Source organism: Grampus griseus, assembly GCF_964374135.1.
Source record: "Grampus griseus genome assembly, chromosome: 11".
NCBI classification, from domain to species: domain Eukaryota; kingdom Metazoa; phylum Chordata; class Mammalia; order Artiodactyla; family Delphinidae; genus Grampus; species Grampus griseus.
Window position 1 is genome coordinate 38,308,958 of NC_139005.1, and position 54,740 is coordinate 38,363,697.

General features: G+C 37.5%; 1 protein-coding gene across 1 annotated transcript; it reads right to left on the minus strand.

Moving 5' to 3' along the window:
* Window positions 1-2,185: 2,185 nt before the first annotated feature.
* Window positions 2,186-43,924, minus strand: RPAP3 (RNA polymerase II associated protein 3). The gene is made up of 17 exons (XM_082664974.1): window positions 43,856-43,924; window positions 40,939-41,122; window positions 40,018-40,158; window positions 34,845-34,967; window positions 33,887-34,014; window positions 30,610-30,731; window positions 29,808-29,878; window positions 28,664-28,789; window positions 26,835-26,962; window positions 16,581-16,702; window positions 15,191-15,261; window positions 14,973-15,074; window positions 10,112-10,350; window positions 6,475-6,661; window positions 5,623-5,720; window positions 5,056-5,156; window positions 2,186-2,487 (listed from the first exon to the last, which is right to left on the minus strand). The coding sequence occupies exons 2-17, from the start codon at window positions 41,089-41,091 to the stop codon at window positions 2,402-2,404; spliced, it is 1,998 nt and encodes a 665-aa protein (XP_082521100.1). The 5' UTR covers window positions 41,092-41,122; window positions 43,856-43,924; the 3' UTR covers window positions 2,186-2,401.
* Window positions 43,925-54,740: the final 10,816 nt, after the last annotated feature.

Sequence of the window (54,740 nt, forward strand, 5' to 3'; positions counted from 1 at the left end):
GAGCTACTGGAGGGCAGAAACTGGGCCTGTGTTTTCCCCGGTGCTTAGTCACCTACCAGCACATTACAGACACTCAAGAAATGTTTGAATAGACGTGAATGAATACGACCACGCCCTGTGGATTCTCCCTCCTTAAGATATCTTAAACTCAACCTGTCTTCCATCCCTTTGCACCAGTCAGCATAGTATAGAATGGTGGTTGGGCAAGTAGCCTTTGGATACAGACTACCTGTTACCAGGTGACCATAGGCAAGTTACATAACCGATATATGCCTCAATTTCCTTATCTGTAAAGTGGAGATAACAGAACCTACCTCCTAGGTTTGTTGAGGATTTAAATGAAAAAAGACATAAAGCCCCTAATGTCAGGCAAATAGGCAGTACTTCATGTTACCCATTATTATTAGTTCAAATGTTATTTCTCTCCTGCATGCTTGTATTCTTCAATTGGTCTCCCTGTTTCTAGCCACACCATCACCAATCCACTGCTCATCACCGCTACCAGAATGATTTTAAAACTCAAACCACATGTCACTCTCTTTCTTAAAACCTTGAGTGGTTCTCCATCACTTTCAGAAAACCAGCTTCTCTGTCACTGCGTGGAAGGCCCTTCACGCCCTGGCTCCCACCCTCTCAGCCACCTCCCCACGGCCAAGCCCCCGCAAGCATCCTCCTGCCTATCACCTTCTTATTAATGACTGCAAAATCCCTGCAAAATCACCTTCTTATTAATGACTTAAGAAAAACTCAAGTCATTCAAAATGCATTATTATTATGTATAAGCTATACTTTATGACTACATTTCATTGCCTGTTTATATATCATAAGACTATACATTTAGCAGCATATAACATTAATAAACTCCAAGCATGTTGTAAAACACTGAGCTATACAAATTATGATCTTAATAAGTTATACCATGAACTGTGGAAATTATCTTTTTAAACAGATTGATTATTCTTCAAGTAATTGTAGGCATAATAATATGTATGCTGCAACAAAAATAAAGTCTTAAATTTGACTGTCTTATTGATGCTAACAGCTATAGGATGGTGACCTAGTATTTTTTTAACATGACAGCCTCTAAAATTAAATTGATTTTAGCAATATTTACAGGATGCCCAAAATTTGCTAAGTTGCTACTTTGAACATTTACTAAAATTGATTCCTACCATCCATTCAATTAAATTTTATATTCAATTACATTTACCAAGTGGGCACCTAACTATGTGCAAAGGACTGGGCCAGCGACCATGCAGAACAAGGATAAGTAGAACACTAGCCTGGATTGCAAAAGCTCAGACACCACACTCACATGAACCACGCACACACAAGTTATACACTAATTACTACCTGAAACATTCCTAGTTTTTAAACTTTTACACCTTGCTTTAGATTACCTGCATTCAGTTGACATATAACATGGACATGGATATCATGAGGAAAAACAGCTGTAGCACTGAAATTTAAGTATGCTGTGACTCTCTAAGTAACCTATTTAAAAAGTCTAACTGAAAGTCTCCTTTCAACATAAATACTAAAAATACACATCCTGCAACTAAGCAATTTTGTGATAGTGAACTGGCACAATGGTACGAAAACATTTTATAATGAAACAATCTGATATCTACTTAACCCCCTCTATGTAACTTTATTCATATGCTAAGGAAGCAACCTTGTCATGTGGTTACAAAAACTCGTGAAAATATTTTTAAAAATGTAACACTTACAGGGCACTGAAGAATGTATCTAAACTTAACATTTAAAATGACTTATAGGACTTCCCTGGTGGCACAGGGGTTAAGAATCCGCCTGCCAATGCAGGGTACACGGGTTCGAGCCCTGGCCCGGGAAGATCCCACATGCCACACGGAGCAAATAAGCCCGTGCGCCACAACTACTGAGCCCACGCTCTAGAGCCCGTGAGCCACAACTACTGAGCCTGCATGCCACAACTACTGAAGCCTGCGCACCTAGAGCCCATGCTCCGCAACAAGAGAAGCCACCGTAACGAGAAGCCCATGCACCGCAACGAACAGTAGCCCCCGCTCACCACAGCTAGAAAAAGCCCAAACACAGCGACAAAGACCCAACGCAGCCAAAGATAAAAATAAAAAAAATTTTGTTAATAAAAATAATAAAATAAAATGACATAAAACACCGATCTTTACAAGTATACCTCATTATTTATATTTTTATTTTCAGAAAAAAACTTATAAATAGTTCACTTAAGTATATTTCTCACTAGTTATATCACAATTCACTTTATATTTAATTAGCTTACATCCAAAAACGGTACTTTTCCTGTATATCATTTTCTTAAAAAGCAAAACATTTTATTTTCAGTAGGAAAAAATTTACATATGAAATCCAAAGGCAATAATTTCAGTAAAAATGGAAATCAACCACCATATCTTTTCTTGAGTTCTTCAACAGAATTACCATTCAATCCTGATTTGTCTATGTGATTGAATAATACACGTGCAACTGAAAAAGAAAAAAAATTCATTTTAATCTCCATTTTTAAAAAGTAAAGCAAAAATTACAGGGAGTAATCAAATCTGTTAAATATTTTTTACATTATAAAGCAATCATTAGGATTATTTATAAATTCTAATTCAGATATTTAAAAAGCCAACCTGAGAACAGAAAACTATACAGCAGTCCAATGATGTTTCTTAGCAGAATATTTTGCTTTGGCAGTAAAAAATTTCCCCTACATCCTCAATGACATTAACTTTGCAGATGAAACATAATTCATTCTGTACTACCCTAAAGATTTTTGACCTGTGTAACAAGTATACTTTTACTTATTTAATATTCCAATTAACTTTTTCAAAATTTAAATCATTTTATTTTAAAAGAAAAATTTATATCACTACTATAAATTAAAAATTAGCAATAACATTCACAAAAATCATGTTTGATGGGCAAGCTGTACATTTTTATAATAACAATTAAAAGTTAAAAAAAGATTTGCTTATGAGTCATTTAATATCTTTCATACCACTGAAATGGCTGGTCTACACTCAACACTATGGAAAACGCTATTATAGTTCATACATTCCTCAACATTAAAACTAGCTAACAGTTTTTAATAATAATGACAATAATAAAAGACAACAGCAGCTACTATTTATTGAATATTAAGTTACACGCCAGGAACCACTGTAAGTGCTTCCCATGTTTAACTTAGTGGACAGTGGTGACCCCACCAAGACAGTACTGTTGGTAGAGGCCAGTCTGAAGGGCCAGCTCACATTCTTTGAGCACACTTCAAGTTATCACATCATAGTGGCAAGAAATCCATTCACTCATGCACTTATACTAAGAGGTTATTATGTACTAAGCACCGTTCTACACGCTGAGGCCTAGAGAACAAGGTAGACAAAGTTCCTGCTGTCATGGAGCTTCCATTCTATTAGGGAGAGAGAAATAATAAACAAATACTTAAAATACTGTCAGCTCGTTCTGTATTATGAAGAAAAATAAAGCGAGGTAAGATGACAGAGGGTGATGAGGAAAGGGAGGCAGGCAGTTACTGTGAGTAGGCCTGTGAGGAAAGGTGTCTCTGAGGAGGTGACTATTAGGTGGAAACTGCATGAAGTGAGGAAGAGGCAGGGGAGGATAGTCTAGGCTGAGGGGTAAGTCAAACACAAAGACGCTGAGGCTATAAGAAGTTTGGTAATTTGGTATATTAAAAAGACACAAAGTCAGTGAGGTGGGGCAGAATGACTAAAAAAAGTGATAAAAAATGAGGTCTGCATTCAACTGAATGCAGATAATACTTTCAGGGACTGTTTCTGATTAAAGATTAAGCAGAAACTTCTTTTGGTTTACCCCTATTAGGAATCTCTCTAAATTACATGTCCACTTCCCTAAGTTCAACATACAGAGTATTTTTCTTAGTGATTCAGATTCAATGTCACTGCTACATACATAAAGAAGAAACAGAAAAGGAGCCCAAAGTATGTTTAGTCCAGAAAGTATCTGAAAATCATAGTGTTTGCTATTTTTAAAACTAAAAAACTGGTACTCCTGCATTCTAATGATTTTTCTCTTTTTCCTAAAACTACAGTATAGCCTTAAAACTCCAAGTACAACTGACCCTTGAAAAACACAGGTTTCAACTGCACAGATCCACTTACAGGCGGATATTTTTCAACAGTAAACACTACAGCACTACATGATCCACGGTTGGCTGAATCTGTGAATGAGGAACCTCACATCCTGTGGACCGACTATAAAATGTACGTGGATTTTCAACTGTGTGGAGGGTTGGCGCCCCTAACTCCCATGTGGTTCAAGGGTCAATTGTAATTGAAGTTTCTCCATAGTTTGATTTTACTTAAATTAGCGTTCCCCAAAACTGACATTTTATGCCAAAGACTGAGATGTAGAAATAAACAAGGGATCTAACTCTTCAGGCTCATCACCTGCCTCTTTCTACCCTCTAACTTTACAATCCAGCCACACTGCACTCCTTTTAATTTTCTGAGCTCAATTTGCTCTCTCCTGCCTCAAAACCTCTGCACATTCCCACCTCCTTCATCTGACTCCTGCACTTTTTTGAGAATTCAGCTTAAATCAAAGAAACTCAAGGAAATTAGCTCAAAAAAATGGGTGAGACCTCCGATGCACCCACGCCCGGTTGCAAGCTCCTGTGGCAGGAACTCTGCACGAGCTCCATCATGCCAGGAGCTCAACCATTACATTATCACTGTGTTTTCTAGTAGAAGAGCCCAGAACACCTCAGTTTAACTCCTGGGTCTGGCTTCCTAGCTATGGAACCTCGGTCAAGTTCCTTACCTGTGTATGCTTCAGTTTCCTCCTTTGTAAAACCAAAATGATAATCATACCTACACCTCACAAAGTTGTTGTCAGGATGAAAAAATTTAACTTTACTTAATCTAATAGTAATTCAATTTAATTAGCTTAATTGTAATTAATTTAATTGTACATAATTGACATTCAATAAATATTTGCTATCATTTGTTGAATAAAGGAACACACAAGAATAAAGAGATATGAAAAAGCTTTCTTCACAGAACTCACTTTTCTTCTCAGGTTCTGACATAAACATCACTGCCATATCAAACCTTCTTAGTTCAGAAAGTCTTTGTAAGATTTCAAAGATGAGTGATGGCTTTTCTTTCCTGAAATAATCCAAATAAAAAAACAAATGATCAATTAAAAGCAGCTCATTGTCTGCTTACTAAAATAATATTTCCAATTATATATAAATAAGGTCTTCATGTATCATTTTCCCCTGCATACTGTCTATATTTTAAGTGCCCAAATGAAGAATGTTATCAAGTCAACTGAAAAAATCGTAATATTCTTAAATGTGTGGCACAGCACAGACGTTATTAATCTGCTATAATATTTGCCACTTCCATACTCTACCTTTCTCTAAAAAAATTTTAAGTCATTTTTCCTCCTAATCATTTCCTTTTTCATTGTTTGTACTTGTCATCTCTTTACAACTTCTGCAACAGCTAAATTTATAAGAGAGCTAATTTTGCTATACAAAAGGTAATATGACATGAAAAAGAAGGAAGTTCCCAAATCACTAGAAACAGCTGAGCATTACAACATGAAAGCATAACTAAACTTACTTACTCAATGTAAAAGTCATGCAGAATTTTAATGATATGGTTGAATACATCTGGATCTAGATTTTTCTGAAACAGCTTGGGATACAAGGATGGTTCAATTTGCTTGGGAAAAATATAAGGTGTTAGAAAATTCAATTATGGCAACATTCCCAATCACAAACTATTTATGTAATAACTGCTTAGTTCAACATAGTAAAAAATAACTATTATGCATTAGTATTCAATGAATAATAATGGAGTCATACTGAAATGCAACTATGATAGAAGAATGAAAGTTAGAGGAACTATAAAATAATCACTCTGTTCCAGACAGAGAAAAATCTCATGGAGAGATGTGTACTACCCAACAGAAACAGGAAATGAAAGAGAGCTCTCAAGGACCAATAAAAAGAATTAGAAAGTTTAAAAAATAGAACTACTTGAAAAAGACAATGCTAAAAATCCATTATTTGGTAAATTTCATATGAGTTAATTCTTTTTCTTGAGCAAATAAAAGCTCATTTTCAGGAAACTGACGGCCTAAATATTGCAAGCATTGCTTGGCACACAGAAGGCACTCAATGTATTTTAGCTTCTTTCCTCATCTTGAAGGATGAAGAATTAAGTTTAAGTCATGATGTATGAAATTAGATTAAGTTATTTTAGAAAACAAAATTTAACACAGAACCTTTTTCAGAGGTTCACTGGTTGCAAATATTTAAAATGGTCTGACCAGGCTGATATACGTATCAGGCAAGGGATGAGAGCATTTTCTACAATCATATTATAAGCAAATATAGTACTATTATTATATAGTGACCAAAGAAGTTCTTTGACCTCTAACTTACAGGAGAACTACCACCTTCCTCCCTCTTACCTTCAAATATTGATACAACATATCTGGAGAATTTTTCAGTTGTCTGAAATCAGATTCAAGCTGAAATGAGTTTGCAGGAACTGGAGGAAGAGCAGTCCTGATAAACTGAGCAGGTGTTTTGTCTACCTCTATAGAAATCTTCTCACTGAAAGTCCGACATACATCCTTTTTCAAATTGACTTCAGGTCTGAAATATTTCAGAAGCATCAAACAATTAGAAAAGAACCACAGGGCTTCCCTGGTGGCGCAGCAGTTAAGAATCTGCCTGCCAATGCAGGGGACACAGGTTTGATCCCTGGCCCGGGAAGATCCTACATGCCGTGGAGCAACTAAGCACCTGCGCCACAACTACTGAGCCTGTGCTCTAGAGCCCGTGAGCCACAAATACTGAGCCCACATGCCACAACTACTGGAGCCCACGCGCCTAGAGCCCGTGCTCTGTAACAAGAGAAGCCACCTCAATGAGAAGCCCGTGCACTGCAACAAAGAGTAGAGAAAGCCCGCAAGCAGCAATGAAGACCAAAGGCAGCCAAAAATCAATAAATAATAATAATAAAAAAGAAAAACAAAGAGAAGAACCACAAATAGTCAAAGCTTATATAAGGAAACATCAACAGAGATTTTTAAATTTCTGACTTTATTAATACTATATTATCTATTTATATTCTGCCAGTAGTAAATTCTTTCAGCTGATAATATATGTATACTTTTGGCAAGAGAGATTATACTTGTGCAAATTTTCAGATGCTGGTTACGTAATGACTATTCTCATTAGCTGAGCTAATAGCCTGGCCACCTTTTGAGAAAACATTTCTATACACTGCATTATTATATCACATATACTCACAAGTCAACCTTTCACTCTGAATTATGTGAATTACCACAGTTTCAAGAAAGATTCCAAGAAGGAAGAAATGCTTCCTCCTTTAAAAAAAAAAAAAACAAAAAAAAAACTGCCTACTTAAAGTTTTCCCACAATCTATAATGTCACTGTAAACAACTACTAAAGTTCAAAGTTTAAAACAAAAAAACCTTTTAATAGGACTGTTGAGTAGCAATGCAAAAATATATGAATAAAATTTCAACACCCCAAAGTAAACTACTAAACTATGTCTTTTATATTCTCATCATTAAGAAAATGCATGACTTTTTGAAAAATTCCAAACAAAATTTAAAGAGCCCATGAATATCTTAAATATTAATGGCTAGAATAATAATGCCTAAATTCTACATTGTTTATGAAGCTTCCCTATAAAAAATTAAAAATCCTGAATTACAAAGTGAAACATATTTACTGAAGTTCTAGAAAAGAAAATGCACAAAATCAATTTGTTCAAGATACTTTCATCACTGTTTGCAGACGACATGATGCGATACATAGAAAATCCTAAAAATGCTGTCAGAAATCTACTAGAGCTCATCAATTAATTCAGTAAAGTTGCAGGATAGAAAATTAATACACAGAAATCTCCTGCATTCCTATATACTAACAACGAAAGATCTGACAGTGAAATTAAGGAAACACTCCCATTTACCACTGCATCAAAAAGAATAAAATACCTAGGAATAAACCTACCTAAGGAGACAAAAGACCTCTACTGTGAAAACTATAAGATGCTGATGAAAGAAATCAGAGATGACACAGATGGAAGGATATACCATGTTCTTGGATTGGAAAAATCAATACTGTCAAAATGACTATATTACCCAAGGCAATCTACAGATTCAATGCAATCCCTATCAAATTACCAATGGCATTTTTCACAGAACTAGAGCAAAAAAATTTTTAATTTATATGGAAACACAAAAGACCCTGAATAGCCAAAGCAATCTTGAGAAAGAGAAACAGAGCTGGAGGAATCAGACTCCCTGACTTCAGACTATACTACAAAGCTAGAGTAATCAAAACAGTACAGTACTGGCACAAAAACAGAAATACAGATCAATAAAATAGGCTAGAAAGCCCAGAAATAAATTCACACACCTATGGTCAACTATCTACGACAAAGGAGGCAAGGCTATACAATGGAGAAAAGACAGTCTCTTCAATAAATGGTACTGGGAAAACTGGACAGCTACATGTAGGAGAATAAAATTAGAACATTCTCTAATACCATACACAAAAATAAACTCAAAATGGATCAAAGAACTAAATGTAAGCCTGTATACTATAAAACTCTTAGAGGAAAACACAGGCAGAACACTCTTTGACATAAACTGCAGTAATACCTTTTCTGATCCACCTCCTAGTATAATGAAAATAAAAACAAAAATAAACAAATGGGACCTAATTAAACTTAAAAGTTTCTGCACAGCAAAGGAAACCATCAACAAAACGAAAAGAAACCACAGAATGGGAGAAAATATTTGCAACCGAAGCAAACGACAAGGGATTAATCTCTAAAATATACAAACAGCTCATGCAGCTCTATGTCTAAAAATCAAACAACCCAATCAAAAAATGGGCAGAAGATCTAAACAGACATTTCTCCAAAGATGACATACAGATGGCCAAAATGCACGTGAAAAGATGGTCAACATCACTAATTATCAGAGAAATGCGAATCAAAACTACAGTGAGGTATCACCTCACACCAGTCAGAATGGCCATCATCAAAAAATCTACAAACAATAAATACTGGAGAGGGTGTGGAGAAAAGGGAACCCTCCTACACTGGTGATGGGAATGTAAATTGGTACAACTGCTATGGAGAACAGTATGGAGGTTCCTTAAAAAACTTAAAACAGAACTAACATATGATCCAGCAATCCCATTCCTGGGCATATATCTGGAGAAAACGATAATCTGAAAGGATACATGCACCCCAATGTTCACTGCAGCACTATTTACAACAGCCAAGACATGGAAGCAACCTAAATGTCCATCGAAAGAGGAATGGATAAATAAGATGTGGTACATACACATAATGGAATATTACTCAGCCATAAAAAAGAATGAAATAATGCCATTTACAGCAACATGGATGGACCTAGAGATTATCATACTAAGTGAATTAAGTCAAAGACAAATATCATATGATACCACTCATACGTGGAATCTAATTTTTTTTAAAAAGATATAAATGAACTTATTTATAAAACAGAAACAGACTTACAGATATTGAAAACAAACTTATCGTTACCACAGGGGAAACATGGAGGGGAGGGATAAATCAGGAGCTTGAGATGAACATACAAAAACTACTATATGTAAGATAAATAAGCAACAAGGACCTACTGTATAGCACAGGAAACTCTGCTCAATATTCTGTGATAATCTATATTGAGAAAGAATCTAAAAAAGAATGAATATATGTATATGTGTAACTGAATCACTTTGCTATATACCTGAAACTAACACAACATTGTAAATCAACTATACTCCAATAAAATTAAAATATATTTTTTTAAAAAGATACTCTCTCTTATTTCTAAAGTCCTCAGTGTGGTAAAGGAATAGTGATCATTCCTTCAGCAAAACCTCTCTTACAGTTAAAAGAAAAACTACAATGTAAAGTTGGATAGTTCAAAAAACTATGTGGATGAGTACAAACCAGAAGTCTCATCAGCAATATCTATTTTCTAGTGGGATTACTGCCATTCTAGATGACTATCAGATAAAAGTATTTCTACTCACTGCAGAGCTGAAGTATCACTGACTTCTTCTATTTTCAATACTTTTGCTTTTGGGATATCACTTGTGGGCAGAAGGTCATCCTGGCTTGAGTTCTTCTTACTTGTGCCAGCGGTTGCTGTTACCTTTGCTGGATTAATAGGATTACGCTCTGGAGCAGCAGCAGTAGTAGTGCTATCTGGCACATCAACAGTCTGTATCAAATTACCAGTTTCTTCGATAATAAGCTTCTTGAGTGGTTTCTAAAACAATTAAAATCAATTCTTTGCATCAACATACAAAGGTTTCCTATTTTAGGGGCACAAATTAAAAGGTTACAGTGTTTTTACAGCCAACATCCCAGTTGTAAGTAAATTCAATTTGGAGTCATACTGCCAGACTACCATATGTAGGTCTAAATGGGGGAAAGAAGATGCATATATATAAATAATTACAAGGCAATGGAATATGCATTATAAAAGGTACAGGTACAAAGTGCTAAAAGAACAGAGGAAGGAAGATAAAAATTGACATCGGGGGGCTTCACAGAAAAAGTACCCAGGAATGGCAGTGTTGAAGGGTATGGTCAGTGGAAAGGTGAGAAGTCCAGTAGGGCTGGTGCAAGGGGAGGAGAGGTGGAGACAAAGCCTGAAAGGCTGCTTAAAGGCAGCTTATAAAGGGACTTGTGTGCTGTATCAAGGAGCTTGAAGTTTATCCTAGAGGCAACAAAGCCAAGAAAAAAATATGACCAAGTGACATCAGTATTGTGGGCTGAAGGCAAGTAGAACAAGGCCAGGCAATAACCTGCATTCTGTATGAAAGAAAAGATCCTGCATGCCGCAACGAAGATCCTGCAACTAAGATCTGATGCAGCCAAATAAGGAAATAAATAAATATTTTTAAAAAACAAAAACAAAAACCTAACTGCATCCTCTAACTGCTGGATAAAACCAGCCTAGAATTAAAGATTTGCCAAATAATTTCCACAAAGTTGGTAAGTACCTGACCACAATAATGGTTTTTAATTTATTAATATAAATAGCATTCACTATTTATTTCAATCATAACAGGTGGCAAATATTTTCAATTTCTTCCCAAGCTTACATGCAATACTCTTTGCTTTTTAATAAAAGACGTTCTTTAGTATACTCTAAGTTTTCATTCCAACTGTACAGTTGAATTTTAAATCAGAAAGCTGCAAATATAAAAACTTTTGACATATATACTAAACTCAGTGTTAAAACCAGGCATTCCATTAGCATAACTAAGAAAAGACCTAATGGTAACAACTGAGTGTTACTAGATGAATGCACATAAATAAAAAAGCTATTAAAAGTCTGTTAACAGAATCCCGTTAGCGGTTCTATCTTTAAGGATAATCATGTTAATCTAAGGCCTTTGCTTTGCTGATAACTATCAACACCAATAGTTTTCTATCAAGATATTGACCAAGAATGGATATGTGTTAGTGTTAAAAAAATAGTGTTAAAGAACAGACTATAAAAAATAGACTATAACTACTGAATTGTATCAATGCAGTTCCATTTAAAACCAAATCCTTTCATTGACAACAGAGGTGTAAACATGATCCTAGTTAATGAATTTCCTAACAGATGATCTCTTTCAGGGTAGACCAGTGGCTACTGAGAGCTGCTCAATGCTACTGATGGCTGGGAGGGATGAGGGGATGACAGTATGCTGGTTACAGGAGTGAAACACAAAAGATACCACTACAGTTGAAAGATGTAAGAAAACATGAAAGGATCAATTCATCTTTTTAAATTAAGATTTAGAAGCATACATTTTATTTAACTATATTATATCATTTCAAGAAAAAGAAAAGAGAAATAAGAATAAACAGAGGGCTTCCCTGGTGGCGCAGTGGTTAAGAATCCGCCTGCCAATGCGGGGGACATGGGTTTGAGCCCTGGTCCGGGAAGATTCCACATGCCGCGGAGCAACTAAGCCCATGCGCCACAACTACTGAGCCTGCACTCTAGAGCCCGCAAGCCACAACTACTGAGCCCACGAGCGGCAACTACCAAAACCCACGCACCTAGAGCCGGTGCTCCACAACAAGAGAAGCCACGGCAATGAGGCGCCCGCGCACCGCAACGAAGAGTAGCCCCCGCTCACCGCAACTAGAGAAAGCCTGCGTGCAGCAACAAAGACCCAACACAGCCAAAAATAAATAAATAAATAAATAAAATTATTTAAAAAAAAAAAGAATAAACAGAAAAGGAGAAAGAGACAAAGGAGACCAAGCAGAAAGGTGAATTTTTGATATGGGGAATCAGGAAAATGAAAAAAATAAAATATTTTAGTGGAGACCAAGAGATCAGGACAAACTCTCATTTACTACCATCCTACCTAGGAACCCCAGGCCCAGCTGACCTACATTACTGCTCTCCTACAGTCTCTCTATAGAAGATATATTAACAGTACTCCCCGCTGCAAACCCTCAAGCACAGGAGACCCCAACCGAGCCTCTCGCTTGAATAAAGTAACCCCAGGACTCTTTTTTCTCCACCTCCTGGGCCTTCCTTTCTTTCCTGACCACTTTCCTCAGTGTCCAGGTGGCCTCACACATATATGACTGAAAAGGAAATTAACATTTGTTTTACGTGAAACTGCCTTAGCATTATTGGACATTATTTCCTTTGATCTCAACTAACCTGTGAGTTATTCTCAACTTAAGTAGAAAAAGTAAGAATCACATAGGGTTCACACTCGCCTAAAATTTTAAAGCTTATGAAATGGGGCTCAAATCAACTCAAAAGCATCATACCAAACTGCACCTACTATTTTTTAAACAATGCCCACTTTTTTAAATGGAGACCTATTATAAAAACAAATAGCAATTTTTTCCCCTTCCCACTAGGATAATGATTTTGTTTCTGTTGGATCAGTTACAAAATGGTTTACCCCAGATCTCTCAATTCATGAAGGTGTTCTGTTTTGAGATCCAGCCACAAAAGATTCAAATTTATGTTGCATTTTCACAACTATTAACATAAACTGATTTTTAAACTGAGGGAGAAGAGTACCCAACAGATTTATAAAAGCTGTTTAGGGTATACTGGCCATGGGACCTTCTTCCATACACAGATTTCTGATTTACCACATGGTAATGTCTTTATAATTATGCACAGCAGAAGTCTGACAAAGGCTTTGTTTTTACCTTTTGAATTAACTTCTGTGACAAAGTTTTACAAAGAGATAAAAGTTTAAATCACATTGGATTAAACATTTAATCACCTTTATTGTTAAGAATAGAATAATAGCAAGTGAATATGATATATGAAAATGAACATGATATATGAAAATGTATGAAAGCAACTAAGATTTATGCCTGGCACATGAAACAATTATTATCTCAGAAAATTCAAGAATAAAGTCAAAATAAGAACCCAAGAAAAATATTAAACAAAGAATTCCTCTATCTCTTACTAACTTGAACTATGAGCTTGGCAAAACACAAAACTTTCTTTGCCTCACCTTCTTCCTTTGGAAAAGGAGGATAAAAATATCTGCTCCGACTTCCTTGTAAAATTGTTATTTCTCTCAAAGCATCATCCATGCATAACAGTTACTTCTAGGGTGTAGGGAGATCATGATCAGTGAGGGGCACACAGGGAGATTTTTGGAAGCTGATACCTTTCAATTTTTTGACCTGGTTGGTGGTTTCACAGATGTTCACTTTATTCTTTAAATCTTAATTTGTTCTGTGTACTTTTCTATATGCATTTTATCTTTCATAATTTCTATATATAATACCATGTAAATGTTAGAAATTACCATAGAGTCACACACTATATAGGTGTGTATATATATATATATATATATATATATATATAAACAAAACAAACCACTGAATTTTACCAGCTACTCTTTCTGTTCCAACATTGCAGGAAAAAACTGGCTTTGTTGGATTTAATGAAAAACAGTATGGCATACCAAAAACAATGTGCAGTGTATATTCTTAAGAATAACTCTGCCTATACAGGCAATACCTTGGAGATATTGCAGGTTCAGTTACAGACCACCACAATAAAGTGAATATTGCAATAAAGCAAGTCACATAAATCTTTTGGTTTCTCAATGCATATAAAAGTTATGTTTACACTATACTGTACTGTTTTAAGTGTGTAATAGCATTATGTCTTAAAAAAACATACATACCTTAATTAAAAAATACTTTATTGCAAAAAAATGCTAACCATCATCTGAGCCTTCAGCAAGTCTTTTTGCAATAGTAACAAAGATCACTGATCACAGATCACCATAACAAATATGATAGTAATGAAAAAGTTTGAAATATTGCAAAAATTACCAAAATGTGACACAAGGACACGAAGTAAGAAAATGCTATTGGAAAAATGGCGCTGATAGACTTGCTCAGCACAGGGTTGCCACAAACCTTCAATCTGTAAAAAACGCAGTATCTGCAAAGTGCAATAAAACAAGGTATGCCTGTACTAGATTTCTGCCAAAGTGCTAACTTTAGATCAAACCCACAGAAGATGCAAGACTACTGTAATAAAATCCCAATCTCAAGTAATAGTAATAGAAATAAAAATATTTAATTACAAAATGTAAAACAGCTCCAAATTCCTTTAAAGCCAGAAAATATGTAGAAATATTTAGTGTTAAATTAAAAGTCGCTTTAAAAAGTTACCCCAGAACTTTAAACAGCTCAATTTTCCCCAATTTGATTATGCCAATATTCCTAAGAAGTATTTTTTAAAGATTCTAAAAATGGCTCTTGGAAGAGATTTCAACATTTCTTTTCAGAGTCTACTAACTCAACATTTGTTTTCAGCTCTTATTAATAGAACACTGATATTTAAATAGCAAGGGAAAAAATTAAAGGGCCTTTACTTACAGTTGATCCAAGATGAGGTGGATTATCAATGGGTTTTATCACGTTTTGCCTTTGAGTAGAATCAAGAAAGACATCATCCCAGTGTCCTTTCTCAATTAATTCCTTGAAAATAAATTTGTAACCATGACTATCAAAATATGCTCAAGTTAATCACGCAACAAATAAATGTGTTTATGCTTCAGAAAATAAGACCATATTTTGGTGGAAAGAATGCATACCTTTTTAATTTTGGAAAGTTCAATCACTGCCTGCTTATTTCCAGGTTCCAGAAGTAAAACAGTTTCAAAATCTAAAATGAATTTTTAAGAAATATAATAAATTAGTGAAAATACTTTATGGAGTTCAAAAAATTATATATTTAGTTAGTAATCCCATATTTATCTCAAGAAGTTTTACTCAGGATGCTAGGAAGCTGGTGAGCAATAATAAGAACATTTACCAACTGCTATTCTAGTTGCTTTATATGAATTCTCATGTAACATGACTACAACTCTACTTTACAGTGAAACAACTGAGGCCTTGATCTAGAGGTCATCTAACTCACCAAAACTCACACTGTTAACAAACGACAGGGTAATCACCAAACATAAGACAGAATCTAAGAGAATCCCAGATAATGGAATATTATTAAGCCTTAAAAAGGAATCAAAGTCTGATATATGCTACAACATGCATGAGCCTTAGAGACGTGCTAAGTGAAACAAGCCAGAGACGAAAGGACAACTACTGTATGATTCTACTCACATGAGGTACTAGAATAGTCAAATTCAGAGACAGAAAGTAGAATGTTGATTACCAGGGGCTGGAGGAAGGGGGAATGGAGAGTTATTGTCAAAAGGGTAGAATGTTCAGAATGGAACGATGAAAAAGTTCTGGAGATGTGTAATGGTGATGGCTGACAACAATGTGAATGTACTCAATGCCACTGAGCTGTACACTTAAAAATGGTTAAAATAGTAAATTTTATGTTATGTCTATTGTACCATGATAAAAAAATGCATGGGCTACAGCTGAAGCCAGACTTAAACTGCCAGATTTAAATGAACATTCAAAACACAAAGGCTGAAAACCAATTATATAAGCATTGATGTGTCAAGAAGTTAGAAAACCAGCAAATTCAGCCAAAAGACAGATGAAGGAAGGAAATAAAAAGCAGAAATATGTAAAACAGAAAACACACAAGAGAAGTAAGTTGGTTCTTCAAAATAACTAACAGAATACGTAAAAGATCATGAAAAAATAAGAATAACTAGTATCAAGAAAAAAAGCGGCGGCATCACTACAGTCTCATATTATCCTCTACCTCCTGGTTGCTGACTCCCTTTTCATTCTTGCCTTTTTCTTGCTTTTTTCCTTCTCACCTATAATTTGAATTTTTCATTAATTTTGGTCAGATTGTACTGTATGCTATTAAAAGATAACCAGGTCCACTATGGAAGCTGAATTCCTTCAAATCTACAAACGTATTCATGATCTAAACTGTGAAAGAAAATGTACTTTTCTAGGTTCTGTATCCTTGAAACATGGGAAGGCTATGCAAATCTCTGCTTCTATAACAGGAGTGTCAACAGGAAGAGTGAGGGCCGGGTGTTATAAAAATAGTCTTACCTTGTTTGGCCTCATTAAGCTTTCCCAAAAATGTTCTTGCAGTTCCCCTTCTGGCAAAGGCTTTAGAATATGAGCCATCTAATAAAATAGCTTGTGTGCAGTCTTTTTCAGCCTCTTCATACCTATTAAACATGATAAAACGACCAAGTGGAAAAATGTAGCTTACAGCAAACTTCATATAAACTGAGTTTCTAATATAAAAATATACATATAATTTCAATTACCAGCTCCCAAATCTGTGTTTGAGGGAAAAGACTAATTTTTAAATTTTTTATTCTCACCAAATTTTGGAATCATCTGGTGAGGGAAGAGAAGGTATCAGATTAAGGGGAAGTCAGGAATGAGTCTGCTGGAAGGATGAAATTAATGATGATAAAATATGAGTAGAGCAGACAAAAGAACACCACTGCTGGCAGTGTACCTCCCCTCCCAACTCTCAGTATGTACAGGTACTATAATAAAAATTATAACTGGCATTAAATCTCCAAACTTCATTAATATTTACCCACAGTACACATCACCTAAGGAAAACAGCACACACAGAACTCAGAATCCATTATATACGTGAAAGCATACCACCTACTACTTTTCATAAATTCTACTCAGTCATGCAACCAGCAATTAATTCAGTCTGAGTACTGCTTTATGACAACAAAAAGCTAAGAAAAGCTAAAAAAAAAAAAAACAAACAATAGAAAAAACTTGAGACCCTCATATATATTAAAATGACATTAATGAATTATTGTGAATTTATTTGGCATAATAATGGTATTGTGATTATGTATGAAACATCCTTTAGGGATGAAATATCATAATGTCTCTGATTTGCTTTACAATAATTCGGGGGGAAAACAGCTGAAACAAATATGACAAAAAAGGTATGGCTAGTGAACACTAGATGATTTGGTACATAGAGTTTATTATGAAAAGTTTCATAATAACAAATATTTTTTTAAAAAAGAATCTTCTGTGATCACATTCTTCCCAAGGCCTAAGTGAATGCCATTCTACATTCAAAACAAGACCTAGGGTGAAAAAGATTAAACACCTCTGAATTCTTTAATTCACTTTTCAGCAAGAGAAAGAACATGTTTGTGTGTGTTCGTGTTCATGCCCCAACCAGTATATTTTCTACTTGACTGATTATATCATTCTCCCATTCAAGATACTGCATGGTCCCCACATTTTTTACAATAAAGTCTGCAGAGCACAAAGTCGGGGGCTTGCATGATGCTCCAGCCTTATCTCTGTCACTGCCCCTGCATGCCAGCCACCATACGGACCACTTGTCCTTTCCAGAGGTACCATGGAATTTCCCACTCCTGTGCCTGTGAACCTGCACGAGGACACTCGACCTGTTTTTTCACCTCACTAATCATACTATCCCTTTAGATCTCGGTTCAGGTCAAACTCCTGTTTGAAAGAGTTGCTCTTCTCCTTGTTCCTCATCTAGTCTGTAATATCTGACAGCAGTCACTATGTAGAAGAGAAAACTTCTGATATTAACTGAATCTAAAACATACACTAGAAAAAGATACAAATAAGAGTCACATAGGGAGACCTTCAAGATGGCAGAAGAGTAAGACGTGGAGATCACCTTCCTCCCCACAAATACATCAGAAATACATCTACATGTGGAACAACCCCTACAGAACACCTACTGAACACTGGCAGAAGACCTCAGACCACCCAAAAGGCAAGAAACTCCCCACATACCTGGGTAGGGCGAAAGAAAAAACAGAGACAAAAGAATAGGGACAGGACCTGCACCTCTGGGAGGGAGCTGTGAAGGAGGAAAAGTTTCCACACACTAGGAAGCCCTTTCACTGGTGGAGACAGGGGGTGGGCAGGGGGGAAGCTTCGGAGCCACAGAGGAGAGCGCAGCCACAGGGGTGCAGAGGGCAAAGCAGAGAGATTCCCGCACAGAGGATCAGTGCCGACCAGCACTCACCAGCCCGAGAGGCTTGTCTGCTCACCGGCTGGGGCGGGCGAGCTGAGGCTGGGAGCTGAGGCTCGGGCTTTGGTCGGAGTGCAGGGAGAGGACTGGGGTTGGCGGCATGAACACAGCCTGAGGGGGCCAGTGCGCCACAGCTAGACGGGAGGGAGTCCGGGAAAAAGTCTGGACCTGCCTAAGAGGCAAGAGATCATTGTTTCGGGGTGCGCAAGGAGAGGGGATTCAGAGCACCGCCAAAACGAGCTCTAGAGACGGGCATGAGCCACGGCTATCAGCGCGGACCCCAGAGACGGGCATGGGATGCTGAGGCTGCTGCTGCAGCCACCAGGAATCCTGTGTGCAAGCACAGGTCACTATCCACACCGCCCCTCCCAGGAGCCTGTGCAGCTGCCACTGCCAGGGTCCCATGATCCAGGGACAACTTTCCCAGGAGAACGCACACGGTGCACCTCAGGCTGTTGCAACGTCACGCCGGCCTCTGCCGCCGCAGACTCACCCCACATCCGTAACCCTCCCTCCCCCTGGCCTGAGTGAGCCAGAGCCCCCTAATCAGCTGCTCCTTTAACCCCATCCTGTCTAAGCTAAGAACAGACGCCCTCAGGTGACCTACACGAAGAGGCGGGGCCAAATCCAAAGCTGAACGCCCGGTAGCTGTGTGAACAAAGAGAAAGGGAAATCCCTCCCAGAAGCCTCAGGAGCAGCGGATTAAATCTCCACAACCAACGTGATGTACCCTGCACCTGTGGAATACCTGAATAGACAACGAATCATCCCAAATTCAGGAGGTGGACTTTGGGAGCAACAATATATTTTTTTCCTTTTCCTCTATTTGTGAGTGTGTATGTGTATGCTTCTGTGTGTGATTTTGTCTCCACAACTTTGCTTTTACCATTTGTCCTAGGGTTCTGTCTGTCCATTAATTTTTGGGGGGTTTTTTGTATGTTTTTTAGCATTTGTTATCATTGGTGGATTTGTTTTTTGGTTTGGTTGTTCTCTTTTTTCTTTTCTTTTCTTTTTTTATTACTTTTTAATTTTTTTATTTTAATAACTTTATTTTATTTCTTTTTTTTCTCTCTCTTTCTTTTTTTCTCCCTTTTCTTCTGAGCCATGTGCCTGACAGGGTCTTGCTGCTCCAGCCAGGTGTCAGGCCTGTGCCTCTGAAGTGGGAGAGCCAAGTTCAGGACATTGGTCCACCAGAGACCTCTCAGATCCACATAATATCAAATGGTGAAAGCTCTCCCAGGGATCTCCATCTCAATGCTAAGACCCAGCTCCACTTAACAACCAGCAAGCTACAGTGCTGGACACCCTATGCCAAACAACTAGCAAGATAGGAACACAACCCCACCCATTAGCAGAGAGACTGCCTAAAATCATAATAAGGTCACAAACACCCCCAAACACACCACTGGACACGGACCTGCCCACGAGAAAGACAAGATCCAGCTTCATCCACCAGATGCAGGCACCAGTCCCCTGCACCAGGAACCCTACACAACCCACTGAACCAACCTTAGCCACTTCGGGAAGACACCAAAAACAACAGGAACTACAAACCTGCAGTCTGCGAAAAGGAGACCCCAAACACAGTAAGTTAAGCAAAATGAGAAGACAGAGAAACACCCAGCAGATGAAGGAGCAAGGTAAAAACCCACCAGACCAAACAAATGAAGAGGAAATAGGCAGTCTACCTGAAAAAGAATTCAGAGTAATGAGAGTAAAGATAATCCAAAATCTTGGAAATAGAATGGAGAAAATACAAGAAACGTTTAACAAGGACCTAGAAGAATTAAAGAGTGAACAAACAATGATGAACAACACAATAAATGAAATAAAAAATTCTCTAAAAGGAATCAATAGCAGAAAAACTGAGGCAGAAGAACGGATAAGTGACCTGGAAGATAAAATAGTGGAAATAACTACTGCAGAGCAGAATAAAGAAAAAAGAATGAAAAGAATGGATGACAGTCTCAGAGACCTCTGGAACAACATTAAATGCACCAACATTCAAATTACAGGGGTCCCAGAAGAAGAAGAGAAAAAGAAAGGGACTGAGAAAATATTTGAAGAGATTATAGGTGAAAATTTCCCTAATATGGGAAAGAAAATAGTCAATCAAAGTCACGAAGCGCAGTGAGTCCCATACAGGATAAATCCAAGGAGAAACACGCCAAGACACATATTAATCAAACTATCAAAAATTAAATATAAAGAAAAAATACTAAAAGCAGCAAGGGAAAAACAAAAAATAACATATAAGAGAATCCCCATAAGGTTAACAGCTGATCTTTCAGCAGAAACTGCAAGCCAGAATGGAGTGGCAGGACATATTTAAAGTGATGAAAGGGAAAAACCTACAACCAAGATTACTCTACCCAGCAAGGATCTCATTCAGATTCGATGGAGAAATCAAAAGCTTTACAGACAAGCAAAAGCTAAGAGAATTCAGCACCACCAAACCAGCTTTACAACAAAGGCTAAAGGAACTTCTCTAGGCAAGAAACAGAAGAGAAGGAAAAGATCTACAATAACAAACCCAAAACAATTAAGAAAATGGTAATAGGGACATACATATTGCTAATTACCTTAAATGTAAATGGATGAAATGCCCCAACCAAAAGACACAGACTGGCTGAATGGATAAAAAACAAAACCCATATATATGCTGTCTACAAGAGACCCACTTCAGACCTAGGGACACATACAGAGTGAAAGTGAGGGGATGGAAAAAAGATATTCCATGCAAATGGAAATCAAAAGAAAGCTGGAGTAGCAATTCTCATATCAGACAAAATAGACTTTAAAACAAAGACTATTACAAGAGACAAAGAAGGACACTACATAATGATCAAGGGCTCAATCCAAGAAGAAGATATAACAATTGTAAGTATTTATGCACCCAACATAGGAGCACCTCAATACATAAGGCAAATGCTAAAAGCCATAAAAGGGGAAATCGACAGTAACACAAACATAGTAGGGGACTTTAATACCCCACTTTCACCAACGGACAGATCATCCAAAATGAAAATAAACAAGGAAACACAAGCTTTAAATGATACATTAAATAAGATGGACTTAATTGATATTTATAGGACATTTCATCCGAAAACAACAGAATACACTTTCTTCTCAAGTGCTCATGGAACATTCACCAGGATAGATCATATCTTGGGTCACAAATCAACGCTTGATAAATTTAAGAAAATTGAAATTGCATCAAGTATGTTTTCCAACCACAACGCTATGAGACTAGATATTAATTACAGGAAAAAATCTGTAAAAATTACAAGCTCATGGAGGCTAAACAATACGCTACTTAATAAGCAAGAGATCACTGAAGAAATCAAAGAGGAAATCAAAAAATACCTAGAAACAAATGACAATGAAAACATGATGACCCAAAACCAATGGGATGCAGCAAAAGCAGTTCTAAGAGGGAAGTTTATAGCAATACAATCCTACCTCAAGAAACAAGAAACATCTCAAATAAACAACCTAATCTTACACCTAAAGCAATTAAAGAAAAAAGAACAAAAAAAACCCAAAGTTAAGAAGAGGAAAGAAATCATAAAGATCAGATCAGAAATAAATGAAACAGAAATGAAGGAAACAATAGCAAAGATCAATAAAACTAAAAGCTGGTTCTTTGAGAAGATAAACAAAATAGATAAACCATTAGCCAGACTCATCAAGAAAAAAAGGGAGAAGACTCAAATCGACAGAATTAGAAATGAAAAAGGAGAAGTAACAACTGACACTGCAGAAATACAAACGATCATGAGAGATTACTACAAGCAACTATATGCGAATAAAATGGACAACCTGGAAAAATGAACAAATTCTTAGAAAGGCACAACCTTCCAAGACTGAACCAGGAAGAAACAGAAAATATAAACAGACCAAAAACAAGCACTGAAATTGAGACTGTGATTAAAAATCTTCCAACAAACAAAAGCCCAGGACCAGATGACTTCACAGGCAAATTCCATCAAACATTTAGAGAAGAGCTAACACCTAGCCTTCTCAAACACTTCCAGACAAAGACGTCTCAGAGAAAGAAAATTACAGGCCAACAGCACTGATGAACATAGATGCAAAAATCCTCAACAGAATACTAGCAAACGGAATCCAACAGCACATTAAAAGGATCATACACCATGATCAAGTGGGGTTTATCCTAGGAATGCAAGGATTCTTCAATGTATGCAAATCAATCAATGTGATACAGCATATTAACAAACTGAAGAATAAAAACCATATGATCATCTCATTAGATGCAGAAAAAGCTTTCAACACAATTCAACACACACTTATGATAAAAACCCTCCAGAAAGTAGGCATAGAGGGAACTTATCTCAACATAATAAAGGCCATATATGACAAACCGACAGCCAACATTGTTCTCAATGGTGAAAAACTGAGACCATTTCCACTAAGATCAGTAACAAGGCATGGTTGCCCATTCTCACCACTATTATTCAACATAGCTGTGGAAGTTTTAGCCACCGCAGTCAGAGAAGAAAAAGAAATAAAAGGAATCCAAATTGGAAAAGAAGAAGTAAAGCTGTCACTGTTTGCCGATGACATGATACTATACATAGAGAATCCTAAAGATGCTACCAGAAAACTACGAGAGCTAATCAATGAATTTGGTAAAGTAACAGGATACAAAATTAATGCACAGAAGTCTCTTACATTCCTATAAACTAATGATGAAAAATCAGAAAGAGAAATTAAAGAAACACTCCCACTGACCACTGCAACAAAAGAATAAAATACCTAGGAATACACCTACCTAAGGAGACAAAAGACCTGTATGCAGAAAACTGTAAGACACTGATGAAAGAAAATAAAGATACAAACAGATGGAGAGATATACCATGTTTTTGGATTGGAATAATCAACACTGTGAAAATGACTATACTACCCAAAGCAATCCACAGATTCAATGCAATCCCTATCAAACTACCAATGGCATTTTTCACAGAACTGGAACAAAAAATTTCACGATTTGTATGCAAACACAAAAGACCCCGAATAACCAAAACAATCTTGAGAAAGAAAAACGGAGCTGGAGGAATCAGCCTCCCTGACTTCAGGCTATACTACAAAGCTACAGTATCAAGACAGTATGGCACTGTCCACAAAAACAGAAATATAGATCAATGGAAAAGGATAGAAAGCCCAGAGATGAAGCCACGCACATATGGTCACCTTATTTTCGATAAAAGGAGGCAAGAATATACAATGAAGAAAAGACAGCCTCTTCAGTAAGTGGTGCTGGGAAACTGGACAGCTACATGTAAAAGAATGAAATCAGAACACTCCCTAACACCATACACAAAAATAAGCTCAAAATGGATTAAAGACCTAAATGTAAGGCCAGACACTGTAAAACTCTTAGAGGAAAACATAGGCAGAACACCCTATGACATAAATCACAGCAAGATCCTTTTTGACCCACCTCCTAGAGAAATGGAAATAAAAACAAAAATAAACAAATGGGACCTAATGAAACTTCAAAGCTTTTGCACAGCAAAGGAAACCATAAACAAGACCAAAAGACAACACTCAGAATGGGAGAAAAGATTTGCAAATGAAGCAACTGACAAAGGATTAATCTCCAAAATATACAAGCAGCTCATGCAGCTCAATATCAAAAAAACAAACAACCCAATCCGCAGACGGGCAGAAGACCTAAACAGACATTTCTCCAAAGAAGATATACAGATTGCCAACAAACAAATGAATGCTCAACATCATTAATCATTAGAGAAATGCAAATCAAAACTACAATGAGGTATCACCTCACACCAGTCAGAATGGCCATCATCAAAAAAATCTATACACAATACATGCTGGAGAGCATGTGGAGAAAAGGGAACCCTCTTGCACTGTTGGTGGGAATGTAAATTGATACAGCCACTATGGAGAACATTATGGAGGTTCCTTAAAAAACTAAAAATAGAACTACCATATGACCCAGCAATCCCACTACTGGGCATATACCCTGAGAAAACCATAATTCAAAAAGTCATGTACCAAAATGTTCATTGCAGCTCTATTTACAATAGCCAGGACATGGAAGCAACCTAGTGTCCATCGACAGATGAATGGATAAAAAAGGTGTGGCACATATATAAAATGGAATACTACTCAGCCATAAAAAGGAACGAAATTGAGTTATTTGTAGTGAGGTGGATGGACCTAGGGTCTGTCACACAGAGTGAAGTAAGTCAGAAAGAGAAAAACACATACCTTATGCTAATACATATACACGGAATCTAAAAAAAAAAATGGTTATGAAGAACGTAGGACGCAGATGTAGACAATGGACTTGAGGACACCAGGAGGGGGAAGGGTAAGCTGGGACGAAGTGAGAGTGGCATGGACATATGTATACTACCAAATGTAAAACAGATAGCTAGTGGGAAGCAGCTGCATAGCACAGGGAGATCAGCTCAGTGCTTTGTGACCGCCTAGAGGGGTGGGATAGGGAGGATGGGAGGGAGACGCAAGAGGGAGGAGATATGGGGACATATGTATATGTATAGCTGATTCACTTTGTTATAAGGCAGAAACTAACGCACCATTGTAAAGCAATTATACTCCACTAAAGGTGTTTTAAAAAGTCACAAAATAGTTCTTTCAAATTAAAAAATACTGTTAACTTGTCATAATATACTTATGTGGTTATCAACTAAAGCAATAAAACACAATAAATTAGAGCTCTCATAAATGTAAATATAATCACCTATTAGAAGGTATTATTCTTGGCACTAGTCAAACCTAAAAATGTACGCCTTACAATTTTTAAATCATGTGCAATTCTGGAATAGCAAAATTCAAAATTTTCCTAAGTTAGTAAGATATGCAATGATCTTTTACTCTGACTAATCAAAATAATACACTTCTAATGTGTCTATTAATTTCAATGAGGTTAAATATACAATCAAAATTTTCTTATATGATAGAGGTTCCTATCCTGAGATCCTGTGAGAGATCTGAAAACTTGGTTGGGAAAAATACTGTACCCTTATTTTCATTAACTTTCAAATGAAATGCAGCTTTCCTTTCAATTACAAGCGTAGATAACAAACCACAGTAGTAAAAACAGTACCTATGACTTTGTCACCAATAAAAATCAGTTATTTTCATATCACATTACATTTGTTATAGACATCTTTAAGATAACACAACAACTTCAGGAATACAGTGGCAGTTTAACCTGCTGTTTGTTTGCATGTGATCATAGTACCCCTGTTTATAAATGCTCTTACGACACAGCTGGCCAGCTACCAGGCAACGCTGTCCCTAGCAGTCACTCGGATGCCAAAGAATGCAGCCATATGTTATCACACTGGTATAATGTAATCATCTGTGCTGCTTTCTGGGCATTACCTAGACATACTGGTTGATCAATATGTGGAAGATGTATCAAAGAACACCCCCAAATTCTAGTGGCTTTATTCAAACTTTCACAATAATATGTCTTTAAAAAATTTTGTAACTTTAACTTGCCTGTATTTTTATTTTTAACTTGCCTGTATTTTAAACATAGTTTCTCATTTTGTACTATGTTAATTTTTAAAAGTATGTATACCAATGTATCACAAATTTTAATATTTTTAAAACTATTTCAACATAGTTGATTTCCTTTGTAATCCTAAATGTATCACTATGCAGTTAAAAATATTATCTTGAGAAAGGTGCACCATGCAGCCCAAGTGGTCTACGGCACCAGAATAGTTTAGAATCCTTACTTATAATATTTATAGGAATTTTTAATTCTGTAACTAGTGTGTAAAGTATTATTACAACAGATTGAAAGACATAGTTTCTGTCATCAGATATTATCCTGCTGACTGTCCAACATGGAGCCCTTGAGTGCATCCAGAAATATGTGGTTAGTATCACAGGACCAAGTTTTAGTTGTATATGTAATCAATCAGCAGTTTCAATGACAGCAATTCCCTTTTGTTATATATGTATACACTTCCAGGTAAGATTCTGCCCAAAGGGTTCTGAGGTTAAAAATAACTTTCAAATCACTAATTCAGAATAACATAAAGAAATAAAAGAAGCGTTAAATTGTGTAATGCCAGAGCATTAAAACTGGAAAAATATTTTAGAGCTAACTTTTACTGAATATGTACTATGACACACATACACAACTCTCTCTCTCTAACTTTAATGCTTAGAAGTAAATGAATTAAATTTATTATTTAGCTAATATGCCAATTTATGGTAAATTTCATTTTTCATCTTGAAAAGAATTAAAAGTAACCAATACTTACTTCTGAATCTTCAGATAGGCCATTGCTCTATTAGCTGGAAGAAGGGCATTAGCGCCATCTGCTGCTATCCCTCGAGTATAGCATTCGATTGCTCTTTCATATTTCCCCTCTTTGAAAAATGCATTCCCCTGTCATTTTGGAAAGAAGTATGGAGAAGAATAAAAAAGAAAATGCAAAAAAAAAAAGTTAGTTGAATTCAAATCTTTAGCAACACTGCAAGTATACCCATCCTTATTATATCAGTAATTAAACTATATTTTAATTGCTAAAAATCCATGATACTTGTTTTAGGATCTGTTAGTTTGGATTGCTTTTCCAATGGTGTTAATCTCTTTTCAGTACTAAAAAAAAAAGTATGCTACTATATTACCTTGCGGCATTAACCATTAGTTTATTAATTAAGATTGGACAAAGCTTAAATTAAAAACACATTTTAATAAATATAGGCCCAGGGGTTTCCCTGGTGGCGCAGTGGTTGAGAGTCCGCCTGCCGATGCAGGGGACACGGGTTCGTGCCCCGGTCCGGGAAGATCCCACATGCCGTGGAGCGGCTGGGCCCGTGAGCCATGGCCGCTGAGCCTGCGCGTCCGGAGCCTGTGCTCCGCAACGGGAGAGGCCACAAGAGTGAGAGGCCCGCGTACTGCAAAAAAAATAAATAAATAAATAAAAAATAAATATAGGCCCAGGGGCTTCCCTGGTGGCACAGAGGTTAAGAATCCACCTGCCAATGCAGAGGACACGGGTTCGAGCCCTGGTCTGGGAAGATCCCACATGCCGTGGAGCAACTAAGCCAAGGTACCACAACTACTGAGCCTGCACTCTAGAGCCCGTGAGCCACAACCACTGAAGCCCGTGCGCCAGAACTACTGAAGCCCGTGTGCCTAGAGCCCGTGCTCTGCAACAAGAGAAGCCACCACAATGAGAAGCCTGGGCACCGCAACGCAGAGTAGCTGCCGCTCACGGCAACTAGAGAAAGCCCACGCGCAGCAACGAAGACCAACATAGCCAAAAAATAAATAAGTAAATAGAATTTTATAAATAAATAAATAAATATAGGCCCGAATATTATACTCTTTAGTAATATTAGAATCTGTACAGGGAATTCCCTGGCGTTCCAGTGGTTAGGACTCCACGCTCTCACTGCTGAGGGCCTTGGTTCAAACCCTGGTCAGGGAACTAAGATCCCACAAGCCACAAGGCACGGCCAAAAAAAATAGAATCTCTACAGAAGAATTTCAAAACTCAAATAATTTTTGTGAAAGAACAGAGTATCAGACTGTACAGCTCACTCTTCAGTAACATTAATACACCTAAACATAGGATAAATTAAACTGTATTGGAATGTGTATACTAGAGTTCACTGTAACATTTATTTCTAATCAGAATCAGATATATCACAATCAATAATCATTCCATAAGTATTTGTTGTGGGTCCATGAAAGGCTATAATATGTTAAATTAAATCTCAACTCAGGATTTCTAAAGAAATTTTTATCAGAAATAGTTCAGTGGGAGTTAATGAAAAATAATTAAGAATGAATTGTAATTTATTTGTATTTTACATTTATAACCACAATATGTAAATATATGTTAAAATGCTCAAAAATAATTTGTTTCCTAAACTTAAATACTTTTTTAATATTATGTATTAAGTCATCAATTACTCAAAGTTTTAATTAGTAGGCCCCAGAAGTTTTAGTATATTTAAGTTTCAGTTTCTACTGAAGAAGAATTTTAATATAATATTAGGAAAGACAGAAACTTAACTGATACACAAAAAGCTAAGAGTAAGCTCAGAGAAACATATATTTGTTGGAATCCTGGATTACCCGATCTTTCTCTGAAATGGCCTGCTGTTTATTCTGTTGCTCTTCAATTTGTTTTTTCTCTCCTTCAGCTGACTTAATCATTGTATCAGCTTCCTCTGGATATGAGTTTTCTTTGGAAGTTAAAGCCTAGGAGACATAGCAGTCAGCTAAAATAAAACAAGTAATGGAAGACGCATACATATTTGACTTTAAAACAATAAATTATTCAAATATATTAGAATTCCTGCCACATTTCAAATAATTAAAATAATATTTATGCCAATTCAAAATCTTTCTACTTACTAAAATAAAAAGCAAAGAAATTTAATGTGTATCTTATTCCAATTAAAATAAGTAATATTCACTAAAGACAGTTGTTCATTTATTTATTCAACAAATATTTATTGAATTTCTACACTGTTCTAGGAACAATTTTCAAAAATAAAGAAGGTATTTGAGACCACATCACCAAATTTCTCAAATTTAATATTCATAGTCATTATTTGACCTAGGACAAAACACGAAAATACACAATACAGTTCACAATTATAATCAAGTTGATATATCTACCAACAGATTTTATGTGCAATAAGTAATGGCAATATTTAAAGGCAGACTTTCCCCAATCATTGTCACTTTTTTATCAAAGTTTCAACAGATGGCAAAATAATGATAACTGATTCAACAGCAAAGTAAAAGGAATATGTAACTGTTCAGTATCATTTGACAGCAAATTTTACATTTAAGTACCTATTTTCTTACTGTTAAAAAATTAGTATTATTTTTGCTATATAGACCATAAAGATGGAGCAACTTTAAAACTATACAAAATCAAAGAAATATGCAAAAGTACAAAAATCAAAGCACAAAAGCCAAATCAGAAAATCAGTGAGATAAAGAAAAATGATTCTGACATCTAGGAAAAAGTGAAGCAGCAGTAGTTCTAAATATCTCAGACAACTTTTTAAGATAATAACTAATTAAGAATCTTTAAATACCATTATACCACCTCTAGCTTACACATTTGTTTAGTAAAAAACTCTATAGTACAAAGAATTAAAAGTAGAAAAATGTCTATGTTACATAGTACAAAGTCTATGCAAAAACCTTTACTTCATCAAATAAAAGTAATAAGTAATGTACTTAATTTAAATAACCAGTTTACCTGATTAATTTTCCTGAGTTCATTTGTAGCTTCAAAGTTATTGGGTTCCAGTTCTAATACTTTTTCATAATCTGAGTAAAACAGAAGATAAAGAATATTTGAAAGACATATGAGATTAAAAAACCGGTATAGAAAAACAATCATTTGCTTACATGTGACAAATAGGTAACTATCCTGTAGCAAAATTAAGAGGAACTAAGAAACACTAACATTATGCCACTGGACTGCCTCCATTCCCCCAGGACAGACAAAACCCTGACAGAATCCTTGTGACAGATCACCTTCTTCTACCAGCCCCGGGAAGAATACTTGCTATCATAAGTTATACTTCATAAAACCAAGAAGGAGCACAATCTTTCAGACATCAGCGTCATTCAGATTTTGTGATTTGTACTATGCAAACCTATTTTATGGAATAATGGAAGGCTTAGAATTTACAAATAAATAAAAATGTGTTAAGGCTTTACATGCATTACCTCTAGCCTCATAATAGCCAACAAGATGTTTTAATCCCTATTTTACAGATGAGAAATTGAAAATCAGAGAAGATACGTAACCTTCTCCTGGTCACACAGCTCATGGTCAAATGAGAATTTGAACCAAAGTCTAATTGGTGGCAAATAACATGCTCTTTTCCCAAAATATCAAGACACAGTTTAAATTGCAAAAATGAGTTTTATTCAATAATAGACAGATCTCTGAAGGTCGTAACTGTCATTCTCTATTATTCTTCATATAGCATCAGTTAAATTAAAATTTTAAATAATTTTTTAGATATGGATGACTTGGAAAATATTAATACCTTTTTTGGCATCCTCTAATTTTTGCAAAGCAACTCGAGCAGCACCTCGTCTTGCATAAGCCTTTGTATAACTTCTATTCAAGGCAATTGCTAAATTACAATCAGACTCAGCAACAGCAAATCTACAATTTAAAAAAATAAATAAAAATCATCTGTTAAACCAAAACTTCAAAAAATTTGTTTCTGAAATCTCTGAAAAGGGAATTTACTTCCCAACTGAAGGCATGTTTCCCATCTCCTTTTAGTGAAGCCCACTAAAATCAATAATTCCTGATGGTGAGACCTGAGCACTACTCCCTTTAAAGCAAAGAACAAAAATGCCCACTATCACTGCTTTTTCTCAGTACTGTGCTAGAGGTCCTGGCCAACGTAGTTCCATAAGAAAGAAATAACAGCCAAAAGAACTGTAAAGGAAGGAACAAAACTGACATTCTTAGATGATATGATGGTCTACCAAGAAAACTCAAAAACAATCTGGAGACACTGTTAGAAATAATGAAAGTTTAGCAAGGTGGCTACTCTACTAGAGATCAGCAACAAAAAACTCATAAATTTAACAAAAGATGTACAAGATCCATATGCAGAAAATTACAAGACTGTCTTCAAAGACATCAAAGAAGTAGAGCAATTTCACATTCATCTATAATAAGACACAAAAACACAACAATATAATTCTCTCCAAACTGATCTATAAATCCAAGCAATTGTAATTAAAAGTTTTCAAGGAATTTGACAAGATGATTCTAAAATTTATACTGATAAGTAAAAGTTCAAAAATACCCAACATTCCTAAAGAATAATAAGGTAGCAGAATGCCCTATACCAAATACCAAGAAATTATAATTATAATGCTATACTAATTAAAGACAGTGTGGAATGGTTATAGTAATGGGCAACAGATCAATGTAAAGAATAGAGAGATGAAAAAGAGATCCGTGCAAACTTGACATATGACAACAGTGGAATTGCAGATTCATGGGGAAAGCATGGATATTCAACAAATAGGTCTGAAACAACTGGGATATTCATGTGAAAAGATATGAAACTGGAATTCTACCTTCAGCATATATAAAAAGACTTAAGAGTGAAAAGTAAAACTTTTAGGAGTAAATATAGGAGACTGTTACGAACTCAGGGAAGGAAACTACTTTAACAAATCATATTTTTCAAAGTGCCAACATTTTACAAAAATCAATAAATGAAACACATTAAAATTAAAAATTTCTGGGACTTCCCTGGCAGTCTGTAGTTGAGACTCTGAGCTCCCAATGCAGGGGGCACAGGTTCAATCCCTGGTTGGGGAACTAAGATCCCACATGCCACATGGTGGGGTCAAAAAAATAATAATAATAATATATTTTTAAAAAATAAAATTAGGTGGCGCAGTGGTTGAGAGTCCGCCTGCCGATGCAGGGGACACAGGTTTGTGCCCCGGTCTGGGAAGATCCCACATGCCGCGGAACGGCTAGGCCTGTGAGCCATGGCCGCTGAGCCTGCGCGTCCAGAGCCTGTGCTCCGCACCGGGAGAGGCCACAGCAGTGAGAGGCCCATGTACCGCAAAAAATAAATAAATAAATAAATAAAAATAATAATAAAAAATTATATTAAATTAAAAATTTCTGCTCACCAAGACTCCATAAAAAAAGGAGGACCAACTACAAATTGAGACAAGATAATTATTATAAATAAACACTAAAGAATTAGTATCTAGAATAAAGAACTCTTAAAAATCAACAGCAAAACAGCCTAACAGAAAAATGGTCAAAAGATAAAACAGACATTTCACAGAAAAAAAATAAATAAGTGGTGAATAAACATATAAGAAGATGCTCAACCTCATTAGAAATTGGGGAAATGCAAGTTAAGGTCACAGTGAATTACCATTTTACACCCCCTAGACTGAAAACAATTCAGAAGCCCAATTATACCCGTGTTGGTAAAGATACGGAACATTCACTCTTATACACTGCTAACAGGAATGTTACAACTACCCTTGTAGCAACTGGTTACCACCATTTAAAGTTGAACCTGTGCACATCCTATGACCCAGCACCAAGAAATAGGTACAAGAGTATTCACAGTATCACTGTTGTTAAATAAGAAGGGAAGGAGGGTGGAAGGCAGGGAAAGAAAGCAGGGAGAAGAAAAGGAAAGAGAGAAAGAAAGGAACAAACCAACAATCCAGCAACCGGAGAATGGATACATAATGGTATATTACTAAAAAGGAACTGCATATAACAGTGAAAATGAGAGATCTACAGCTATATGCAAAATACAAACAAATCTTAGAAAGATACTATTCAAAGAAATAGACAAGCCACAGAAGACTACATCCAGTATGAAATACTTTTAAAGCTCAAAAATAAGCAATGTTATACAATATATTATTTAAAGATACATACATATATAATGAACTTTTTTTTTTTTAAATCAAAAGAATGATATACAACTCAAGATAATGGTTTACTGGGAGGGACAAGGGTCAGGATATGGAAAAGAATATCAAAGGTAGCTTCAAAAATAATGTTCTGGTTCTTAAGCTGGGTGGCAGGCTCATGCAGGTTTATTTAAAATTTTTCTTCATCACTTACATAGTGTAGATATCAAATATTATAAAATGTAAATATTCCCCTAATCTGTCAGGATATAAATAGCACGAGTTTCAAAGATCTAAAAATATTCTATTTAAAACAGTAAAAACTCAGACACCAATATAGTTCGTATTTCCAAATAATTAAAACAGTAAGCATGTCCTCCTTGATGGTATTTGTCTTTTTAAAATTTCTTATGATAGGTCAGTTCCCTGCTTAGGATTAAGACCATACACATTTATGTTCTTCAACATTAAGTATTTATTTAAAGGGTATGACTTAAACAAATGTTGAAACACATTTTAAGTTTACCATAATAAAAGTTCTCTGTGTTAAATAGTGGATAAATAATTTTTCAAAATAATGAAGCAAAATTAATTTATAAAAAATTTTTACCCAGCTAACTTTTTTTGCACCTGTGAATTAGGTAAAGCGCATCATTACTCAACTTTTAGAGGAGGAACACCACGGTAAAGTGGGCTACAGGAGCAGGGTTTGAGCACCTGAATGTTTAAAATGGCTTAAGTAAAAGAACTAAATAAAAGGGAGTGAGTTACAAAAATTTGTAGTTGAAAAGAAATGTAAAACTTTTTCAAGCGTCCCCACACATTTTATCACGAAAGTTTTTTTTTTTCAAGTCTCCATATACACATACAATATTCACACACATTATGGAAACTCCTTACTTTTTCAGTCTAAAGTACGCTGATGCTCTGTTTGTTGGCAACACAGGGTTATATGGGTCAGCACTCATGCCTTTGGTGTAGCATTCGATCGCTTCATCATATTTTCCTTGTTTGAAGTGTTTATTACCCTGAAAAAGCATACGAGTCAGATATATACTGGCACAGAATTCCAGAGCCATTTTCTTTCATTATTATCCATCTCTTCCTATCTCATTAGCCATGTGATCAAGGCTCACAGGAAAGGCAAGGGAATTAAGCAAAGTGGTCTTTTTACAAGTGCTAAAATTCACTACATAGTCATAGTTTGGTCACAATCCAAGAGCCCTGGCAGAAAAATGAGTAAAATACCTAGCATTATATACTTCTTGTTGACAATATGAACCCACAGAAATGTAACAAAAGAAAGGCATAAAGATAAATTTTAATCTGGAAGAGTGCCACCTCTTTGAAAAGCAATACAGCCAGTTTTACAATAATGAGGCATTCCTCAGGGAGATGTTGAACGTTCCAAAGAGCAACCAAAGATGGTCTGTGATATGGAGGAGTGGGATATAACGTCCATGTCAAGAATCACGCACTGATCTGATTAGTATTTCAGTCTACTACTTAAAGCCCTGGAGTAACTCTGTATGCTCCAAGCACTTTACATATAATAATTCATTTAATAACACAACCACCCATTGAGGTTTAGTAATAATATTAATCTTATTTTACAGCTGAGAAAACTGAGTACACACAGGCAATTTAAAGAACTTGTCACAGGATGTGAACCTAGATAATCTGGTTTCAGAGCACATACTCCTAACCACTACACTGTACTGCCTCCCGATAGCGATATAGCCAATAACAGCTTAAAGTTTGAACACCCCCTAAATTATGCTGTAGAAATCTTGGGATGGACATGATCTTCTACATATCCTGCTTACTTGAAGGAACCAACGGCTAACCTAAAGAGTACCTTTTCTTTTAGAGCAAGAGCCTTTTGTGAATCTACATGAATCCCATCTTCTTCTGACTCCGATTCTTGAGACACAGAATCATGGGTACTCTCTTCTTTGTCAAGCTCATCAAGGATACTGTCCTGAAATCAAAAGTAGGGAAACAGTGTTCATGATTACATGACCATTAAAAACAGAAGATAAACTCCGCCCCCCCCAAAAGAACATTCAACAGAACATTAAGTTGTTACAATCTAAGGACCTAAAGGCCTACAAAAGCAACTCAAGTAACCTCTCATTCTTAAGACTAAACCCAGACAAAAGGGTATTCTTGCTTAGAAAACCAAGATCCAAACCACTTAGAGAATCTGACTTTGAATTCATAAAGTAAGCTAAGTCAATAGAGTCTAAAAATCACCCCTAAATCACAAACTATTAGCAGTGAAGTATTATTCCTTTACGTAAGAGAAGTTTGCAAATAACCCCAAATCTATGTAATTGCATCCAACAGCAGAGAAAGGTTTTGTCTAAAAACCTTTTTTTTCTCTTATTTTTAAAACAAAAACTGCTTGTAGAGCACAATTAACTCCTGATTCTCACAGCAACTTCATGTGTTTCACTTGAAGGAAATGACAAATAGAAGTTAGTTAACTCACTCAGGGTCACTCAGCTAGTAAGTGGCCAAATGAGGATCTGAACCCAGGCAGTCTGCCTCCTCCAGAGGGCTCTCAATGACTATATTATACTGTTTCTCAGTCTATTCCAAATATAGCTGACTCTACCAAAGAAAATACATAAGATGCTAGTCCAGCAATTCCCAATCTCTTTTGACTCACACATTCCTTTCATGGTAATGAATCATTTCATGGACCCCATCAGTATTTTTTTAATCATTTTTTTTAGCACATATAATAAAAGAATGATTTTTAGTTAGAGATTTTTCTTTTTTTTCCCGCACCACTTGGCTCACGGGATCTCAGTTCCCCAGCCAGGGACTGAACCCAGGCCACGGCAGTGAAAGCCCAGAATCGTAATCACTAGGCCACCAGGGAACTCCCTAGTAAGAGATTTTAAACCAGTAACCATTAAAGAGTTCATTAAAACTCATGTAAACGGGGCTTCCCTGGTGGCGCAGTGGTTAAGAACCCGCCTGCCAATGCAGAGGACACGGGTTCAAGCCCTGGTCCGGAAAGATCCCACGTGCTGCAGAGCGACTAAGCCCGTGAGCCACAACTACTGAGCCTGTGCTCTAGAGCCCGTGCTCTGCAACAAGAGAAGCCACCGCAATGAGAAGCCCGCACACCGCAACAAAGAGTAGCACACCCTCTTGACGCAACTAGAGAAAGCCCGCACGCAACAACGAAGACCCAATGCAGCCAAAAATAAGTAAAATAAAATTTAAAAATTTATTTAAAAAAACTCATGTAAACAAAAACTTAATTATTATATAAACAAAATCCTTTCTGTATTTAACAATATACTATTTTAAATAATTTATGTAGGAAAAAATTGTTGATAAATTAAAAAACAAAATAAGACCTATGCTTAGTTTCATTGAAAGAACATTCAAAGATGGACTGAAATTTAGCTATGTGTTTTAGCATGAAGATTCTAGAAATTCCATCAGCCTACCAAGATTAAAGCCAAGACTGTCCAACCCTGTTACACAGACAAGTGTAGAAAACTAATAGCAGCAGAACACCAAAGCCGCTGCTCAGATCTGAACTAGAATGGAACAACCATGACTGCACTGGCCACACAAACCAGGAGTTCAATCAATATCTGTTGAATGAATAAATGACTGTAGAAAGCAACTCTCTAAGAAATCATCTGACATGATGCCTTTTAGGAAAGGGCATTATAAGAAGATTCCAATTTATGGAAAGGAAAAGGCTACATAGAAGGAGGTAAAGTTACAAAAAATGAAAGCAGACTAAATAATACTTAGCAGAGAATAAATCATGTTCAGAAAGTATCATTTCCAACAGTAATAAATTCAAGACCCAAAATCATACTTTTCTTGCATCGAGACATTACTAAAGCAGATGACATACTATTTAAATAACAACGTGTGCTCTCTCTGGACTCAATTAGCCTTGGTTTCATTAAGAAAAATACAACCAGGGCAGAAGACCTAAATAGACATTTCTCCAAAGAAGACATACAGATGGACAACAGGCACATGAAAAGATGCTCAACATCACTAATTATCAGAGAAATGCAAATCAAAACTACAATGAGGTATCACTTCACACCAGTCAGAGCAGCCATCATCAAAAAGTCTACAAATAATAAATGCTGGAGAGGGCGTGGAGAAAAGGGAACCCTCCCACTCTGCTGGTGGGAATGTAAATTGGTTCAGCCACTATGGAGAACAGTATAGAGGTTCCTTACAAAACTAAAAATAGAGCTACCATATGATCCAGCAATCCCACTCCAGGGCATATAACTGGAAAAGACAAAAACTCTAATTTGAAAACATACATGCAGCCCAATGCTCCTAGCAGCACTATTTACAATAGCCAAGACATGGAAGCAACCTAAATGTCCATCGACAGAGGAAGGGATAAAGAAAATGTGGTACATATATACAATGGAATATTACTCAGCCACAAAAAAGAATAAAATAATGCCATTTGCAGCAACATGGATGGATATGGAGATTATCATACTAAGTGAAGTAAGTCAGACAAAGACAAATGTCATATGATATTGCTTATATGCAGAATCTAAAAAATAAAAAAAAAAGACACAAATGAATTTATTTATAAAACAGAAACAGATTCACAGACTTAGAGAACAAACTTACGGTTACCGGGGGGAAGGGTCGGGGCGCAGGGATAGATTGGGAGTTTGGGATTGACATGTGCACACTACTATACTTAAAATAGATAACCAACAAGGACCTACTGTATAGTACAGAGAACTCTGCTCAATATTCTGTAATAACCTAAACGGGAAAAGAATAGATACATGTATATGTATAACTGAATCACTTTGCTGTACACCTGAAACTAACACAACATTGTTAATCGACTATGCTCCAATATAAAATAAATATTAAAAAGGACAAAGAAAAAAGTGATACAAATGAACTCACTTACAAAACAGAAACAGACTCTCAGACATAGAAAACACTTTATGGTTACCAAAGGGGGAAGTGGGGGAGGGATAAATTAGGAGTTTGCGTTTAACAGATATACACTACTATATATAAAACATAAACAATAAGGACCGACTATAGCACAGGGAACTATATTCAATATCTTGTAATAACCTATAATGGAAAAGAATCTGAAAAAGTACAGATAAGTGTGTGTGTATATATACATATAAAACTGAATCACTTTGCTGTACACCTGAAACTAAATTGTAAATCAACTATACTTCAATTTAAAAATTAATTAATTAAAAATAAATGTTTTATAAAAAGAGAAATACAACTAATTTGAAAAACCATTTGGCAGTATCCTCTAATGCTAAATGCATATACAAACTATGACCAAGCAAATACCATCCCAGGTGCTATATCCATCAAAAGACATGTACAAGAATGTTCATAGCAGGTTTATTCATAACGGCCCCAAGCTGAAAACAACTCAGTGTATATCAATAGGAGAATGGATACACAAATTGTGATATAGCCACACAATGGAATTCTGATCAGCAATGAAAAAGAACAAACTTCTGCTACTGACAGTACAGATCAATCTCAGACAATAGCAAAAGAAGCCAAACAGAGAACAGTGCATACTGTACAATACAACTGTAAGAAATTCCAAAACTGGCAAAACCTATCTACAATATTAGAGATCACTACAGTGGCCACCTTTGGGAGGTAATCAACCGAAAAGGGAGGTTTCTGGGATACGAGAAATGTTCTATATCTTGATCTGGATGGTAGTTTCTCAGTTTTGTACATGAGTGAAAATTCAGGAAGTTGTACATTTAAGATTTTGGGACTTTACTGTATGAATGTTATACCTCAATAAAAATGTTAAAACAAAAAAGTGCAAAGAAAATAATACACATAAAAATCAGAATAGTAGTTACCTCTGAAGATAGAGAGGAGAAAAGAAGATGGGACAGGGAAGGAGCACAATGGCAGCTTCAATGGGATTGAAAAACTTCTCTTTATGTTAGGTGGTGGGTTTATGTATTCATTTTATTATCATGCTTTAGAACACGTATCTCTACAAACTATTTTGTATGAATCAAATATTACATAATGAACACTTTTAAAAAGACTAAAAGCGAGTGTGTATTCCAAATCAACCTAACAAAATCAACCCTTAGGGTGGGTCAGAGTCTAGAATAAGGTTGGCCAACAGGTTCCCGTTCACAGGTTCCCGTTCACAGGTTGGCCTGACAGTGGCTGCTTGGAATACTGGGTAGAGGGTTATGAGGCAGAGTAATTAATTCTCCAGCTACACTGTGTCTCATGTGTGGGAGATGGGAGGCATGCACCACACCAGCCTAGAAGGGCCCTTCCTGAAATCAAGATAGCCCTAATTCTATTGTCACGCAGCCCTAGCCCTAAGACTAAACTCAAAGGCATTCTCTTTTAGCCAGTATTCTACAGGTCCTTCAGTCTATTAAAAAAAAAAAAAAAATGTTGGTAGAGTCCTTCTTTTCTCATATTATTACTATCTTAGAATTCTGGCTGTTTAAGGGTTAGAGATGATGAAGAGGAAGGAGGTAGGCACAACTACAGGTGGAGAGGTCTTTGTGGTGATGCAATATTTCTGTACCTTAATTGCAATGGTGGTTACCCAGATCTACAGGTCATAAAATGGCAAAGAACTATACATACATTGCACCGATATCAATCTCCTGGTTTTGATACTGTACTATAGTTAAATAAGATGTAACCATTAGGGGAGATTGGGTGAAGAGTACACTGGATCTCTTATGTACTATTTGTGCAAAAGGAGAAAAAAAGAAAAAATAGGAAAAAAGAAAAGAATCCAGCTGTTTTAGCCACTATTCACTGATAGAGGACTGTAGGAGAAAAAATAATCTAGTTAACTGAACAGCTAGGTATTTAAGTTTTTATTCCACACAAAGTAGTCTACAAGAGAAAGACACAGGTCCTAAGAACTCTACATGATTTTTCATTTAATCCATGACTCTTAACTAACTCCAAGAAAATTTTACTCAAATACTAAGAAGCATATAACCAGATTAACTTACCACATCAAGTTTTGCCCATGCCTCATAATCATAAGATTTTATCCTGTTTTTTGTGTTTTCATCTTTGGTTTTTTTAGATGACTCTTTAACTTTGCCTTTCTTTTTTTTCCTAAGATTCCCATTTCGAATAGGAGGTAAATTCTAGGAAGGGAAAACAACACAACGTTTTAAGACTGCTCTTTTCTTTTCTGTATAACTAGCGATGTTCAAAATTCTCACTGAAGTATATTTTCAAGTAAAAGTAATTTTTAATTTAATTTTCAAGTGGTTAGAAATACCAATTCACTCATTTATAATGATAACTTATGCCTAAAAAGTTTAATTCATCCTTTGACAAATATTGAACATTGTTCAGTCATAAGAAAAGTATTGATATTACCTAGAAATTTTAATTATACACTTTGCATTTTAGGATTTGCAATCCTAAATTCAAAAACTGCCTGATCTTCAGCCTTGGTACAATGATTTAGCAGCAGTACAATGGCACACTGAACTGACTCCACATCATTACAAACAGTATGAAAACGCTATCCGTATTTGAATGCACTGTCTTAAGAAAACCATTTGGTTGAGCCTAGGTACTACCTAAGTTTTTACGGCAATACTGTATGTTAATATATCACTAAATATATAATTATATGATATACAGAATTATATACACACCCACATATTTTATGATTCTGTTCATTTACCTTAAAATTATCACATGGTCTTCCTTTCAGGAACTATTCACTAAGCCTTAAAATGTCTTAACATAGTTAATACAATTATTACAAAGACTTTAAAAAGTAGAATTTTTCAAAATGTTGGCAGAAAGCAAATCACTTCAATCAGTATTTCCACAAAACATTTTAAAGGTGGTGCTTTACTTTAAGATAGTTTTGCTGGATGCTAAAGTAGGAATTTAATTAAGCAATTTACCTCTTCAGGAACACCACTCTGTCTTCTAAGTTCCATATCCTTTTGTTTAATATCTTTTTCCCAGTTTTCTAAATCCCTCATAAAGTCTTGTAACTCTTCTGCATTTTGTTTCACTTGTAGTTGTAATTCAATTGCTTTACTTGCTGAAGTCATTGTGGCCTGCACAGTTTTTATCAACCAACCTCTGATAAGAATTAAATAGAATTATTTGGTTTATTTTTTTTGAAACCCAGCTAATTAATGATCTTTACCTCTTCATAAATGGCCAAGATACATGTAAGGAAAGGAACCTACAGTGATGCAGAAGAAAGAAAATATCAGTATATTATGCTTAAAATGAGTCAATCAATGTTTGCTGAATAAACAAATGCAAAGTAAACAGATAGGTTGGGCATCCACGCAACGTGAATGAAAAGCAACAGGGAGGAAATCACTGAAAATTAGCAAGCAGCCTATGGTAGCAGATTGGCTGCTCATCTCTGGAGTTTATAAGTTTAGCCTAATTACCTCCTTTACTCTTTTTTTTTTTTCAACATTTATTGAACTTTGGCTATGTGACAGGCCCTGTATCAAGATTTAGGGATGCAAAAACAAGACAAGGTCCCTTCTCTAGTGGAGGAGAAAAGAAAATGATCGAAGTACTGAGTAACAAAATATTATGCTAGGCAGGGTTTCTCAACCTTGGGACTACTGAGATTTTGGGCCGGATAATTCTTTGTTGTGGGTTGGCCGTCCTGTGCATTGTAGGATGGTTGGCAGCATCCCTGGCCTCTACTAACTAGCTGCCAGTATTACTCCCTTCCCTCTGGACTGTAACAAGCAAAAATGTCTCCGGACATTTTCAAATATCCCCTGGTTGAGAACCACTGTGCTAGCGGTACATGCAGATGCTAATGGGGCTGACCACAAAGGACAGGTATAAATCAGACAGTAGAGTGGCAGGTTCAAGGAAAGAGTCCCCAGAGGTGCTGAAATTTAGCCATGTTTCAAAAGGGGCCAGCCAAGTGATTAATGTGGAGGAGCGGGCCAGGAGAATGAGGGACTGGGAGGGAGAATAACGGAAGAGAAGACAAATATGGGACAGATCAGGAAATGCCAGGCCATGAGATCTGACCTACAGTCTGAAAGCTGTGGGAAACATTAAGGTGGTAAAATAAAAGGGACATGATGACTCATTAGATTGAGGAGTTGGTGAGCAGAGAAGGACTCAAAGGCTTAGATTTCTGGTTTGGGAGCCTGGTAAGATTAGTGGTACCACTCTGAGTCAGGAATCACAATTTTAAAAGGAAAAGAGGTTTCAGGATTGCAGAACATGTGTAAAGACAGATTTTTTTCAGTTTGGGATAAGGTGACTGAGTTCTTATGGGACATCAGGACATAGCCAGTATGTAGTTACAGAGGGCTAGAAATATAAATTTGGGTGTCACTAGCATAAAGGTAGAAGCTACAATCATGAGATTTGGATATGTTTAATTACTGTGACAATGGGGGGGGGGCGCTGGGGGAAGCCTGAAGAACACATATCTAGGGAACAAACCAAGGAAGAAATGCCAACACAGTAAAAATCAGGCAGTGGCATCTAGAGAGCTGGGAGGAAAACTTGGAGTACTGTCACAGAAGAGAAGTTTTAGTTCAAGAATACGGAAAGTTAGCAGTCTCAAAGGCCACAGAAGTCACATGGAGGAAATAAAGTGCATTATATTTAGTCATATAAAGATTTAGTTTTAATGGGATTTTTTTTAAGGAGAGAAATAAAATGAGCTGAGTAAATGAGATTATATGGGGATTAGCATAATTTTGCCTTTCATAACCTAAAATTGCCCACGAGTATAGGGGGGAATTGAGGAGCAAGGTAAAAGAAAATATAGGAAAGGGGATGCGTGATGCGGCAAGGTCCCCAAAAAGGTGGGAGGGAATTCAAAGCTTAAGTGTGTATGGGGTGGACAGGGGGGTGAGGGTTGGTTAGGATGGGAGAGACAGAAGAGATTAGAAAAGGGATTCGTTTAGGAGGAGGAACAGATGTTTGCAACCGCATATAGGTCTTCTGACCCCCCGGCCTTGCGTCAGAAAGTAAACTAAACTTAAGCTTCTTTCAGGCAGTGCCCATGTTTGATCACATACGTATATCTCATTAAAAAACAAAGCTAGTACAATGTTTTGCCGAAGGACTCAAAAATGTGAATAAGGGCTTCCTTGGTGGCGCAGTGGTTGAGGGTCCACCCGCCGATGCAGGGGACGCGGGTTCGTGCCCCGGTCCGGGAGGATCCCGCATGCCGCGGAATGGCTGGGCCCGTGAGCCATGGCCGCTGGGCCTGCGCGTCCGGAGCCTGTGCTCCGCAACGGGAGAGACCACAATAGTGAGAGGCCCGCGTATTGCAAAAAAAAAAAAAAAAAAAAAGTGAATAAAAGCGCAGCAAGCCACTGAGATACGTTGGGGGGTGGGGGGGAGAAGAAACCTTTTCCATTTCACCTATCACCTCTGCTCCCACGGAACCTGCGTCCAGGCAGGCAACCAGAAACTTCCAGCGCCTGGGGTATCAATTTCATACCCAATATCCGGGCGAGCATTGCACACCCACGCCAAAAGGGGGCGGGCCCCACCGAGGTACCCTAGGGAGGGTGGATCTAAGGTCCTGACCAACGCAAATCGCCCAATAATCCAGGCAGCCGGGGTGGAGAGACCGACAGCAAGGCTGTCCGTCCAGGCCCGGGCTGCTCGGGGCGAGCCCCTCCCGTAACAAGCTCGCCGGTGCGCCTCTACCCTAGACACCGCCGCGCCGCCCCAACGCCGGGCCCTGCCGTCCGCCCTTGCCCTCTCGGCCTCACCCGGGACCCACGGCTGCACCCCTCCTCCCGCAGGGCGACCCCAAAAGCCTCCTCGCTGCTGCAGCCGGTGATAACCGCAAAGCCGGCTCACCTTAACGTGCTGTTACCGTCCCCACTGCCGCAGCTTCCCGCCCGCAATGACTCACGCCGGGCCCCGCCTTCCTGGGCTTTCCCACAAGTCCCCGCGTGCCCTCGCCCCGCCCCCTGGAGCCGGGTCGGAGCGTGCGCAGAAGGTCAGATACACTGTGCCCTCTTCGGGGTAGAACCAGCCTAGAGCGTTGACAGGTGTGTTAAAGCAAAATCTCCTGTTTTGCCTGCTTCCGGTATGACCAAACTTCACACTAGGTAATCCAAAAACTGCAGGATCATCCTGACTTGTTCTGATTCCCCAAATAATAACGCCTTGAATAATTCCTTGCATTCCCCTCAGTTTTTTTTTTTTTTTGCGGTACGCAGGCATCTCACTGCTGTGGCCTCTCCCGTTGCGGAGCGCAGGCTCCGGACGCGCAGGCTCAGCGGCCATGGCTCACGGGCCCAGCCGCTCCGCGGCATGTGGGATCTTCCCGGACCGGGGCACGAACCCGTGTCCCCTTCATCGGCAGGTGGACTCACAACCACTGCGCCACCAGGGAAGCCCTCCCCTCAGTTTTAATATTTGCCTTGCTGTGTGTAATGGTATTTTACAACCTTTGTATGATAATCATGTGAGAAAGTTACTGTTTGTCTACCATAAACAGGCTATGTAAACTAGTAACTCTAGCAATTTTTGTAGTAGTTTTTTTTTTCTTTAAGTTCTTGTATTCGGCAAACCAGTTTCTCAGTCTGCCTACCTTGCACCTTTGCAAGTAAACTCTTTCCTTTTCTAAATATCTATTTCTGAGTCTTTCTTGGATGTGTGTCGGTATTAAGGTCTGTCTTTAGATTTCCCTGGCCACAAAGAAAAAAAGAATATGAAGCTTTTAATATTTTGTGCTTCTGCTTCCTGTATGAGTGAACTTTCTCTCATTTTTCATGGCAACTCTAAAACTGTAAAACAAAAGTAATTTTAAAAGCCCACAAAAACAAACAGAAACAAACAAACCTTTCCATTTGAAATAGCTCTGTGATCTTAAACATTAGACCAAAAATTCAGATTAGTGGCTCTCAAGCTTGACTGAACTTTGGAATCACCTTGGGAGTGTGGGGAAAAGAAATACTGATTTCTAGGACCTCTCCCCAGAGACTGTGATTTAATTAGCACAGCCTGGGCATCCTGATTTTTTTAAAAGCACAAGATATAGCCATGCAGTTGAGGCTGGGACCCACTAATCCAGGTAAGGATCAGTGAAAAACCACCCTGGGGACCTTCCTTACAAAGTCATCAGCACATCTTTCCCACTGTATAATTATTTGGTATCTTTGTATTTTAAACTCATAGTAGTCAAATCATTAACTGTCACCAAAATATTTACTAAGGGAATGATTCTTTTGTCTTTTGTGTTGGCGGACAGAAAACTGACTTTTAAGGGATTTTTTTGTGTGTGTTTTAAAATTAATCTAATAATAAATAATTTTAAAACAGATTTATAGATGTTCTTAACAAAAGCAACTCTGTTGGGGTTTTTATGGGTTTTGTTTTGTTTTGTTTTGTTTTGTTTTTACCACACCGCAGGGCCTGCTGGATCTTAGTTCCCTGACTGGGGGTGGAACCTGTGCTTCCTGCAGTGGAAGTGCAGAGTCTTAACCACTGGACCACCAGGGAAGTCCCAAAGCAAGTCTATCTTTAAAAATTAATTCTGTCAGAGTCAACTGAGATGAGAGAGAAGGGGGCCAGCTGGCTGTTCTAGTAATACCTCATAGACCCTCTCACATCTTTCTGTCTCTCTCTCTCTCTCTCTCTCTCTCTCTCTTCACATAATAATCAGTTGTTGCTTGGTGAGTACAAAATCAAAGTGAGAGGAGTTAGTCAGATGGTCTTGATGGCCACCATCACCTAATCCTGAGGCTCCCACTGTCCTACAAAAAACTATGCCTGTAATGGCAGCCTTCCCTCTGCAAGGGAGGTTGAGGGTTTTTTATTATTGGCAGTCATGTGCTCATCTAAAAACAAGAATTCAGTAAATAAGGAAGGAGAGGAAGGGAGCAGATACTGAGGGGCAACCAGTAACCTCTATCAAAGGCCTTAATTATTTGTCAAAAGAATAGTGAATGAATGAGTTGATACTGCTAGAAATCCAGGCTCACTATAACCTGAGGAAGAAGGTTGAATTCTGCAATGCTGATTCTTCCACTTACTGAAAATGTAATCTGAATGTAATCTGTACACTGAGGCTTAATGTAAATTAAAATTAAAATGGAGAAGATAAAAATACCTACTGGAGTAAGAAAATGTATGTAGATGGCCTACTTAGCACAGCTTGGGACATGGTAGGAGCTCAACAAATGTTATTTCCTGTCTCTCCCTCCTGTAAAGCTAAGGTCCAGACCCGGGGATTTAATAACTCTCTCCTACATCTCTCCCTGTCTCCCACTTGACTGTCTGGAAGACCTCTGAAGATGTCTCTAAGAAGCACAAGTACTGGGCACCAGGAGATAAAGGTTAAGGTTGATAGCAGGGAAGGTAAACTGCCTCTCCTAATGCAAAATGAAATCTGTATAATAAGGAAGACAAGTAAGAATTGTAATAAGACATAAGCATGTTATTTTACATTCCTCATCTCACAGCAATGGTAATATTATCCCCATTTTACTGGTAAGGACGCTGACCTGAATAATTATGAAATTTGCCCGTACAGCCAGCAAATGACAGAGCCTGGTGAGGTACCTGGGCAGTCTGTCTTCAGAGCTGGCACCTGTGACTGCCCGTTCTACTACGCCCTGTCTGGCTCATTTGACTGTGACCTCCCTTGAGGAAGGGTAAGAGTGGCCCTATTTCTTAAATCTGCACTCTGTGACTTACCTGAGGCACTACTCCATACCTGTCATTTTCCTAGCATCTGTGGCCTAAATAATCTGTTTACAGGTGAGAAGTCTCCTTGTATCTCTCTGGCACTCCTCCTCCCTCAGTTTGGTCAACCTCTGCAACCACAGAAGCTGCATCCAGAGGTGTCCTTATGTTCCCTGTGTACGTGGTCAAGGGGGCTGGTTACCAAGGCTAGGGACCACCAGTCTCCATGTATCCCCTCAGAGTCTATGTGCAATGCTCCTTCCGTTCTTTTTTTTTTTTTTAGAGACTTTATTTTCTGAGAGCAGTTTGGGTTTACAATAAAATTAAGATAAGGGTACAGAGATCTCCCATACACCCCCTACCCCAAGATATACATAGCCTTCCCCCTTTATCAACATCACTTGCCAGAATGGTACATTTTTTTACCAGGTATGAACCTACATTGACACATCATAGTCACCCAGAATCCATAATTTAACTAAGGGTTCACTCTTGGTGTTGTACAGTGGGTTTGGACAAATGACTAATGGCTATATATCTATCATTATAATACTGTACAGAGTATTTTCACTGCCCTAAAAATCCTCTGTGCTCTGCATATTCATCTCTCCCCCTCCACGCTCACCCCCAGCAGCCATTGATTAGTTTTACTGTCTCCATAGATTTGCCCTTTCCACAATGTCAAATAGTTGAAATTATACGGTATGGAACCTTCTCAGTTTGGCTTTTTTCACTTCGTAATATGAGCTTCAGATTCCTCCATGTCTTTACATGGCTTGATAGCCCATTTGTTTTTAGCTGTGAATTATATTCCATTGTTCGACGTACCACAGTTTATCCATGCACCTGCCGAAGGACACCTTGGTTGCTTCCAAGTTTGAGCCATGATGAATGAAACTGCTAAAAACATCCATTTGTCGAGTTTTGTGTGGACAGAAGTTTTCAGTTCCTTTGGGGGTGTAATTATGAAGGAGTGCAATTGCTGGATTATATGGTAAGAATATGCTTAGTTTTGTTACAAAATCAAACTGTCTTCCAGAGTGGCTATACCGGTTTGCTTTTCCACCCTTGATGTCTGAGAGATTCTATTGCTCCATATCCTTACCAGCATTTGGTGTTGTCAGTGTTCCAGATTTTGGCCATTCTAACAAGTGTGTAATGGTGTCTTGTTTTAATTTGCACTTCCCTGATGACATATGAGGTGGAGCATCTTTTCATATGCTTATTTGCCATGTGTAGATCTTCTTTGGTCTATTGATGGTTGATGTCTGTTAAGGTCCCATTCTTTAATTGGTTGTTTACTTTTTGTAGTTTCAAGCATCCTTTTTATATTTTGGATAATGGTCTTTATCAAATATTTTTGCAAATATTTTCTCCCTATTTGTGGCTTGTCTGCTAATTCCCTTGATATTGTCTTTCCCAGAGCAGAATTTTTTTTTTACTTGAAGTATAGTTAATTTACAATGTTTCAGGTGTACAGCAAAGTGATTCAGTTATATATATAATTGGGAGCAGTACTTGTTGGAATTAATGGTTTGGTTTTTCTGGAAGGAGCTCATAATAGAGGACTCCCTTCCAATTCCACCATATACACAGCATCACCTTCTTTGGATGAAGATTGGCCTTTGGTGTGGTTGGTGATGGTTCATTTCACTTGCCCCACGATCTCTTCCATTAGACATTATTGTACAGTATCCACTTTTCCTCACCCATCACAATTTGTTTTAAAACTGGAACGTTTTCATTATGTTTAAGTAGAGAATCGCATGTGGAAATATGGTCAAGAAGATTTTTTTCGCTTAACTTACGTGGAACCCAAACATCAAAGCTATGAATATAACCAAGCTGGTGCAAATGATTTTCAACACTTGATTTGGGTATTTTGAGTAGGTCGACTATCTCCCATGTGGTATAGCCACGTTGATTGTTCTCAATTAATGTCTCAATTTGATCGCTATCAACATCAACTGGTCTACCCGACGGTGGAGCACCATACAGCGAGAAATCTCCAGCATGAAACTTTGCAAACCACTTTCAACACGTTCAATCAGTCACAGCACCTTCTCCATACGCTGCACAAATCTTTTGTGCATTTCAGTTGCGTTTTTACCTTTCTTGAAATAATAAAGCATAATATGCTGAAAATGTTGCTGTTTTTCTTCCAACTTCAGTATTAAAATGGCTACACAAAAATTCACCATTTTTGATGTTTTTTTTTAATGCATGCTGATATGCTGTCACAATACAATCTAACAAAATTGTTTCGAATGAAGTTAAAGACAAGCACTACTAGAGCCATCGTACAGAAAAAAATCAAACAGACTCTGGCCAACCCAGTAGTTCCCTGTGCTATACAATAGGTTCTTGTTTATCTGTTTTATATATAGTGGTGCGTATCTGTTAAACCCAAACTCCTAATTTATCCCTCCCCACTCTTCGCCCTTTGGTAACCATAAGTTGTTTTCTATGTCTGTGAGTCTATTTCTGTTTTGTAAGTACGTTCATTTGTATCATTTTTTTAGATTTCACATTTAAGTGATATCATATGATATTGGTCTTTCTCTGTCTGACTTACTTCACTTAGTATGATAATCTCTAGGTCCATCCATGTTGCAAATGACATTATTTCGTTCCTTTTTATGGCTAAATGATATTCCATTGTGTGTGTGTGTGTGTGTGTGTGTGTGTGTGTGTATCACATCTTCTTTACCCATTCATCTGTTGATGGACATTTAGGTTGCTTCCATGGCTTGGCTATTGTAAATAGTGCTGCTGTGAACATTGGGGTACATCTTTTCAAATTAGAGTCTCTGTCTTTTCCGGATATATGCCCAGGAGTAGGATTGCTGGATCATATGGTAACTCTGTTTTTAGTTATTTAAGTAACCTCTGTACTGTTTTCCATAGTGGCTATACCAATTTGCATTCCCACCAACAGTGTAGGAGGCTTCCCTACTGTCTGTTTAGGTCTTCTACACATTTTCTGATTCTGTTGTTTGTTTGTTTTATATTGAGCTGTATAAGCTGTTTGTATATTTTGGAAATTAATCCCTCATTGCTTGCATCATTTGCAAATATTTTCTCCCATTCTGTGTGTTGTCTTTTTGTTTTGATTATGGTTTCCTTTGCTGTGCAAAAGCTTTTAAGTTTAATTAGGTCCCATTTGTTTATTTTTGCTTTTGTTTCCATTACTCTAGGAGATGGATTCAAAAAACTATTCCTGCAATTTATGTCAAAGAGTGTTCTGCCTATGTTTTCCTGTAGGAGTTTTTTGGGTTTTGTTTTGTTTGTTTGTTTTGTTTTGCGGTACACGGGCCTCTCACTGCTGTGGCCTCTCCCGTTGCGGAGCACAGGCTCCAGACACGCAGGCTCAGCGGCCATGGCTCACGGGCCTAGCCACTCCACGGCATGTGGGATCCTCCCGGACCGGGGCACGAACCCGTGTCCCCTGCATCGGCAGGCAGACTCCCAACCACTGCGCCACCAGGGAAGCCCCCTCTAGGAGTTTTATAGTATCCGGTCTTACATTTAGGTCTTTAATCCATTTTGAGTTTATTTTTGTATATGCTGTTAGAGAATGTTCTAATTTCATTCTTTTACACGTAGCTGTCCAGTTTTCCCAGCACCACTTATTGAAGAGACTGTCCTTTCTCCACTGTATATTCTTGCCTCCTTTGTCATAGATTAATTGACCATAAGTGCATGCGTTTATTTCTGGGCTTTCTATCCTTTGCCATTGATCTGTGTGTCTGTTTTTGTACCAGTACCATACTGGGTTATTTTGTGTGTGTGTGGTTTTTTTTTTTTTTTTTTTGGCTGCACCACACATCATGCAGGATCTTAGTTTCCTGACCAGGGATCAAACCCATGCCCCCTGCAATAGAAGCACGGAGTCTTAACCTCTGGACTGCCAGGGAAGTCCTGAGTACCATACTGTTTTGATTACTATACCTTGTAGTATAGTATGAAGTCAGGAAGCATGTTTCCTCTCACTCAATTCTTCTTTCTCCAGATTGTTTTGGCTATTTGGGATCATCTGTGTTTCCATACAGATTTTAAAATTGTTTGTTCCAGTTCTGTGAAAATTGCCGTTGGTAATTTGATAGAGATTTCATTGTATCTGTAGATTTCCTTGGGTAGTATGGTCATTTTCACAGCAGTGATTCTTCCAATCCAAGAACACGGCATATCTTTCCATCTGTTTGTGTCATCTTCAGTTTCTTTCATCAGCGTCCTATAGTTTTCAGCGTACAAGTCTTTTGCCTCCTTAGGTTGGTTTATTCCTAGGTATTTTATTCTTTTTGATGTGATTGTAAATGGGGTTGTTTCCTTAATTTCTCTTTCTGATAGTTGTGTTAGTGTATAGAAATGCAAGAGATTTCTGTGTTATAATTTTATAACCTGCAACTTTACCAAATTCATTGATGAGCTCTAGTAGTTTTCTGGTGACATCTTTAGGATTTTCTAAATATAGTATCATGTCATCTGCAAACAGTGACAATTTTACTTCTTCCTTTCCAATTTGGATTCCTTTTATTTCTTTTTCTTCTCTGATTGCTGTGGCTAGAACTTCCAAAACTTTGTTAAATAAAAGTGGCGAGAGTGGGTGGGCATCCTTGACTTGTTCCTGATCTTAGAGGGAATGCTTTTAGTTTTTCACCACTGAGTATGATGTTAGCTGTGGGTTTGTCATAGATGGCCTTTATTATGTTCAGATACGTTCCCTCTATGCCCACTTTCTGGAGAGTTTTGATCATAAATGGATATTGAATTTTATCAAAAGCTTTCTCTGCATCTACTGAGATGATCATATGGTTTTTATTCTAGCAGAAGTTTTTAGTGTTAATGAAGTATAGGTTATCAATTTTTTCTTTCACGGATTTTGCCTTTGATGTACCTAAAAAAGCATTACCAGGGACTTCCCTGGTGGCACAGTGGTTAAGAATCCACCTACCAATGCAGGGGACACAGGTTTGATCCCTGGTCTGGGAAGATCCCACAGGTCGCGGAGCAACTAAGCCTGTGTGCCACAACTGCTGAGCCTGCACTCTGGAGCCTGTGAGCAACAAATACTGAGCCCACGCACCGCAACTGCAGAAGCCCCTGTGCTCTAGGGCCCACGTGCCGCAGCTACTGAGCCCGTGTGCTGCAAGTGCTGAAGCCCGCGTGCCTAAAGCCCGTGCTCCGTAACAAGAGAAGCCACGGTGAGAAGCCCGTGCACCACAACAAAGAGTAGCCCCCGCTTGCCGCAGCTAACAAAAGCCCATGCGCAGCAACGAAGACCCAACGCAGCCAAAAAATAAATATTTTTTAAAATAAAAAATAGGGCTTCCCTGGTGGCGCAGTGGTTGAGAGTCCGCCTGCTGATGCAGGGGACACGGGTTCATGCCCCAGTCCGAGAAGATCCCACATGCCGCGGAGCGGCTGGGCCCATGAGCCATGGCCGCTGAGCCTGCGCGTCCGGAGCCTGTGATCTGCGGCGGGAGAGGCCACAACAGTGAGAGGCCCGTGTGCTGCAAAAAAAATAAAAATAAAAAATATATAAAAAAGCATTACCAGACCCCAAGTCATGTAGGGTTTTTTTTTATGTTATCTTCTAGGAGTTTTATAGTTTTGTGTTTTCCATTTAGGTCTATGATCTATTTTAAGTTAATTTTAGTGAAGGATATAAGGTCTGTGTTTAGATTTTTTTGCATGTGAATGTCCAGTTGCTCTAACATCACTGACAGGTTGAAAAGGTTGAAAAATTGAAAAGATTACCTTAACTCCGTTGCACTGCCTTGGCTCCTTTGTCAAAGATTGTTGACTATATTTAGGGGTGTCTATTTCTGGGCTCACTATTCTATTCCATTGATCTACTTGTCTGTTCTTTCACCAACACCACACTGTCCTGATAACATAGCTTTATAGTAAGTCTTAAAGTTGGGTAATATAGTCCTCCTTTATTCTTCTTCAGTATTTTATTGGCTCTTCTAGGTCTTTTGCCATGCCATATATACTTTAGAATTAGCGTGTTGATATCCACAAAATAACTTGCTGGAATTTTGATTGGGATTTCACTGAATATGTAGATCAAGTTGGGAAGAACTGACACCTTTAGTATTGAGTCTTCCAATCCATGAACATGAAATATCTTTCTATTTATTTCATTGTTCTTTGACTTTGTTCATCAGGGTTTTGTAGTTTTCCTCATATAGGTCTTGTGTATATTGTTTTAGATTTATACATAAGTATTTCATTTTTGAGGGGCTAATGTAAATGGTATTATGTTTTTAATGTCAAATTCCACTTGTTCATTGTGGTATATAGAAAAGCAATGACTTCAGTATATTAACCTTGTATCTTGCAATCTTACTATAATTGCTTGTTAGTTCCAGGAGTTTTTTCATTGATTCTTTCAGATTTTCTACATAGATGATCATGTTATTTGTGAATAGAGACAGTTTTATGTCTTCCATCCCAATCTGTATATCTTTTATTTCCTTCTCTTGCGTTATGGTATTAGCAAGCACTTGGGGTACAATGTTGAAAAAGAATTGTGAAAGGGATCATCTTTGCATTGTACCTGATCTTAGCAGGAACCTTTGAGTTTCTCACGATTAAGTGTGATGTTAGCTCTAGGTTATTTTGTAGATAGTCTTTATCAAGTTGAGAAATCTCCCATCTATTCCTAATTTACTGAGAGTTTTTATCATGAATGGGTGTTGAATTTTGTCATAGGCTTTTTCTACATCTACTGATGTGATCACGTGATTTTTCTTTTTTAGACTGTGGATGTACTGGGTTACATTAATTGATTTTTGAATGTTTAACCAGCCTTGCAGACCTGGAATCAGTCCCACTTGGTCGGTGGTGTATAATTCTTGTTATATTGTTTTGGATTCAGTTTGCTAATTGTGGTCTGAAAGCAGACATTGTATGGTTTCTATTCTTTTAAATTTGTTAAGGTGTGTTTTATGGCCCAGAATGTGGCCTGTCTTGGTGGATGATCTATATGAACTTGAGAAAAATGTGTATGCTGTGTTGTTGGATGAAGTAATCTATAGATGTCAATTATATTCAGTTGATCAGTGGTGTTGTCGAGTTCAACTATGTCCTTACTGCTTTTTTATTGCCAGATCTGTCCATTTTTGAGAGAAGGATATTGAAATATCCAACTATGATAATAGATTCATGTATTTCTCCTTTCAGTTCTATCAGTTTTTGCCTCATGTAGTTGATGCTCTGTTGTTAGGTGTATACAGTTTAGAATTGTTATGCCTTCTTGGAGAATTGACTCCTTTATCGTTACGCAATGCCCTTCTTTATCTGTGGTAACTTTGCTTGCTCTGAAGTCGGCTGTGTCAGAAATTCACATAGCTACTCCTGCTTTCTTTTGATTAGTATTAGCATGGTATATTTCTCTATCCATTTCCTTTTAATCTGTACATGTCTTTATATTTAAAGTGGGTTTCTTGTAGACAGTGTATAGTTGGGTCTTGTTTTTTGATTAACCCTGACAATCTCTGTCTTTTTTTTGTTTTTTTTTTGGCTGCATTGGGTCTTCGTTGCTGCACGTGGGCTTTCTCTAGTTGCAGTGAACAGGGGCTACTCTTTGCTGCCGTGCGTGGGCTTCTCATTGCGGTGGGAACATCCAGGAAGATCCCACATGACACGGAGCAACTAAGCTAGTGCGTCACAACTACTGAGCCTGCACTCTAGGGCCCGCATGCCACAACTACTGAGACCATGTGCCACAACTACTGAAGCCCACACACCTAGAGCCTGTGCTCTGCAACAAGAGAAGCCACCGCAATGAGAAGCCTGTGTACCGCACGAAGAGTGGCCCCTGCTCGCCACAACTAGAGAAAGCCCCCGCCCAGCAATGAAAACCCAACGCAGCCAAAATTAATTAATTAATTATTTAAAAAAAGAATTCGCCTGCCAATGTAGGGGAAACGGGTTCAAGCCCTGGTCTGGGAAGATCCCATATGCCACGGAGCAACTAAGTCTGTGCGCCACAGCTACTGAAGCCCGCGTGCTTAGAGCCCGTGCTCCGCAACACGAGAGG

Bases quoted from the DNA above. Each gene is read 5' to 3' on its own strand.
- RPAP3 (XM_082664974.1), bottom strand. From the start codon at position 41,091: ATGACTTCAGCAAGTAAAGCAATTGAATTACAACTACAAGTGAAACAA. The intron at 16,703-26,834 runs GTAAGTATTGGT...CATGTTTAATAG, and splicing joins GCCTATCTGAAGATTCAGAA to GTATGAAGAGGCTGAAAAAG. The intron at 2,488-5,055 runs GTGAGTTCTGTG...TTTCTTTTTCAG, and splicing joins GTCAGAACCTGAGAAGAAAA to TTGCACGTGTATTATTCAAT.